We start from the raw sequence: 67149 nt of genomic DNA, 5'->3' as shown, positions 1-67149 counted from the left end.
CCTCACCTTGTAGCATTTCCAGATAAAGTACAGGACACCCAATTAAATTTGATTTCCCGATAAACAACGAATGGAAACGGGACATGATTATACTATGCAATTCTTTCTCATTTATCTGAAATTCAAAGTAAACTGGGATCCTGAGTTTGCTAAATCTGGCAGCCCTACCTGTGAATCTTCGCTGCAACCTTGCTGCAGAGCCCCCTTGCCCTGCCGTGGGGGCCCCACCGACACCTCCTGGCTCTGTCCATGCCAGCACAGGAAGCCAGGTTGGCTCAGGAACCTGAGCCTGGGGACCTCCCCTGCCTGACCGACCGACTGTGCCACCGGCTTGGTGCTGCGCACCTCGTGTTTCCTGCACTGGCTGCCACATCTGCCCCTCGGCTGGGCCCAGCGGAGACCTGGACTCACATCTGCTTGCTTTGCCTTCCTCCACTCTCTCCCTTCCGGCCTCCACAATTTCCCAGGGCCAGGAGCGAGAACCAGGTGAGTGGACGTCACCTGCTCCACAGGCTTCGTCGTTCATATGCTGAAGGGTGTGGCAGCAACAAATTGTCCCCAGTATCCCTCCTCTCCTTGTACTTCAGGGAGAGAAGCCCATGTTTTAGCTGGCAGCTGGCTGCTGGCTGCCCAGATGAAGACAACATCCCCAGCAGTTTAGAGGGGCCTGGCGAGCACGTTCTGGTTTCCAGACAAGAATGAAAGTCACACTTGCAATTCTGGCTGTGCCTGCAAAACAAAGGAACACGCCCCCCACTTTTTCTTCCGTGCTTTCGGCTGGTGGCTAGGTGGGTGTGAGATGTGATGGTAGGCACTGCAGCAGCCGTCTGAGACCGTAAGACAGAAGCCACATTGGGAGGGCATGGAGCAACCAGAGAGAAGGGGCCTGGCTCCCCCAGTGGCGCGGACCACAGTATTGCCCTGGACTGCTGGTGTTTGAATTCCTATGTAAGGAAAATAAACTACGGTCTGATTTAAGCCAATAGTATTTTGGTAGCTGAATCTAACTATGACAGGGGGAGAACACAAGAATTTAGAAAAACCTCTCAAAATAATAGCCTGCCTTGCAAGGCTGTTATCGGTTTTTGTTTGTTTGGTTTTTGTTTTGGGGGGGGGGTTTCTTCAAAATCTTATTATCTTATTATTGTTCCTCAGTGCATTCCTTCTGCAGTAAATCCCACTTTCCCTTCACTCAGAGCGCTACCTCAGACCAGCTGGGGTGAGAGCAAAAATCACATTCAAGACTGCTTCTGAACTGTCACTCTGTATGGTCAGGCCCCTCAAGGTGGCTGTTCTCTTGCTCTCTTACACCCCCTGCTCAGCCGGTGACTGTTTCACCTGCACACTACTCACCTGACTGACCTCCCTACATACTTGCCCCTCGCCCAGGCTAGATTGTTCTAGCTTTAGATCTGAACATCAACACGATGGTTTATCAAAGGGGCGGTAAGGAATGTGCCCCTCTGCTTGTTCCCCTGGTAACTGATGAGCCCACCTGATGTCAATTCCCCCTATAGGGGCTGCCCTGGTGGCGCAGTGGTTGAGAATCTGCCTGCTAATGCAGGGGACACGAGTTCGAGCCCTGGTCTGGGAAGATCCCACATGCCGCGGAGCAACTAGGCCCGTGAGCCACAACTACTGAGCCTGCGCGCCTGGAGCCTGTGCTCCGCAACAAGAGAGGCCACGATAGTGAGAGGCCCGCGCACCGCGATGAAGAGTGGCCCCCGCTTGCCACAGCTAGAGGAAGCCCTCGCACAGAAACGAAGACCCAATACAGCCAAAAATAAGTAAATAAATAAATAATAATTTAAAAAAAAATTCCCCCTATAACTGGTAACCAGCCCCTCCCCCCGGGAGCAAAGACACCGCCACGTCCTGCCCACCGTCGACTGCACACAAAATGGTGGATTGTCACTCCAGGACCTTGCTTCCGACATGTAAGCTCCCCCATCCATTAAACCGTTGATGTGTCTGTCACTGACTCCAGGCTCTTTGGTCTTGAAGCTGGGCCAGCACGGGGCTTGCAGGCCTACATGGTGCAGCTCAACACGCTCCCTTTTACAGAGTTCTCCTGGGTGCTCAGCAAAGGCTTAAGGAAGGAAAGGATGCTGGGCCCAGCTCCTGGCTCTAGCCACCCGCCTCACCTTTATACCCGCTCGAGGCTGTGCCCAGGCACCTGCTTGAACGTCCTGCACAACGAATATTGAGCCCCTCCTGGTTCACGTCTGCGTGTGCACCTCCATCTGTGAGCACACACTCCTCGACAATCATGGCAAACCTGGGGCGCCTGCCCTTGCCGGGTCCCTGTATCATTATACCTGCGCAACAGTTACGTTCATTTTCTCCTTCTAAAAATTTAAAGCACTGCAGATGCAATGAATGTTCCCTTTAATCCACCTCCCTCTTGATTTCCTTGCCTCCCCTGTCCTCCTGAGACCCCTCAATATTCCCCCAATTCTATCGGTTTGACCTGTATCCTTCCAGATGTCTTTAAATACTTTTACACACCTGTATATATCTGGAGCCATATAACATTGTTTGTGTTTCATAAAAACGGTATCCAAAAAAATGGTATCATATTGTACACATTATTCTGTATCTTGTTTTTTTTCACTCAGCAATATTTTTGAAATCAAGCCACATTGATTTAAATAGCTCTAATTTGTTTGTTTTGACTATTGTTTACTCTGCTATCATTTGGACACAGTCTACTTACCTATCTACCCATCGGTGGACATTTAAATAGTAAACATTTGTTTGCTATTATTTTTTACATGTTAAAATGAACATATTTGTATAGACCGTTTGAAGTATACGTATGTTTTTTTCTTTTTCAGATAAAACAGGATTAGAGTTGCTGAGAGTGACAGCACACACGTTTTCAGTTTTAAGTCACTAACAAACTGCCATCCGAGTGCTCCGTCACCAACATCCTCCCCAGTGCGGGGTAAATACAGGTTATTCCACAACCTCTCAAACACTGATATTATCGAACTTGAAGATTTTTGCTCACCTGGTGGGTGCCCGTAGGTGTTTGGCTGTTGTTTTAAATTGAAGTTGCAGCTTTTCGTGTCGGTCGGCCATTTGGAAGTGAGTTTTCTTCTGTGTCATACCTGTTGTGGGGGGGGGGGGGGTTGCCCATTACTACTGTGTTGTCTTTTCTTCCTGATGTGTAGGAGTCGCATATATTCTAAATACTAATATTTTGCCTCTTACATACATAAATGGAACAAATATATGTCTGCTTATCTTGTACTATAGGTCTTTTAGATTCCCATATGGTCAAGGTTATTAATACTGTCCTTTGTGGCTTTGCTGTTTTCTTCTATTTAGGAGGGCTGTCCCGACTTTAAGGTCATGAAGATGCTTTCCTGCATTTTTAGTTAATAATTGTGAAGTTTAGTTCTTTGTTTTTTATGTCTACAACTTCCAGATGCCTTTTGAGGGTAGGTCTTTAATATTTCATCTTCCTTTCTGGTTACTGACTATTCAGATTTTTCTCTTTCTTCCTGGGCCAATTTTATGCTAATAATTGTTTTCTTATAAAAGTGTCCATTTCATTGAGGTTTTCAAATGTAGGGTATTAAGTCATTTCTCATCATATTTTTTGATCTCTTGGTTATGCCCTCTCTTTAATTTCCAGTGTTGTTTATTTGAGTATTCTTTCTTTTTTTTCCTGATACTTTTTTTTTTTTTGAAGGACTGTCTATTTTATCAGTCCTTTCAAAACACAAGCTCTTCATTTTGTTCTATTTTTTGTTTGTTTTCTATTTCACTCATTTCTGCTTTTATTTTCTTTCCTGTTATTTCCTTTGGATTTATTTTGTTGTTCTTTTTCTGGTTTCAAAAGTAGACAGTGTGGTTCACTTACTTTTTTTTTTTTTTTAATAAATTATTTATTTTTAGCTGTGTTGGGTCTTCGTTTCTGTGCGAGGGCTTTCTCTAGTTGCGGCGAGCGGGGGCCACTCTTCATCGCGGTGCGCGGGCCTCTCACTATCGCGGCCTCTCTTGTTGCGGAGCACAGGCTCCAGACGCACAGGCTCAGTAGTTGTGGCTCACGGGCCCAGTTGCTCCGCAGCATGTGGGCTCTTCCCAGACCAGGGCTCAAACCCGTGTCCCCTGCATTGGCAGGCAGATTCTCAACCACTGCGCCACCAGGGAAGCCCGGTTCACTTACTTTTAAATCTTTCTTGTTTTCCTATAAATGCAGTTGAGGGAATACATTTCCCTCTGAGAATGACTTTCACTGTATCCCACAAGTTTTGATAGCAACAGCTTTCACTTTCAGTAAGTTCTAGATGCTTTGTAATTTCTGTTAGTGCCCCGCTAACTCATCCAAAACAATCCTTAATTTTGTTGCAGTAGAACTCATCAGACTTTTCTGTTACGATTAGTACTTTTGTGTCTTTTTCAAAATGTATTTCCCTACCCCCAACTCATGAGAATATGGAATACTCCATCCTCTGTTATTTTCTAGAGCTTTATTGTTTTGTCGTCCCCCTTCAGGTCTACAGGCCACCTGGAATTATTTTTGTTTATAATATGAGGGAGGAGGTCACATTTTATTTTATTTTATTTTTTAATTGAAGTATAGTTGATGTACAATGTTGTGTTAGTTTCAGGTGTACAGCAAAGTGATTCAGTTACATATATATATATATATATTTCTTTTTCAGATTCTTTTCCATTATAGGTTATTACAAGATATTGAATATAGTTCCCTGTGCTATAAGTAGAACCTTGTTGTTTGTCTATTCTGTATATGTTTTATTTTTTATCTATGTTTTATTTTTTATCATATGAACCCTCAGTCATTCATGATTTTTGGAAAGACCATCCTTTACCCCGTGCTTTGCACTGTTCCTTTCTGGAAAATCAAGTGCCCACACATGCTTGAGTCTGTTTTGGGCTCTGTGATATTGTGATTTATAATAAGAAATGTATGTTTGGTCTTCATTTCTGGCACAGAACTCCTAAAACCCTTGGAATTTCCTAAATGATAAGAACCATAAAGGTGTCTTTTGTTAGTTATAACAAGCCCCTTTCAACCACAACAGAGTTCATGTTAGTGAGGTGACTTTTGGGGAGCCCCGCCACCACGTGATGGAGGCTGGTTGCTAGGGAACCAACCTTGCTTAGAGAGGTGGCACTATCAGTATGCACACCTCCACCTCCGGGGAGGGGAGAGGGACTGGAGATTGGATTAATCACCGATGGCCAATCAATGTAATGAAGCCTCCTTAAAAACCCCTGAACTATAGGGTTTGGGGAGCTTCTGGCTTGGTGAACCCATGGAGGTGCTGGGAGGGTAGCACCCTCCCAAAAGAGCATGGAAGCTCCCAGGCCCTCCCCACATACTTTCCCCTATGCCTCTCTCCCATCTGGCGGTTCCTGAGTTATATCCTTTTATAATTACAAATCTCGTGTATCTCCAATCCTGTCTTGGCATCCGCCTCTGAGAGGGCAAGAACCAACATACTGTCCATAGATTTAGATTTTTTTTTCTTAATAATATTTTGTTCTCTATGTAGAGGTCTTACATATCTACTGTTAGATTGACTCCGAGGCAAATGACGTTTTGTAAGTGGCATCTCTGATGGATTAGACATGGCTGCAAATTCTTTTTGTCTCCTCCCAACCAAAGATAGAGGCTTTTACCCATCCCTTCTCTGGGCTGACCACTGGAATATGGCCAAAGTGGCTGTGGTGTGTCTTCTGAGCCTAGGTGTCAGGAGGTCTTTCTCAGTGTCGCCTCTGTAGAGATATCGCCTCTATTCTGTCCTTTGCTTCTTTTGTCTCTCCATGCTTCTTACTGGATATTTTCTTCAGGTTTATCTTCTAATTCACTGATTTTTCTATTCAGCTCTGTATAATATGCTGGCATACTCATCCACTGAGTTCTTCATTTCACTCGTTTTATTTTCCACTTCTAGAGTTTCCATGTGGCTCTTCCTTTTTCTCATTAGTTTCAAGTTCTTTGCCACAATTCTCAATTTTGTCTTTCATCTCCTCAAATGTAGCAAGCATCGTTATTTTAATTTTTGATCGTGATAATTCTGCTGTGAGTTTTTCCCGCACATGGTAAGCATTTAATACATACTTGTTGGATATTTTTAGTAGGTAGGCTCTCAACTGAATGGACAACTAACTTAGTGGCTATCTCAATTGAACAGTTGGAAGAGTTTCTCTATCTTTAGGCAGGGATGTTTTCAAATTATCTAGAGCGTGTGGACTTCTAATCTTACTTGTGAAAATCTTTAAGGTAGAAATTTCTTGTCCTCGCCTGGTCATCTACCTAAGGAGAAAAGGGCTGTGCTCTATTCTGCCCTGGGGGGAGCTGGTTGCCAGGGCCAGGTGAGGTAGGGGCATCTGAGGTCACTGTGCCTTTCTAGTCCCTACTCCAGCTGTGTGGGGACTTCAGAGAGAAAGGCATGGTCCTCAATTAGCTGTTCCTTCTGGAATGCTTCGCTTGGCACCTGAGTCAGCCTCCTGTGTTTGCGTGATCTCATCCATCATTTGATTCCAAAATGTTTGCTCGTTAATGCTCTTGGAAGAACTAACCCTGACACTCCCATCCCACCTCATCAGACCCTGGACCCTAGCCCCATGCTAAGCCAAGCCTGGGGTAATGAGACTGGCTCTGCAGTGTGTGTGTGTGTGTGTGTGTGTGTGTGTGTTTTGTTTGCTTTTTATAACTACTTTATTGAAAATATGATTTACATACCATTCAATTCACCCATTTAAATTGTGCAACTCATTTGTTTTTAGTATAGTCACAGAGTTGTGCAACTACAACTGCTAACAATGTTAGGACATTTTCATCACTACAAAAAGAAAGTTCATATCTGTCAGCAGTCACTCCCCCTACTCCCCGCCAGCCCCTGGAAACCGCTAACCTACTTTCTCTCTCTATGGAGTTGCCTATTCTGGAATTTCATATAAATGGAATCATACAATATGTGGTCTTTCGTGACTGGCTTCTTTCACTCAGCATAATGTTTTTGAGGTTCATCCATGTTGTAGCCTGTATCAGTGCTTTATTCCTTTTTATGGCTGAGTAATATTCCATTGAATGGATATGCCACATTTTATGCATCCATTCATCCACTGATGGACATTTGGGTTGTTTCTGCTTTTCTGTTTATTACAAGTAATGCTGCTAAGAACATTCATCCACAAGTTTGTGTGTAGACATATTTTTTCATTTCTTTTGGGTACATACGTAGGAGTGGAATGGTTGGGTTATCTGTAACTCTATGTTTAACAGTTTGAGGAAGTGCCAGACCATTTTCCAAAGCAGCTGCACCATTTTACATTCCTGCCAGCATTGTACAAGGGTCCCAATTTCTTTACATTCTTGCCAACTTTTGTCATTTTGATTACAACCATCCTATTGGTTGTGAGGTTTTAGCTCCCTGTGGTTTTGACTTGCATTTCCCTGGTAGCTAATGATGTTGAGCATCTTTTCATGTGCTTCCTGGTCATTTGTTTGTCTTCTTTAGAGAAATGTTTATTGAGACCCTTTGCCGTTTTTAACTGGGTTGTCATTTATTATTGGGTTGCAAGAGTTCTTTATATATTCTAGATACAAGTCCCTTATCAGATACAGTTTGCAAATATTTTCTTCCATTCTGTGTTGTTTTTTCACTGTCTTAACAGTGTCCTTTGATGCAAAATTTTTATTTTATTTATTTTTATTTTTATTTTATTTTATTATTTTTTTGGCACGCTGTGTGGCATACGGGATCCTAGTTCCCCGACCAGGAATCAAACCCATGCTCCCGGCAGTGGAAGCATGGAGTCTTAACCATTGCACAGCCAGGGAAGTCCCTAATGCAGAAAATTTTAAATTTTTATGATGTCCAATTTCCTTGTGTTACTTGTGTTTCTGGTGTCATATGTAGGAAACTATTGCCTAATACAAGGTCATGATGATTTACACCTAAGCTTTTTTTTCCTAAGGCTATTACTTTAGCTCTTCTATTTAGGTCATTGATCCATTTTGAGTTAATGTTTGTATATGGTATGAGGTAGAGAGACTACTCTTTTGCATATGGAGGCATCTTGTTTTATTTATTATTTTCTGTAACCTTCTGTTTTTTTCATGATTTGGGCAAGAAAGTCTCATTTTATCCCAGTCTCATTACTGTGGCCCAATAAAACTAGCTTTGCCACCATGCCATTGTGTTCCCATAGTGAACCCCACAGAAAATTATCTTTGAGCACGCACACACACACACACACACGCGCGCACACACACACCCCATGGGATTGGGCGTGCCCTCCTCACTGCTCCCGCCCCTGGCTACAAAGACTCCTGAAAGCTCTAACATAAGCAATTCTTTCCTTCAGCTGAGCCATCAGCCGTTTCTAAGTCCTTTTGCTAAAACACAAATATTTGTATTGCAACTGAGTTTATCAGAACTTTTCCAGGGATGGCTAGCCATTCCTCAATAGCTGGGGTCAGGACGTGGGGAAAAGAGCCAATGCAAGGTAGACTGCTTTGGCCAGGGGTCAGGTGGAGCAGATAACTAGGGGCCACGCGTGCTGTTCTTCTGAGAAGGTGGCATCCATGTCACACTGCAGTTAAAGTCCTAGGAAAGTCCTCTAGACATGGCAAGTACCATGTCTTATTTGTCATTGTGCCCCCAGCACCTAGCTCCTGGGCTAGCACAAAGCAGGAGCAAGAAAGAGCAGAGTGGAAATGTCAGCAGGAAGGGAGTGGAAGATTGGGTGTGGAAGAGCTTAAAGAGTGAGGGACACTGAAAGGGGATTGGGTGGGCTCCAGAGCAAAGGCTGCCTCCTCTTGCATGCTGGCTTGGCCGGCAGTGGGACAGGTGATACACGCTCCACACCACGTGACTGTCCCTGGAGAGAGGGCGCGTGGTGTGCACCTGGATGAAGCTGATTCATTCTTTCCATGCACCTCTGGGAAATGCACTCAGCCCCTGTTCCCAGCTGCATCCTCTGCCCGGTGGCCTCAGCTGCGTGATGGTGGGGTCCAATCTTTGTCCTGCAGGGAGCAGGATTGCAGTGTCCGCCTGCTCCGGTCTGGCCCCAGCCCAAGGCCGAGCACAGCCGCACTGGCTCACCCCAGAACCAGGCAAAGGGAGGACAGCAGCTGTTTGCCAGCCTGCTGGCACCAACGGGACCAAGGCAGCTTCTGCACTGCCTGCTGGCAGTCTGATAAGGGCCCTGGCCACTAACCCAGCTGGCAAATGATGGAGAGAAGAAGAAACATCTGCTCTTCACCACTTGGTCATAAAGGGGGCTGTTGGTGGGTGTATTCAAGCCTGCAAGTTGCTGTAGTGGGTTGAATTGTGTCCATCCATGGGCCGAAAGATTGGTCCAGGTCCTGACCCCTGCTAATTGTGAATGTACCCTTACTTGGAAATAGGGTCTTTGCAGATATAATAAAGTCAAGGAGGGCTTCCCTGATGGTGCAGTGGTTGAGAATCTGCCTGCCAATGCAGGGGACACGGGTTCAAGCCCTGGTCTGGGAAGATCCCACATGCCACGGAGCAACTAGGCCCGTGAGCCACAACTACTGAGCCTGCGCGTCTGGAGCCTGTGCTCCACAACAAGAGAGGCCGCGATAGTGAGAGGCCCGCGCACCGCGATGAAGAGTGGCCCCCGCTTGCCGCAACTAGAGAAAGCCCTCGCACAGAAACGAAGACCCAACACAGCCAAAAATAAATAAATAAATTAATTAATTAATTTTTAAAAATAATAAAGTCAAGGATCCTGAGAGGAGATCATCCTGGATTTAGGGTGGGCCCTAATTCCAACACCTGGGAAAGAAGGGAGGGGGAGATTTAAGAGATCCAGGAAAGAAGGCCACATGAAGACAGAGATAGGCAGGGATTGGAGTGGTGCAGCCACAAGCCAGGGAACAGCTGGGGCCACCGGAAGCCGGAAGAAGCAAGGAAGGCTCCTCCCCTACAGGGCGTCCAAAGGGGCCATGTCCAACTGTGAAATGCATTCCTGTGACGAATGAAGCAGTTCAAGGCCCAGCCTGTGCCTGCTGGGTACCAGTGTCCCCAGGTACCAAGCTGAGGGCCCCCAGGCCTCCAACAGGCAGTAGGCGGGGTTCCGGCGGCGGGGTGGGGTGGATAGAAAGGAGGAGGATTTGGTTCAACACCCAAACTGAGGCCATGATGCTGAAACACACAATTCCAAGTTTAATGTTTTCTGGAAGAGCACTGGGGCAGCACAAAGCAGGAGGCGGGCGCCCTGCTCCCCAGCTCACCCACAGATATGCACAGTTTTTAAAGTCTGACCAGCAGAAGTCCTTCAGAGGGAAGGATGTGCAGACCCCAGACCCAATAGCCAGGCTCAGGGAGGGCAGAGGGGATCGGTCAAGATCAGGGGTTAGCAGGCAGTGGGAAGAAAGGCTCCTGTAGGGGCTTAGGGCCCGAGCAGGCAGGGTGACCCTGGCCCTGGGCGTTGATGTAGAGAAGTGGGGAAGGGCTGCCGGGCCAAAGTCAGCCACGGGCCAGAGCACCAATCCAGGCAGCTCCCCACTCCAGGCATCCCCCCAGCCCCCCCTCAGAGTGGAGGTTCGGACCCCGGTGGTTGGGACGTGCCCTCTCTCCCCTCTCAGAGGCTGAGCCGTGCCGGAGCTCCTGAGACAGGCAGGGGGGAGCTTTCCGGTCCCTTCCAGCTCTCCCCGGCTCTGGGGCCCAGGAAAGCCCCTTCTGCATTGTTCTTAGGCTGCTGGTCAAAGAGGCCCCAGGGGAGGGTGCTGGGTCGCTGAATGGTGAACTCTCCGGGAAGCAGGACTCCGAGATGGTGTGTGAAGAGTTTCTACTGAAAAAGTTGTATAAGCAAGACAGCTGCTACAAAACCAAAGGCCCTGGTTCCTTCCACAGCTGACCCGTGGGAGAGAAGGGACAGAAAGCCAATGCCAGCACGCAGGCGTGGAGGCCCCGTCCAGGACGCAAGGGTGGGGCGGGGGAGTGGGCAGAGCCATACCGGGACGCAGGGCTCTGCTGGGTTGTACTGAGCTTGGCTCCTCACGGAAGCCTCTGCCGCCAGGAGCCTGCGGGCTCCGGTGAGCAAGCTGCTCAGCAGCGCAGAGACCACGGCCGAGGGCTTGGCTGTCCCTCTCAGGAGCCGACACTGGCTGCCCAGTTCGAACCCCCTCACCGTTGTGGCTCAGAAAGACCAGCTGAGCCCTCGGGCAAGGCCACAGGAATGTCCACGGGATGTGGACGTCAGTCCAGCTGTCCCCCAAGAAGCTTCCTACGTGGCCTAAAATATTAAGCCAGACATGGTTTTCCGGTCCCCACGCCCCCCACCCCCTTCCCCTGTCACCCTTGGCATCCACTTTAGATCTTCTCTTACAGGAAGTCTCCTGCAGCGTTGAGGGGAGACAGCCCTCCTGCCTGGAGCCAGTGAGGCTGGCAGAAAGGCAAAATTAATAATGCCTCCCTTTCTTTTCCATGGTTTACTTTGCTCCTTTCACAACCTTGAGAATTGGCTTAATTATTCCCAGCAATGGGAGCAAGGGTGGCTTACTCTGGGACACCCTGGCGCGTCGTGGCACGCGTGCAGGGGTCACTCGAGGACGTGCACACAGAGGGGAGCTCTCGCGGGCACCTGCCTGGTGATTTCATGTGCGGACACGGCAAGGCCTGGGACCACACAGCCGATGTTGCTTCCCACTCCCGCGAGGGGCGTCATGTCGAATGCCAAAGCTGGGGACGTGTGGGCCGGGGAAACCCGGGTCGGGGAGGGGGTCTGGCGGAGCAGGGCAGGGCACGGGGACAACGGGAGGTTAGCCTGCGGCGATGGAGCAGGAGGTCTGCGGGCGGCTAGGGCTCAGTGGCGGGCTTGACCAGGTAGCCACTGAAGGTGATGTAGGTGTCAAACTCATCGCTGAAGATGGCGTTTTCGCGTTCGCCCTTGAAGAGGCGCACCCACACCTCGTCTTGGTCCTGCAGCTCCAGCATCAGGCTCTGGCTCTGCATGATGCTGCGGTCGCTCACCTGGGCGTACAGGATCACCACCTCCTCCCCATTCTTCATGATGTGCAGGTATGTCTCCTTCTGGTTCCAGGTGTGTACGTTGAGGCTGAAGAAGTAGATGCCGGGGACATAGCAGTAGAATTTTCCCGTGAACATGTTGAAGTGGCCGTAGAGGTTCACGAACTCCGTGTCGAAAATCACCGTCTGGTAGTAGTCGTTGCTATGCAGGGGCTTCTTCCTGCCCACCGAAAAGGCGGCGTAGTGGTTCTTGCACCGGTCCCCGGGGGCCCCCATGGACCCTTTCTGCCCTTTGGGTCCCGTGTGGCCCCTGGCGCCCACGGAGCCTGTTTTGCCATATTTGCCTTGCAGGCCCCGATCTCCTCGGTCGCCCTTCTCACCTAAATGGGACGGGAAAACACGTGGCGTCAAGCAACCTCAAGGATTATTCTATTTTCATCCGGAAGCAATCATTTTTTTTTTTTTTTTCCTTCTTGAAAGTCCTGGCGAAGAAAAGGGAACGTATGGGTTTATCCAAAAGCAACAGGAGCAGCAGCCGGGCCCACGGCTCCCTCCGAACAAATGACTTACAGACGCAGGGGCTGGGCCTGAGGATCTGGGACCCGGGCCGCTTGGCTTCCCGATTCAATTGTCCCAGACTGTGCAAGGTTATCTGCTGCTCACAGGACCGTGAATCTGAGGCTTGCGGTGCAAAGGCAGGTGGGGTGAGACCCCCAGCTGCCCTGAGGTTCCTTCCCCTGTGGATCCCTCCCCCAAGCCCTCCTCTTGGAAAGGGGCCAGAGCCTCAGAGACGGAATTTCCTTCTCCCCGCTAGACGACAGCATGCCTCTGCTCGGTGCCCTGAGGGAGCAATTCTCCTCCTGCCCCCTCCTCCCTGACTCCATCTTCTGCCCTGCCCTCCAGTCAGGACAGAGCAGTGCCCCCTCCCCACGGGACGGTCCCCCCTGCTGGTCTCTGTGCCTGACCTTTCAGGATGGTGATGTTGATCTGGGGCACCGGGATGGCCTGGTACATGGGAGTACCAGGGTCACAGCAGCGAAAGCACCGGGATGCGGGAGGCTCCTCTTCCTGCCTGGAGTTGTATGTTTCATGCTTTTCTTCATCCCTAAGGGAGTAAAGACATCACCGTGAAAGCCAAGAGCTCTCAGAGCCAGGAACTCTTCTCTCTTCTGCCACCAGAGGGCCTAGGGTCCCTGTCTCGCCTTCTCTCACCTGGATGTGTGAGGCTGTGTTAATTTTCCCTCCACAGAGACTGCGTTGGCTCTTGGCAAATTCTGAGGCTTTTAGTGAAGGTTCAGAAAGAGCCCCCTGCCCTCTGTTGACAGCAATGACAGCCGTGGAAACAACGATAACAAAAACGGCAATAATTTGAGGAGCTTGGCAAGATAGAGGCTACATGGGAGAAATGTGGCACGTGACATGCCAGTGGGGTGACTGGACATCCCCTTCATGTATCTAGGATTCTAGAAGATGCTATGTTAAGCTGACTCGTTTGCAAATGAGAGGGCTCAACCAGATCTGCTCCTGGGGGCAGGGGGCGGGGGCAGCGACAGCTCCATGCTGCTACCTCGAGGTGTCACACTGCACTGCACTGTGCTCTCTGCTTGCAGCTCTTTGGCTGTGACACGACCATCTTGGAGGTGGCACAGTCCCTCTTGAAGGGTCAGCTCTTTGTCTCACTCTGCTCCCATATTCAGACCACAGACAATCCAGGAAATGGATCTATACACCCGAAACTCAGCCACCTACAAGCCCTAGACCCCCCCAACCTCTCACCAGAAGTCTCCATTTAGAGATTCAACAAGCCCCACATATGAGATGTGTCCCAAACTGATGGCCCATCACTGCCACTCATCCCTAGAATCTTCTCTTTCCAAACCCTGTTCACAGCAGCAGCAGCAACACCAGTCGCCCAGAATGGAACCCTCAGCCTCACTGCAGATGCTTCTCTGGCCTCACAAATCCATTCTGAGGATCATGGAGTCCTGAGGAGTCAGCCCACCCCACCATCAAAGTACCTCCAGGAGCTGGGCCCTCAGCTCTCCTCACCTCTAGGGACCACTGCTGTTCTGAATGCCCTCCTGGAATTCATCTCTCCCTTGCCAATTCATCCTCTGTTCCGCCACCCTCCAGCATTCTTTCTAGGACACCATGAAGTTTAAACCTCTCCATGACTCCCCTATAGATGAAGTTCCAGAGAGACCCTTTCCCACCAGGCTCATCTTCCCTCCCATCCTCCACCCTCCGGCATCCAACCCCCCTACCCAAACGACCTACCAGCCCTTACACTGCCAGACACTGGAATGGCCACACTTCACATGTGCCATCCTGGCTGCCAGGCAGCTTTCCCCTTCTGTGCCTGGGATGCTCCTCAGGTGTCCTTCAAGACACAGTCACTTCTCCTCCTAGCCTTCCCCAACCCCCCCCCCCACCACTGCCCCGCCACGTCCACACTGTGGACACACTGAACTGGATCGTGTGTGTCTGTCCCCCCATAGCTTTGGAGTTCCTGGATGCCAGTGACTGTATCATTCACGTGTGTGTCCCCAGTGCCTAGAGGATGGCCAGACCAATAACAATCAATGTTTGTTGAATGAAAAGAAGGAGGAAGAAGAGGAGAAGGAGAAGAAAAGACAAAGAAGAAGAATGATGTTACTTTGCCCCAAATCCTATGCAATTCCATTGTACTCCAAGATAGCCCGAAGCCTCAGGTATCAAGTCAGCCCAAAGCTCAAAGTGATAAAGAAACTCAAAGTCAGCATCAGGTGTCTAGAACCTCACGTTTGATGAATGACATTTTCATGAGTAATCCTAAACATTTTATGTATCCCTACAAAATATCCCAAATAGCCTGGAGTCTATATATCATCGAAGCTCATATATATGAAGACAGCGCCATTTGGAAGAAATTCATAACTTTTCAAGGAAAGCCACCACTTCTTGTGCCAGTCTTCGGCCACCATCCCCCATCTTGCAATGTGATCAGACATCAGGGTGGTGGAGATCAGCTCTCAGCCCAGCACCGTCCCTGTCTCCTACTTCCAGGTGGGACTTAGAACCCTAGCAGATATTCTCAAAGGACAGGCAAGGATGCAAAGAAACCGAGAGCTGGGGGTTGGGGTTTGGTGTGTTCTTTTTCTAAGGATGTGTCTGCAGAACCTCACGCAGACCCACATTCCCCTGGGGCTGGAATGAGGCTGGGTTACTGTCCGCAGTTTCAGATAACGGGCCCGGGTCACCGACAGGAGAAATGGCGCCTCTGTCCCCTAGCAGCGGCTTCTCGGCCTCGGCCTCTGCTCCTTCCCCTCTAGCTGCCAGCGAGCCCCCTGGGGCACCTGAACCCCAGGCTCACCCCCGCCGCTGAGCCGGCGCTCCTGCATCCACACCGCACAGCCTCACCTCTCAGCGTGGTCCAGCGGTGGCTCCCTGGTCCCCTCCTGCTCCTGCTGCCCAAGGGGCACGCGGCCCAGCACCGGGCCACAGGCGAAGGCCAGCAGCAGGCAGCACGCCAGCGCGAGTCCCAGCCCACGGGGGCCCATCTTCCCGCTGAGCCCTGCTGGGGAGACACACGGGGAGGACACGGGTTGGAAGGGCCCTGCAGGGAAACAAGCCTGCAGTGCTTGCCCGGCCCACTAAGCGCTTCAGCTGCCGCTCTTCCTGGGACGGCGATCACACACTCACACTCACACACACACTCACACAAGCTCAACATACATACTCACAAACCCCGGTGCACATTCCTGCACATATACACGTGCCCTCACACACGCACATACTCACACCTGTTCTCACACACTCAATACACACTCATGCACAAATACACTCTGTACACACTCAAGACACTCGGTACACTTACACACACTCAGACCCACACTCTCGTGTTTACACTTGCACACTCAACACACTCACGTGTACTCTGGTGCACTCACGTGCATGTACATACGCTCACATGCACACATGCATGCCCACACCTGGCCTTCACACTCTCAGCACACTCACAGACTTATACGCACAGACTCGCACATCCTCACGCACACACCCTGGGGCTGGGCTGGCGTTGGAGCACCAGGCCACCTGCTGCCGCTGAGCATGGCTCTGCCTGGCCCCCCACGCCTCCCAGGAAGGAGACCCCTCAACCCTGAGCTCTGCAGATGATCGTGTCTCGGCCCTGTTAGGACAATGAGCAAAATCCCTAATAAATTTGGGGGTTCCACTGTCCAGGGACTTTGCCCCAGCCTGCACTGTGGGGCCTGGTGGGCAGGCAGGTGCTGACACGTCGCTCTCTGGCCACCAGGGGGCGCAAGAGCGTGTCCTCGAGCATCTGATGTCGGGCTGGGGGCACCCAGCCACAGAGGGCATTTATTGTCATCGAAGCCAGCCCCATGTCTCTCCAAAAAGCTCTGGACCGGACCCTCTTTGTCCAGGATTGAGATAGTCCTTCCAGAAAGAACTGTCCACTGGGCATTCCCAGTGAGCCCACAAGGGGGCAGTGCTTGGGCTGAAAACAGACAAAACATCCCACCGGTTTCTCACCGTCAGAGGTATCACCCTGGCTAACCCCAGCTGTGGGATTTACACGCGTGCCGCAGCCGTTTCTGGTGTGTGGAGTCAGAAGTCACACGTGCCTCGACTTTCTGGTGGCTGGGAAACCTCCCCATCACGGAGGGGGCGACGGTGGTCAATCCCAGCCCATCTTGTTCACCGAATCATACAATTTAACACCAAAAGGGCTGACAAGGACACCTAATTGGACCCTCTGGCCTGCACAGTGAAAGAACTGAGGCCGGGGGAGTAAGAACGCCTCCACCCTACCCCAGCAGCTGAGCTGGGGCCGGGGACCAGGCATCGTGGGGTGGGGGGGCAAAGCATCAAAGCAAGGGAACAGCCTCAGAAGGTCCTGTCTGATTTGTCTTTAATTCCTCTTTGATGTCTAAGGAAAACTAAAACTGAGACGGATTTCTGTTTTTGTCGGTAATCGTCTACCCAGATGAATGCTCCTTTCACGCATCTCGGGCCGCCATGGACCTCCTTCAACTCCATGGCTCAGAGGTCTTGCAGCCGGTGAGGGCACGACCCTCTCCGCGGGGCCGACTCTTTGGCTTTGTTCTTTATTCTGCGTGTTAGTAGGCTCGCTGTTTTAGCTCTGAAGGCAGAATGCTCTGGCCGCCCTCACTGCTGGAGCCGCGTGCCAAGTCAGGAGAACCTGGGGGAGGCAGAGGACTGGGAACCAGAGCCAAGGCTCTCCCGATGGATCCTCAGTGATGTGCTATGAGACTCTGAGCCAGGAAGCCTGGCCTCCCCAGGAATCCCCCCACCCCCTGAACCCACACTTCTGCCCGCTCTTCAATTCTCTGCACAACCCCCATCCCCTGCAGTGGATTAGCTGGGCCCCCCACCTCCACGTCCTCTACCTGCCAAGGGTCAGGACCCAGAGACCTTCCAAATGACAGAGAGACTGCTTGGACCAGCTCCCTTACTCAAAATGTCCACTACCTCCCCTCCACTTGGCAAAGAAAATTTGTACATGTAAATGTAATTTATAAAATACATATTAAAAGAATCTCTCCCTCTCTCTCCTCGCCCCCTCTACCCATCTATCATTTCTCCAGTCTCCTTGCCAGGGTGGGCACCACCCTCCCCAGTCTGCTCCCACCCTTCGCCTGCATTGCCCAGCACCCCTCATCCCATGTTCAAGCTCCCTGCTTCACGTACTGCAACGTACATACACATCACCTGGGAAATCTTGTGAAAATGCAGATTCTGACTGGGCAGATCTGGGACAGACATTTTCCAAAAGCCCCCAGGTGCTGCCAAGGCACCACACTTTGAGCACCAGGTTCCAGCCCCACCCCCAAACTCCTGGCACCTGCCCACCTGCCCGCATCCTTCTCCCCTGGCCAGGAGCACCCTTTGTCCTCTTCTCTTCTGCTAATAACCAGGCTAACAGGACTGACAACTGCCCCAGGCCCGGTGCTGGGCATCCCTGCATCATTTCCAGTCATCCTTACAACCCTAAATGTTAGGGTTCCTTCCGAGAACACTTCTTCATTAACAGTTTTTACCCCATCACAGGTCTCATATGGACCTGCGGTGAATCTTTTAAGGAGACAATACTCATTCATTATTAGACTGAATTTACCAATGAAGAAACCGTGATGAGAAGTCGATTAGCCTAAGGCTGCCCACTTTTTAAGCCATGGGGGCTGGATTTGAATTCAACAGGCTGCCCTCAGATCACATCAAAATCCTACCCAAGGGACCTCCCTGGTGGCGCAGTGGTTAAGAATCCGCCTGCCAACGCAGGGGACACGGGTTCAATCCCTGGTCCGGGAAGATCCCACATGCCGCGGAGCAACTAAGCCCGTGCACCACAACTACTGAAGCCCGCCGGCTCTAGGGCGTGTGCTCCACAACAAAAGAAGCCACCGCAACAAAGAGTAGCCCCTGCTCTCCGCAACTAGAGAAAGCCCGCACGCAGCAACAAAGACCCAACGCAGCCAAAAAAATAAAAATAAAATCCTACCCAAGACCCAACTCAGGTGCTTCATATTCCTTCTGAAGGCCTCCCAGACCCTCAACTGGAACAAACTCTCCCTGCTCTTTTTTGCTTGCGTTTCTCATATTGTCTCATTCTGCAGAGAGTTTTTCTTGGCCTAGAAGATTCTGCACAGCAGACCCGTGACCTCCTCTGGGCTTGGGGTATGGTATTGTTCATCTTGGACCCACCAAGCATCCTGCAGCACCCTGAACTCAACAAATATTTGTCAGATTGAATTCTCCAAATTTGTTTATTGCCCTATTTCTGTATTTCCTCTGTTTCTCCTTGGCACCTTGACAATTACTCTCCTTTTCCTTTTCAATGCCAAGCTTGCATCCCTTGAAAGGAAAAGAGGTTTTCCTTTCTTCAAACATTTTTTTTTCCTGAATCCAAAGTAATATATATTCATTTGGGAAAAGCTAGAAAATAACAGCAAAATAAAGTAAAGAGCTATCTTGGACTCCTTTGTCCCCAGGGTTCCTCAGCCTCGGCACCGTTGGCATATGGGCTGGATCAGCCTTTGTCGTGGGAGGCTGTCCTGTGCATTGTAGGATGTTTAGCAGCATCTCTGGACTCCACCCACTAGATTCCATCAGCACAGCCCCACCCCCAGCTGTGACAATCAAAAACATCTCCAGACTTTGCCACGTATCCCCTGAGAGGCAGAAATCCTCCCAGCTGAGAATCAGTCCTCTACCCTCAATGGAAGTACACTTTTGCACGTTGGTACATCTCTTTCTAAGTCTGGAAAAGGGATTTTCTGTACCTAGATAGGAGAGATGGGGACCAGGATGCAGCCGGTGCAGGGGTGATGATATCAGTGGGGGTGGGGCCCATGATGACCCAGCAAAGAGTCGGAGGTGCCGGGAGGACTGAGTGAGGGCAGCAGAGGCTGGTGGTTCTCCTCAAGGACCTCCTCTTTGGAGTCAAAGCAAACCCAGATTGAAAGCTTTCCCTCTTCGAAACTATCTTCAGAACGCTTTTACCAAGTCCCACAGCAAAGTCAACATCATGAAATTATGATCATTTTACTCACTTTTGGGCAAAAACAGTATTGCCCAACATCTAACCAAACTTGGCTCCAGCCCTCTTTAGCAATTTCCAGTGAAACGAAGTGCCCTGCAAGGGGGGAGGTATGCCCCCAGAAAGGTGACCCAAAGAACATGCTGTGCTCAGTGAGGCAGGTCCGGGGAGCAGCCCCCAGGACTCCTTGGCCAGTGGTGTGTAACCCTTGTGAATCTGGACCCGAGTGGTCCAGTCTCCTGGCTGCCTTGTGGTCAAGACATCTGAGGTTAATTCCAACATGACTCAGAACTGGACTTGCCTACCCCAAACCCTGCGAAGACATTCATTTTCCAAATTCCATAGCAATTCCATGAACATCTTTATCTCCCACCCACTCCCTTCAGGACCCGCAGCTCCTCCACTCCCCTCTCCTCAACCCTCCCCATCTCCCTGCATCTTAACTTCCCCCAGCAAGGAAGAACCCCCCTCTACAGTAGGTGGGAGGGGAAAAGGAGGAATTGGGTCAATGACAGGGTCCGGAGGAAGGCAGGAAGTCTGAGAACACTTACTGGTTAATGATTTTTATCCTCCCAGCCCTCGAATGGATCTGTGGTGAATCCTTTAAGGAGACAATATTCATACACAAGTTCAAGTTTCCTTATATCCGTTTAAAATCGGTCCTGTCATTTTGGGGGGCCCGCCCACCTCCATGGTGTCATGCCTGTGTTCTGACAGTGAACTCCTAGCCCTCAGGCTCCACATGTTTGCCTTCTGTCTTGTTGCCAACCCCGCCCAGTGCCCTTTGACAAAAGCATTTTATAAACCTGGTTTTCCCTCTTCCTTAATCCTCATCGGGTAACCAGCTGTTCTGAGAGGCCAGAAGCCTAGGATCTCCCTGGATTAGAAGGAGTTTAGAAGACAAGTCGAAATGCCCACGTAGCTCAGGAATTCCCTCTCAGTAGAAAACTGAACACAGGGGCTTCCCTGGTGGTGCAGTGGTTGAGAATCTGCCTGCCAATGCAGGGGACACGGGTTTGAGCCCTGGTCTGGGAAGATCCCACATGCCGTGGAGCAACTGGGCCCGTGAGCCACAATTACTGAGCCTGCGCGTCTGGAGCCTGTGCTCCGCAACAAGAGAGGCCGCGATAGTGAGAGGCCTGTGCACCGCGATGAAGAGTGGCCCCCGCTTGCCGCAACTAGAGAAAGCCCTCGCACAGAAACGAAGACCCAACACAGCCATAAATAAATAAATAAATTAAAAAAAAAAATTGCAACCTCCCTTTTAAAAAAAAAAAAAAAAAAAGAAAACTGAACACAGGCATGGTTTACTGGATGCCCGTGATTTGCACAGCATCGGGTAAGAGCTTGGGAGACAGTGATTCCACCGCAGATTAAATATACTCCCTGACCTCAAGATTACCATCCATGGGGACTTCCCTGGTGGTCCAGTGGTTAAGGATCCGCTTTCCAATGCAGGGGACGCTGGTTCGATCCCTGGTCGGGGAACTAAGATCCCACATGCCACAGGACAACTAAGCCCACAGGACAACTAAGCCCGCGCCCTGCGACTAGAGAGAAGCCCATGTGCCGCCACGAAGATCCCGAGTGCCAAAACTAAGCTCCGACGCAGCCAAATAGATACAAATAAATAAGTATTAAAAAAAAAAAAAGATTACTGTCCAGTGAAGGAGACAGATATGTACACAATCACAGCTCAAAGCAGAGCAGCAGATGTTGACTCAAAATGTGACACTCTAGGCCTGTGCTGTCCACTGCAGTGGCCGCTAGCCACCTGTGGCTATTTCATTTTAAACCAATTAAAATTAAAGAACATTCTAGGGACTTCCCTGGCGGTCCAGTGGTTAAGACTCCGCACCTCCACTGCAGGGGGCGCGGATTAGATTCCTGGTCGGGGAACTGAGATCCCGCATGCCGCACAGCATGGCCAAAAAAATAAATTAATTAAATTAAAATAAATTAAAGACCATGCTAAATTCCATTCCTCAGTCACGATAGCCACATTCCAGGGGCTCAACGGCTACAGGGAGGTGGGAGCTACCTTATTGGACTGCACAGAACATTTCAATCACTGCAGAAAGCTCTGTTGGGCGGCTCTGTTCTATTAAGATGAAGTTGGGGGGTGGGGGAGTAGGAACTATGAACAAACAGCGGGCCAGAAATCTGGGAGTCATTTAGACGCCTTCCTCTCACATATCTGCCACATCGAGTCAGTCATCAAGCCTCTTTAATACCTCCTGAAGGTCTCTGCTCCTCCGTACCATTTGATGCTTTCCAGGAGCTCTGGCTGTGTCCCAGACCTCAATTCACCCAAAACAAATATCTTTGTCTGGCTTGTCTAGGGCCTGGACACCACCCCCAAATTTTACATGCTTCTCCCGAGGAAGCTTGGCATAAGATAGGACTGTCTCCCACACCTAAGGTCTTCTAGGTCAAGAAGGCGATGTGGACCAGCATCCAATCCATCCTGTTTCAACACAGCATCAACCATCCCTCAGCCACCAGCAATCCTTCCGCACATCTGCTCCTGCCACCCTCCCCTCCCCGGTATCTTCTCTACCAGAAAGGAAGCCCTGGGGCTGCCCCTCTCTGCTTCGACATCTGGCGGAAATTCTCCTGTTGAGACACTCAGAGCTCTCCAGTTGCTGCAGGAGGTTCCCTGGACTCAGATCCTGGGGTGCCCAGAAAAGAGAAAGCCCCATGTTGGGGTGTCCCTCTGGCCCTGATGACCATCAGGATTGTCTAATACATGACGTCTGCTTTCCTTCCCCAGAAGCCATTCATCACACTCATTTTCCACTTACCAGACTCCTCTGGTGATGGGCAGGAGAGAGGTAGAGTGGCTTCCACTTGATAAATGACGTTTGTTCGCCAATCCCAGGAAGCCATTTCATATCTAATTTTCCCTTCTGTAATGGGGCAGCCCCAGCCGGTCTCGGACCCTCTCCTGCTTCCTCCCAACCTTGCAGAGGAAGCAGCAGTGGGGGCTGTGCATCCTTTATTAGAGGAGCTCTGGTCCACTGGAGGTGAGCTGTGCCTTTCCCAAAAGATGAGGGCATCCTGGCGCCCAGTTCACTTGCTGAATCTCCCTCTTTCCCTTTTTCCAAGAAGCTGTTCTCTGGCTTAGAGGAAGACAGTTTATTTTTTTTAAGGTTTGGGCGTTTATTTGGTTACCTCCAAAGCCCAAGGCCAGCGATAGAGATGGGGTCTTCCAGGGCTACTTGCTAATTAATAAGCGAGGGCTTCCTTTGTGCTGACTTGGGATAAAACAGTGAAGGAAAGAGGGGCCAGGCATCTTCCCCATCCTGAAACATCTCCATCCTCTCCTGAGGCAATTCACTGCGCCTAGACCAGGAGAGGCTTACCTGGAGCTGAGAGAAGACACTGCCTAAGTTTCTGCCCAGGCCCTGCAAACTAGGAGACCACGTGGGCTGCAGGCGGCGGGCCTTCGGGGGCACCTGTCCAGCCCAGCCTCCCCAGTGCAAACAAAGATTTCCTTGACTAGAGCCCTGTCCTTAGATCACCTCCCAGCTGTGAGGCCTCAGGCGGCAGGCTTGCCCCCCGCTTTGAGAACCGTGTGAGAGAGAAGAGCTACTGACAGCTCGTGCCTTGCCGTGAGCCCGCGCCGCAGGTGGCCTGGCCCACGTCCCACTGCCCCGCAGCAGTGACAACCTCGGGGGCTGACCGTTCCCAAGACGGAGGGAGGAAAAAAGCTGGGAATTCCACGGCCTGTGCCCCGACCTCACCATCCCTTTTACAAGCACCACACCGTTTTTCGTTTTCTAGGGCCTGGAAGTCACTGCCGCGTTTTACAGCCATCTCCGGGGAAAGCTTGGCAAAAGGTAGAACTTTGTCCCACATCTAACGGCTTCTAAGTCAAGAGTACAATTTAGCTCAGCATCCAGTCGGTCCTGCCACTGCCTGCTCCAGCCCAGACTGCTCTGGCTGAGATCACCGATGTCCAGCTCCTGCACGCTGCAGGGCGCCTGCCGGCGATGACCACCCACCTCCCCGCCCCCGATCCGGCCCACGCTGTCTCCCTGTGTTTACCCTCCATGACCTCCCCCTTAGCGACAGGTGTTTTCCAGACCGTGTCCTCCGCCCTCAGCCCCTCTCACTCCAAACACTTTCCGCCCATCGTTTCCTGTGTGATAGCTTCAGCGGACAGCTCCTTGATCCTTGTCCCCAGCAGGCGTCCCTGGCCACCAAGCTCTAGGCCTGCGCTCTCCAGAACATTGGCCTCTGGCCTCTGGGGCCAGTTAAATTCTTTACAACTAAACATAGTGAAAAATTCCATTCTCGGCCACTCGAGCACATTTTAAATGGCTACCCTCTTGGACGGCACAGCTGGGAGGACACCTCCATCATCACAAAGTCCTACTGCACAGCGCTGGTCCGGACCCAGATATCCAGCTGTCTTCAGATCATGTCCTCTTCGCTCTGTCGTAAGATGCTCAAGCCCCCAGTTAGTTCACTGTCTTCTTCCCCAGCCCCCGCCATCCCTGCTCCTCCCCGTGCGCTTACAGCTGTTCGCACAGGGCCCCCAGGCCGGCATCTCGGAGCTCTACAGACTTTGGCCTCTCTTGCACCGTAACCAGGTCTCCTGGCAGTCTCTCCTCTCCCTCCCTTCGGGCGCTGTCACTGCTTCTTTCTCAGCCCTGCGCTGGTCTCCCCGTCTCTCCTCTACCTTCCAAACTGCTGGCCAGAGGCAGCTTTCAAACCTGCAGATCTGAATGCCCCCCCTTGGCTCAAAAGGCTTCCATGAAAATAAAGGAAACATTTAAGCCCTGTGCTTCACCATCTGCCTCCCGTCTCATCTCTGGCCCCCTCGTGCCCATCCCTGCACGTGCATCCTTCACTCCAGCCAACTGGAGCCACCGGAAGTCGCAAGTCACACCACGGTCTCGTCCTCTGTCTCTTTCTCCTGCCACCTTCCTCGTCGCTGTGTCCTTCAGAGCCCGGCCTGATGCCACCTCCTCCAGGAAGTTTCCTCCCCCAGTATCTAGCACAGACCGGCTTCCTTGTCTGGTCCCCCCACAGACCAGGAGGTCCTCATACACAGGAGATGTGTCTCAGTTCACACGTGTCTCCAGTGCCTGGGGTCTGACTTTCAGTATTGACTGAACTCCACAGTCCCTTTCAGCCCTTCCCAAGTAGCAGAGCCATTGTCCAAAGAGGACTCAAGCCAGTGTGTTCAAATCTCTAATTCAGGTTGGGGGTGGTTTGGGGTGGGGGGAGAAGGGAGATGGGGAGAGTGACCCAGGGCACACTATTTTATTTTATTTATTTATTTTATTTTTGGCCACACCGTGCACTATGCAGCATCTTAGTTCCCTGACCAGGGATCGAACCCATGCCCCCTGCAGTGCGAGCGTGAAGTCTTAACCACTGGACCGCCAGGGAATTCCCAGGTCACACTATTAAGTGTCATCAGAACGCTGAATCCCGATGTGACCAGGTCGCCATCTTTTCCGCAAGTGCTCCTCTTATCAGCACTCAGAAAGCCTCCTGCTTCAAAAAGAGTTACAAGCGCTCGCTTCAGCAGCACATTTACTAAAACTAGAACGATACAGAGAAGATTCGCATGGTCCCTGAGCAAGGATGACACGCAAATTCGTGAAGCGTTCCACATTTTTAGATGTAGAGAACGGACTTGAGGACGTGGGGAGGGGGAAGGGTAAGCTGGGACAAAGAGAGAGAGTGGCACGGACATATATACACTACCAAATGTAAAATAGATAGCTAGTGGGAAGCAGCCGCATAGCACAGGGAGATCAGCTCTATGCTTTGTGACCACCTAGAGGGGTGGGATAGGGAGGGTGGGAGGGAGATGCAAGAGGGAGGAGATACGGGGATATATGTATATGTATAGCTGATTCACTTTGTTATACAGCAGAAACTAACACACCATTGTAAAGCAATTATACTCCAATAAAGATGTTAAAAAATAAATAGAGTGAGATGCAAAATAATTAATTCATTCATTTTTAAAAAAGAGTTACAACCCATTGCTTCCATCAGCCAAAGTTACAAACCACCTCAATGTCCTGCAAAAGCAGTCTAATCAGACAAATGATGGTGCAGCCACACAATGGAAAACTAAAGACAAGGTGGTTGGTCAGGCTGGCAAACCCAAATGCCTTCAGCCATTGACCATGGGCTGGGTGTAATGTGACAGGGAGGGGCGGAGATTGCTTCGAACCCAGAAACACATGCTCCGTTTAAAGGCATTTAAATAAATAAATAAATGATGCTGGGAGGGGGAGGGGCAACTTCAGCTGGTAGCACCAAGGGCTGACCTCTGTAAACAGACGAATATTTACTGGCGTGGAAAGATGTTTGTAAAATGCTGATGAGTGAAAATGCAGGTTGAAAACATACATACATAAAAACACATCCACACATGCACGTACATTAGCCCAGAGATTTGAAGGCCACCCACCTGGCGGCTAACAGCAATTATCTCTGGGTGATGAAAATACGGACGTTTGCCATTTTCTTATTTTGGGGTCTCTGGGGTTTTCCCCTATAACCGTCACATATTTTTTCACATTAAGTACACATTATTTTCCACTTCGACAAATGATAAGTAAGCCCCACCCTGGGGACTAAGAGAGCATTTTGTTTATTCCGGGGAATTTGAGTCTCTGCCTAGAAAAGGAGAACGGGGGAGGGGCTTGAGGACGGTGTGGCAAGTTTGTGGCTCAGGCGGGACTGTGGGGGATATAAACTGCCCTCATGCTGAAGTCCCACCTTCTTTTTTTTTTTTTTTTTTTAGAGAATTTTTTATGTATTTATTTTTGGCTGCATTGGGTCTTTGTCGCTGCACACGGGCTTTCTCTCATTTCGGTGAGCGGGGGCTACTCTTCATTGTGGTGCGCGGGCTTCTCATTGCGGTGGCTTCTCTTGTTGTGGAGCACGGGCTCTAGGCGCGCAGGCTTCAGTAGTTGCGGCACGCAGGCTCAGTAGTTGTGGCTCGCGAGCTCTAGAGCGCAGGCTCAGTAGTTGTGGCTCACGGGGTTAGTTGCTCTGCGGCATGTTGGATTTTCCCAGACCAGGGCTCGAACCTGTGTCCCCTGCATTGGCAGGCGGATTTTTAACCACTGTGCCACCAGGGAAGCCCAGAAGTCCCACGTTCTTTCGCAAGTGTTTGTTGAGTGTCTACTGCCCAGTGGGAAGAGGGCTGGATTCTAGGGACACGGTGGAACAAGAGGAAGATAAGGCCCTCCCCTGGGGCAGCTGAACCCTGGAGTTACCGTGGGTACTGATTACGCCGGGAAAGGCACCCAAGTGAGGCTAGAATCAGGCCAGCCAGAGAGAACACGTTTTCTAGAAGCAGGGGATTTGTTCTGCCTTTGACACACCAGTCACTGGTGTACTTGCCACTGAAGGAAGCTGCCTGCAGCCACAAAACAGGAGAAAATGGAGCCAAATCTTTGAGGTCATCATCAGGACTTCTGCTCAACAGCCAGGCGAGTTAACGGGCCCAGGAGCAGCCCCGTCATTTAGCAGAGATTCCTTCTAACAAAGCTCTGGTTAAGCACCTGCTACCTGCCGGGCTCTGGGCATGTGCTTTACAGAAGCTACTGAACTTGTCCCCTATAGTCACCTCGATTTCTCAGAGGAACAAATGGGCTCAGAGGGAGGGAGTCACTCACCCCAGGCCCTGCCGTGGCAGGGGCTGCAGCTCAGGTGAGACCCAGGTGTGTCTGACAGCAGATCTCCTGCCACTTCGCCTCGAGGGGGCCTCCAGGAAGATGCCGGGTAGGTAGGATAGGCTGGTCCTGACAAACCACCGTCCTGAGGGCACTCCCGCCTGCCCGGCGGTGTCCACCTGCTAAGCTCACTCGGTTATGGTGGGAACAGCAGCAGCAGCCCCAGGCCCTGGGGAACTTATCCCCCAGCTGAGACCTCGCATTCATCCCTTCAGCAGATTGCTGAGGGCCTGCTCCATGCCTGGTACCATGCAGGGCACCAGGGATCCGTGATAACCGTCCTCATCCAAGCAACGTGCTAAGACCTCCCGGCGCCAGCATCTTAACATCCACCACTGGAGCTCAGTTCCTTTGGGTTTAGGCACAGAATCAACAGGAACCTCCCTCACACCTCAGAATGGAAGGGACATGGGGGCTGTGGCCCACTGAATGTGCATTTTGAAGGCACTGCTTTTGCAGGGTAGAGAGAAAACAGTGCATGGGTGAGCTCTGCAGGGGAGGGGAGGGGGAAGCCCACATCTCACAGGGATGGTAAACGGTTCCACCCTGACCCCCATGCCCTCTGATACTCAGAAGCAAAGGGGACTGAGGCCGAGTGCAGCTGGCGGGAGGGAACGATGTAAAGAATTGACATTCTTTACAGGGGGTGCAGTGAGTGTGCCCTGTGTCTGCCCATCCCTGGGGGCTGCCAGGGGTCAGGTGTGGGAGGGGCCCCACAGGAGAGATCCCTGCAGAGAGGGAACCGGGAGCAGAGCGGAACAGAAGGGGGAAGGGCAGGCATCAGGCTCCAGCCCAGCGCCCCAGCTGCCCGGCCCTGGTTCTGCTTGCTCTGCAGGGCCCGTTCTCAGGGTCTCCTCCTTGTAGGTCCAGCCAGTTTACAGAACCACAGGTCTTGCTCTCATAGCTATACCTTAAGGGGTCGGGGGTAGATGTCCTGAATGCTGAAAGACCTGAGTGCCACGGCCACCCCAAACCCCACCCAGACCCACCCATCTCTCACCAGAACTCACTGTAGACTCTTCACAAGCAGAAAGGGCCCAAGTGTTTCCAAGCACACCCCAGTCCCCCACCCTGACCACCAGCCTCAGAACCTGCAGGGCAGAGCTGCAGGGCCCAGCCCAGCCGACGCCTGGCCTGCATCCACCCGCAGCTCCCCCAGGGCTGGCAGCCTTCTCAGGCAAGGTCCTTTTCCTTCGCTGGTCCCCAGGGCAGAGGGCGGCTGGTAACCAGATGTCCCCACTTGGGGACGGGGTGCAACGGAGGCGAAAGGTTTGGGGCCTCCCCCCAAGTGTGGATTCACCAGCGGCAGGCAGCAACGTCTGACCCAGCACAAGGCACCAAGCACCTGGCGTCCGCATGCTCCCCACCGCCCCCACTGCCCGTCCCGCCTGCCTGCCTCTTTTCCCGCCTGTCTGCCTCTTTTCCCGCCTGTCTGCCTCTTTTCCCTCCTGTCTGCCTCTTTTCCCGCCTGTCTGCCTCTTTTCCTGCCTGTCTGCCTCTTTTCGCGCCTGTCTGCCTCTTTTCCCTCCTGTCTGCCTCTTTTCCCGCCTGTCTGCCTCTTTTCCCGCCTGTCTGCCTCTTTTCCCTCCTGTCTGCCTCTTTTCCCACCTGTCTGCCTCTTTTCCCGCCTGTCTGCCTCTTTTCCCACCTGCCTGCCTCTTTTCGCGCCTGTCTGCCTCTTTTCCCTCCTGTCTGCCTCTTTTCGCGCCTGTCTGCCTCTTTTCCCTCCTGTCTGCCTCTTTTCCCGCCTGTCTGCCTCTTTTCCCGCCTGTCTGCCTCTTTTCCCTCCTGTCTGCCTCTTTTCCCACCTGTCTGCCTCTTTTCCCGCCTGTCTGCCTCTTTTCCCGCCTGTCTGCCTCTTTTCCCTCCTGTCTGCCTCTTTTCCCACCTGTCTGCCTCTTTTCCCGCCTGTCTGCCTCTTTTCCCGCCTGCCTGCCTCTTTTCCCGCGCTCCCTTCCCATCCTGCCTCCTGCCCACAGTCTCCTGCTCTGCTCCATCTCATTTCAAGGAAACTTCCTACAGGAGCCAGGGAGGTGGTCAGTCAGGGAGGTGGTCGGACACGGAGGCGCAGGATGGGACAGGATGCCCCAGTAGGACTGTGCCAGTGCCGCCCACAGCTGGAGAGGGTTTGACTCCAAAGGCCTCTGGGCAGGCCAGGGACACCCCGGTGGGCAATGGGGGGCCTCCGGCGCTTCTGCCCACACCATTCCTGCTTTGAGCCCAATTCTGGGAAGCAAGCGTGGGCAAGGATGAGCGGCTTCCCGGTGTCTGGACGCCGCTCCCACCTCCAGCTGCTCAGGCCCCTCTCAGCTGCAACCTTGACGAGGACCCAGAGCTAAAGCTGCCCCCAATGAGCTCAAGAGCTCCCACTCCTGCTCACAGCATCGAGCCCCTCCCCGAGAGGCAGGAAGACAAGGGTCAGAGGTCACAGGCTGCAGTGGCAGAAGTTTCGCTGCGGGGCTTGGGGAGGAGGAAAAGTGCCAGCGTGCTCGCTTCTGCATGTCCGTGGTTAAGAGCAGAACTGGTCCTGCCAGGCTGCGGATGCCTGGGCGGGGCCCCAAGAATCCTGAATCCTGGGCCCTGAGGAACCGGCTCACTGGGCTGCCCCTAGAGCACGGAAGGAAGCTTTGTTCAGGCTTTGATGGTCCTTTTCCAAATCCTTCTCCAAGTGGGCAGATGTTCCCTCCTACTGTGTGAGGGGTCAGGGAGGTGTCTGGGGTCCTGTCCAGGGAGCTGCCTTGTCTCATTTGCCTTTACGAGAAGGCAGGTTTCAGCAGGTAAAAATAGGAAGAAAATAATAAACCTCTGCCCACACGGTAGTTACACCACCAAGATGAAGTGCCCCAGGAGACCATCGCCCCCACTTAAGATCTCTGGACTCTCAGGGCAGGGAGACGAGGCTGCTTCCGAAACACTCCCATCTCTCTCCAGTGGATGGGCAGGCAGAGTTACCTTAAGTAGTCAGCAGAGTGTGGGGACCATAACAGAAAGGAAACTTCTTATTCTTCCTTTCCTTTGCAAGCTATCACCACCACCTCTCCCCTAGGACCCTGGAGCCTCAGCCACCAGAGCTCCAGGAACAGGGACCCGTGCAAAGGTCCGGCCCCTGAAGACAAAAACGCAATGGCAAGCTCCTGTCCGGTGAGGGCGCCCAGCAGCACGACTGTATCTACAAAATTCTTTTCATCTTCGTTTTGATGGGTGAAGTTCAATGCCAGAATATTTGGTTTATGAGTCACGCTAATTACAGCTGGGGGGGGGCGGGGGGGCGGAGGGGCGGGTAGGGCGGGAGGCACCAGGAAGAATAACAGAAAGAAGCATGTTCCAAAATAATTATGCTGTGCTGGTTGCCCTAAATAGGGAGGTTACCTCCCAGGAATGAGGAGGGAGTTGCCTGCACCCTTCCTGGGGCCATGTCGGCCTTCTCGGCTCCCACCTGTGAACGTGCCCCTCACTGGATGGCTGTCCCTGCCCCAGACAGGCAGCGGTGGCCTCTGGCAGAAAGAGGGCCCATCCAAGGCCTCTGGCACCTACATTTGTCTGTCGCCCTGACCTGCTGCTCACCCAGCAGCATGTTCCTTGGCATCCCAAGAGACTCAAGATGGGAGAAGGAAGACAGAGAGAGCCAGAGGAGAGGGCTAGAGTCCCTGGGAAGCAGACCCTGGCTGTCCTTCTGGCCCCCAGGGAACTTTCTCTGTGGGCAGCTGGGAAGTGGAAATTTGGAAACTTGAGAAGCTTGGGTTCCAGCTTCGGCTTGGAAAGTTGTGCATCCTTGAGCAAGTCACATGCCTTCTCTGGGCACAGAGATGCAGGCCTCGGGTTCTCCATCTACTGCCTCTGGGCAAGTCATAGCCTCTCTGAGCTTTTCAGGGGTGAGAGTGCCATTGATCGAATTGTTGAGAATCAGCATTTGCTCATTGCTTGCTGGGTGGGAAACATACACACACACACACACACACACACACACACACACACACACATCCATGGCTGCCATTATTTATATTGCCACTGTTGTTGTTGGGTCATCTCTAAGCCCCACCTCAGCTCTCAGGTCAAGAGGGAGAGTGGAGAAGGGGGACCAGAAAGGGCAGCTCAACCCTCTGCACCCCCCACCTCCCCTTCACCTATATTTTTCCCACCTCTCTAGTTGGCAAAGACAGTGAGCAGGCCTCCTGGAGAATGTACTTCCCATAGCAGGCCTCTCCCTGCAGTATGCACAGGCAAGTGCCTCTATTTGTGAACTTGCACGTGGGGCTGTCCGCCTGCTTCCCTGAACTATAAAAAGCAAAGGCCTAGCGTCTCTGAGGACCTCACATCCTCCCCCAGGGACCCAGGATGTAGCTAGTGGTTGAGAAAACTCAGTTTCTCAGGACACTCCCCATTTTCAAAGCTTGGAAAGAGGAAGCTCCAAGTGTGCCAAACTGCCTCCCTTCTTAGAAACCAAGTGAGATAGAGGAGACAGGAGCAAGTCACAGAGAGAAGCAGCTTCCTCCCTTCCTCCCAAGTGGATTAGGAGGGCCCGTGAGCACCTAAAGCACGTTGGGGTCCCACGGAAGACACAGCAGCTGTCCAGGAATCGGCACGGTAGGGCCCAGGCTAACACAACGTGGGTGCCCAGGACAGGTGGGGATCACACCTGTGCCGTGGAGATGCTTGGTACTTGGTAGTGCACAGTCCAGACGCTCAAGGGCAGCTCAGTGACCCGGGCCCAGACCAGGGCCACATTCAGTGGTGTGGGCAGACCAGAGGGTCCCCCGAGAGGGACATTATTTTTTCCTGTCCAGGCTGGATCCCCTCCAGGAACACCAAAGCCATTAGATGCAGGGGCCAAAGCCGGCATTCCCTGTTCTGTGTAGGGTCCAAGTTGCCCACAGGCAGGGCTGGCTCTCAGACAGTCCAGGCGCTATTGGGGTGGGGTCTCCCCACCAGGTGCAGAGGTGACTTGGGTATCACTCCTTTCCCTTTCACACCCAGGGAAGAGTGAAGCAAGATAAACACGCCACAAAAATCGGGGGAGGTAACAATCATTCCTGACAGCATCTGTCTGCCACGGAAGCCCCCTGCTCCCTGGTCAACAGAGGGAAACCACGGCCACGGCTCTCCACGGCACCTCGGCTCCAAAGGGAGTATCAGGAAGGGGCCCTTCTCCGCCAACTCCTGGTCTTTCTGCCCCTTTGCCGCAACTGCCCTCTGGCCCCTCCCACCCCGCTCCTCGCCCCATATAGGTGTCTGCTCCGCGACCAGGCTGAAGCCAGGAAAAGGAGCACTGGGTCCCCCTCCTTCCCGCCACCCCCGCCACGGCCACGTCCCGTCCGCCAGGCCACCTACCTCCAGCCACCAGCGTCCGGGAGCGAGCGGGGCGCCCGCGTCCTCCCCGCGGCCTCTCTTAGAGCATCTCCCAGCGGCGGAGCCACCTCCCAGCCAGGTCGGGGGAAGACCAGACTTGTCGAGGGAGAGAGCAGGCAGGAAGGAAAAAGTCCTCCGGGAAGAGGGCGCAGAAAGTTGTCGGGGTGCCGGACAGCCGGCCGCTCCCCGGCACCTGGATCTCCTCGGCTACAAGGTCTCTTTGGCCAGAAGCGGAAACGCGGTTTCTCGAAAGTAGAGGAAGAACCGAAGAAAGCGGGACAGACGCGTAAAGAGCAAACCCGGGCCAGATGTGAGTGTCCGCGGAGCCTCGAACGCTCCCAGCGCATTTTATCCAAACAGCAGCCGCCGAGGATTAACTGTGTGTGTGCCCGGGGGGGAGGGGAGCCCAGCGCAGCCCTCCTCCTGGCTACCCTGGGAGCTGGCGGGGGCCGGGGCCTGGGGACTGGGGGCGGGGCTCTGAGAGTCCGGAAGTCCCTCCAGGTGCGGGAGTGGCCGGGGGTCCAGGACTAGGAAGGCTGGGAACTCCGAGTTGCTGGGTGGCAGGGGGATGGGCTCCAAGGAGCTCCTGGCGCGCTTGCAGCCAAGACCCTGGAATCCGTCCCCAGATGGTGGCAGACCTGAGACATCCACCTGGGGTCCGGGGACCATGGACAGGTCTGGGGGAATCTGTGAACCCCCGAAACAGAACGCAAACTTGCACGTGTGCCCGTGTGTGTACACACATGTGCGTTGTTGGACGCTGATGGTCTAATACTTTGATCAGATTCTTGGAGGAGTCTGCGATCCGGAGGTTAAGAACCCTGGCTGGGGGTGCAGACTTCCCAGGGGACGTGAGAGCCAGGGCAGGGCGGGCGGGGCCAGCAGGAAAGTCAGCATTTCTGTCTCCAGCAGGCCTTTTATTCCTTGATATGAAAAACAGACATTTTTCTCCATCTTAAACAACTTCCTTGGCCCCTCCTCACATCCTGATAAGCTGCCCTAGGCTTCTCAAGAGCTGCCCCTGGTCAGGCTGGTCTCCATCCCCAAAGTCTGAGTCCAGATAGTTCTAGAATCTTATCAAATCAAGAGAAGAGGAAGGATCTGGCCTGAGGAACACAACTTTGCTGTAATGATAACGGTTTTCTTTCTTTTGTGTTTCTCCCCCTCTCCCATGGTCTCTGCAATCTGTTTGGATGCCCTCCCTGCACTTTTTGTTTTGTCATCACTCCTCCCAGGGCCTCTCCCTCTGGCTACACCTGGACAGGAGATGTAGAAGCAGGGGTGCCGGATTGGGATACTCGGGGCAAAGCAGACTGAGTCTCACTCTTGCTTGCCTTGGAATTTCTTCTCCACCTCTCCTCCCCATGCGTCTGCCTGGAAGGCTAAGAAATCAAGACAGGAGGACGAGGGGTGTGCATTTCTGACATCCACCTGACACACCTTCTCGCCGGGGCAAGCTGAGAATGATGGAGATGAAAGAAGACGGAGGGCTCCAGGCACGGGAAAGACCCTGGCCACCAACCTGCTCCTGTGGGAGCAGAAGGGCAAGTGGTCCTGATGCTCCGTGACCCTGGAGAACTTCAAGGACACCGTGGCAAGATTAAGTACAGGCATCTCCCCTGGAGATGTGGTTTCATTTCAGCTGGCATTAAAAGACTCAGAACTGCTCATGATCTTTGGCGTGTGTCTGAGACTTGGCAAACCCTACATCCCCGGTCGCTGATCCACACAGGAAAACCCAGCGATAAACTCATCTTCGTTCCCACGCATAACCCAAGGACGTGTCCTGGTAAACAAGACCCGGGCCCAGCACACCCACTGACCTTCCTCTAGTTGCTCTGTCCTCAAATAACCTTCGCAGCAGGGTGACAGCAACACGAGAGAAGAGGCAAGTAGGCTACATCTTCATGCAGCCTCTGTGGGACCTGCGTCCCGGACGTTAGAGGATTTGGGTCTTTCTCAGAACTCCTAGGAACGGGGAACGCCCTGAGAGCAATGGGAAAACTCCCTGTTGCCCTACCCAGGAGACTCAGACCTGGGAAAGTCCTGGACCAATACCAGAATTCAATGCACACAAAGTTGGGCATGCAGCTTGGAAGAGAAAGAGATGCGAAGTTGGAAGATTTGTCCCCCTCTTGCCCCCCCGTGCAAGACGGCTTTGGTGTTGAAAAACTAAAAGATAGTTACCTTTAAGATCCTTCCAAGACATGAACTCAGAGGCCCAATGTAGAGCAGAGCTCTAGAAATACAGCCAGACAATGACCATCTCTTCCTGCAGCAGCTGACTTGTTCTAACAGGAGTCTTTGAGTCCTCAGCCAGGTGATGCTGCCCTACCTTGGCGAGCCTTAGTCCCCTTGCCTGTAAAGCAGAGCCAGGTCCAGGGTGTCTTACTGGAACCCGTGAGGACAGATGTGCCTAGAATAGGCCACAACTATCACTAGAGCATCTTACCCAGTAGGCTTTGGGCAGGGCCCCTTCATCAGACACTTACATAGTCCTAAGTGGGACAAATAAAGGGCATGCATAGTCTCCCAACAGTTCAAGTCACATTGTTCTGTGAAATTTGTTTTGTGCCAAATTTAGGGGAACACTAAGTTTTCAGAGTTTTTTGTACTGGGGGATTTGGGGTAAAGCATGAGAATGTTTGTTATAACCATCAGTGTTACAGGTATAATCTTCTTCCCTCTCTCCTCTTGGGTTGAGTCCCCACATCTTCCAAGAGTTAGGAAGAGATGACTCATTTTTTTGAGGCAGAAACTGGGGGTTAGGGGGTGTTGATATTAAATGTGGCAACAAGAGCCTGGGGTTTCCCAAGATATTCATGAGAAAGAGAAGTCTCAGAGGTGAGGGAAGTTCCAGAGAATGGGAACTGAAGTCTGAGTACATGTTGGGTAGTGCCACCAGGGCCCACAACTCAAGCCAACAGGCAACTGGGCAAAGATTCGCAAGGCTAGGCTCCCAAAGAAAGCAAAGTCATCTCTCAATAAAAGAAATATTATGTCACGCAAATGGAGCTGGCCAGGGCCCTGATGCCCTTTGTCAGGTACTTCCTTACTGCTTTAAAATGGTAAGTAGGAAAGATTTGGCAATGCTTGATTCTCTCCATCGTGGCCAAAGCCACCCGCCCCCAGCAACCAGGGCGGAATGTTCTCAGTTCAGCAAATATCTTCCCGTCAGCCAGTCTGGGTCAGCTCTAGGACAAGAGTCATGGTGAAAAACCAAAATTAACGAATTAGAACCCATAAGCCAGCAGCAGTGACTGGGGGAGATTTCATCAGCCCTGTGATGGGTCAGAGGCCAAGGCCAACCAGAATGATGAGCCCTCCCACCCCAAAGAGGTCTCTTAAGTTCCCAGAAGAGCCGTAGGCCACACCCACCCTGGAATTCCCTAGGAGCTCACACCTCCTGTACTAGGATGTCTGAGCCAAACTCCTAAAGTCTTCCTGAACATTCATGCCCAAGTGGCTCCACATTCTCAGACAAGGGCAGCTCATGGGATGTAAAACCCAGCGGCTCATGGTGCTGGGAGGGGGGCACATTCCCTGGAATCCCTGCCCAGACACAGCACATTCTGTGCACTCCCTGGTTTGGCAATTCCTTCTCTCTCCCTGGGCATGTCACTGTGCTCACTCTGCTTGTTTTCTCATCCTCGGAAAAAAACTACATGACCTCGGTTAACGTCGGCAAGGCGCTCGGTTCCAGATAAGCACAGCCTGTCATTAGCGGCGCTGTGATTTTTCCCCCTGAGGCCCTAACATTCTGTCTCTCCCGGCTATTTTGGGCCAGGCTGCCCAGCCATCCCACTCTCAAGGGCAGAGACTGGTATTGCAAACTTCTGAATTCCCTTCCAAAGGGTAGTGACAGGCAGGCTCGGATGGTGGCGTCCCACTGCCAAGGGATGGGGGTGGAGAGCCTCCATGGAGAGTTGGAAAAGGAGCTGAGATGGAAACTTGGCAGCCAGACCCAGCCTCCCTGGCCGCTGGCCCACCCTCATTGCTCCTGGATGGCGCTGCTGGTGTTCTGGAAGGGTTGGGGGCAGGTGGGAATCAGACTGGCAGCTGCAAGGATGGAACAGGCTAATCTGCTGTGATCCTCACACCTGGAGAAGATACTCTCACTATAAGGAAGACTGCCCTCTGGACTCCAGGCCAAGATGGGAGGTCGGGGATCGGAAAATACACTCACCGTCTTACTTTTGCCCTTTATATGCTTTCCGACTCTAATCAAGCCATTAAATGCCCCATGCCTCGGTTTCTCCATCTCTCAACATTTACTCCCCTATTTTGGGAATTCCTTTCCAGCACTTTCAGTTACACAGAGATAGTCCTAGACGGACCGGTTAGGTAATACTACTTTACTTGATGTACAAAATAGGAGGGCCCCCTGGTGGACTGCACGATTCTAGGCATTTCACTCTGAAATGAATGAGTGAATGAGTAAGTAGACACATGAATGAACAATTAAAGTGAAGAATTTTTAGTCTTTTATGCAGAAACAAAAGGAGGAGAGAATTTCCAGGAGAAGGTCACGGTGAAGTCTCCTAGGATGCAAAGAAGACAAGGACAATGAAACTCAGAAGGAAAACCTGGTTGTACATGATTGTAGACTGGGAGGAAGGCAATTCCATGCCACAGCCTCCCGTGAAGGCAGGGTCTATTCACCAGAGGATGCAAGGCCCCTTTGATCTAATCATTTTTCTTCTAGGAATTTATCCTACAGATATACTTATAATTGTGCTCAAATAAGGAAGTTCTGGGATATGCCCGGAAACATCACTGTAATGTAGAAAGATCATAGATAGCCTAAAAGGACATCATTAGGGGTCTGGTAAAAGAAATTACAGGACATCCACACAGTGGAATACCACGCGGCTCTTTAGGGAATGAAGCAGCTCTCTATATAATGATATGGAACAAGCATTAACGTGAAGTGAAAAATTACAAACCTTATTGAAAGACATTAAAGAAGACCTCGGTAAATGGAAAAGGCAAACCATGCTCGTGGGTAGAAGACTCATCACCATAAAAATCTCAATTCTCTCCCAATTAATCTACAGATTCAAAGCAATCCCATTCAAAATCCTAAAAGGCTGGGGTGGGTGGGATGTAGTGGGAGGGAGTGGGGAATTGTCCTGCAACATATGAAGGCTTATTATAAAGAGGTAATGATGAGGACAGTGATATTGGAGCTACTATGAGAAATTATACCAGTACAACAGAAAGCCCCCAGACAGACCCATGTGTATATGGAAACTTGATGTATGACAAAACTGGCATTGCATACATATCAATGGGGGAAGATGGATTCTTTCCTAAAAGGAGCACAGAGATATTGGGGCATCTCCAGAAGAAGAAATAGAAACGACCAAAAAATATAAGAAAGAAACACAAACTCTCAATAATCAGGCAATGAAAAGACATTTAATGCCATCAGTGGGCAAAATTAATACACCTGATAATATCTCTGGAGCGACATGATCTTTCATCCACTGCATAGAGTTTTATTTCATTGTTGTAAAAGTTATAATAGGTATATATGTTGTTTAGGGATACATACCTATTTGCTAAAATTATAAAATAAAGCAGGAGAATGATTATTAACACAACATTCAAGATTGTGGTTACCTGCTGGGGTGGGAGTGAATTGGGAAGAGGGAGGAGTACCAAAAGAGCTTTCAGGATAACAGGGCTAAGGTTTTATTTCTTAAGCTGGGAGGCATATATAGATTTAGATATCTTAATAAATAAAAGATTTGAAGAATTTACAATAATAACAGTATATATGGTGTATGGAACAAATGAATTCAAGAAGGTTCCCCCCCCCAAAAAATGCAGAACCATGTTCAGCACATTTCCATTTTTTTTATAAGGTAATTTAATATATGTGTTTATGATTAGTTTGTGTGTCATAAAATACCTCTAGGAATAACCACAAGAAACTAGTAATAGTGATTGCCTCTGGTCAGGGAATGCAGAACGGGACCGGGGGTTATTTTTCACTGTGCACCATTTATATAATTTACATTTTCCCCTTGTGCATCTGTAAGCTCTCGGGGGACACGAGGCTCTTTGCAGGCACCGAAAGGCTGAATCAGGTGCAGACCTGCAGAGCACTGAGGCACCCTCCTAGCCAAGCTCTTGGGTGACGCGCCACTGCTACCAGGTTTTTTCAGGATTTCTAAAATAGGCACATTTCAGGACTTGGGGGGTGAAGGGCCAGGATACCTTTTAACACTTCCATTAAAACAGCTCGGGGGCTGGGGAGGAGACTGGCAAAACGAGATGAATCAGAGACCCTGATTTGGGAGAGGATTCGTTGATTGCCAACCAGGGGCAGCGAAACCTCCACCCCATCCCCAGGACCCTCCACCTCCCAGGACAGTACAGCCTGTAGATCTGATCTTTGCTTTGGAAACGGATCAACGTTCCGATGTGGCCGATTAGAAGAGCCAAGGAGAGGGGCTCTCTGAGAATGAGGGTGGCACAAAGGGGCCCACGCTTCTCTGCCTCCAAGCGAGGGGTCCTATAATCTCAGCTCGAGGAATGATAACCCCTTCCTCATAGCCTTCATCCCACTCCCTTCCCATTTTGCCTTGGCCAACGTTCCGGAATAACGCGGAGGAGATGGCCAGCGGGTGGGCAGCGCAGACTCCAGCGCCCCTCTCTCCGGTCTATCCCCTGGCCGGCGGCTCCTCCTCCCGGACCCGCTCGCTGAGCAGCAAAAACTACAATTCCCAGCAGGCGGCTCGGCGTCCGACGCGCAGCCGCAGAGCAGAGGCTGCCGGGAGCGTGTTGCCCGGAGGCGGGGCGAGCGCGCCGGGCGGAAGTCGGCCGCTCGCTAGGTCCCGGCACTGCCAGCAGCGAGGCCCCGCCGCCCGCGGGCCCCGGAGCCAGCCCGCACCGGGTGAGTGACGGCCTGCCCGCGGCCGCCGGCGCCCGCCGCCGCCTCCGACCCCGGCCCCGCAGGCTCCCTCCCCATCTGACTGAGCGGGGCCTCTGCGCCCTGACTGGGGTGGGACGCCTCCCTCTGACTCTGAGAAACTGTCCTCTTCTCCCGACTGGTGGCGGACACCTCCTCCCTCTGACTTGTAAGACTCTTATTTCCTCTGACTTGCGGGACACCTCCCGCCTCTGACTTATGAGATACCTACCCCGTCTGACGGCAGCACTCCAACCCCTTCTGACCTGGGAGACTCCTGCTCCCTCTGACTGCAGGACTCCTACCCTTTCTGACTGCAGGACTCCTACCCTTTCTGACTGCAGGAATCCTCCCTCTCAGACTTGCAAGACTCCCCCCGCCCCGCCCCAACCCCCGACTTGTGGACACCTCCCCGCTCTGACTAGGGTGGGACATCACCCCCTCTGACCCTGAAGGATGCATTCCCTTCCTGACGCTTAACTATCCTTGAGAACAACCCTCTCCTGCCCCCTGTGATTTCACTGCTGCTCCTCTGACCTATGCAGGGCCTCTCCTAACCGGTTAGGGAGCCCTCCCCTCTCTGACAGGCACTTTGTCATACCTGCAGCAGGCCAGCCTTCCCCACCCCAGCAGGCCTTCCTCTCCTTCCCTTCAGCACTTTTCTTCCTTTTGCACCCAAACTGTGCGTCCTCCCCTCTCCCCTCCTCCCAGCCTCCATCTGGCCTGGATGGGCACCATCCCTGGGACAGGCACCTCTTGCCCATCCTTGTCGCTTGGTGCCTTTCCCTTGCCCTCATGTCCCTAGGCTTGGCAGGCACCTACACCTGCGCTCACTCTTCTGTCTGCCAGGCACATCTTTTCCCAGGCACCTGAGTGTCCCCCAGGAGACCAGTGTCCCTCAGCACTCTTGCTCCATTTTGCCTGCCTGTCTTGGGGTATGTGCTTGACGTCTTTTCCTACCACGTTCTCAACAGAGTGTAGGTTTGGGAGCGCGCATCTCCTGATGTCGACTGAATCTTGCTGGCTCTTCAGTGTAAGGACCAAAACTTGACCAAAGCGTGGGGTCACAGGGGGTCCATGAAAAGGAAGCCAGTGCTGCAGTCCTTCAGGAGCCGGGGGGTGGGGGGGCGGGTCTCTGCAGCCTCTCCCTCCTCTCCCTTTGAGGAGCTTGATTGAGAAAGATCTTCCTGGATTAGGCTGTGGGCCCTCCTCCAGCCCCCAGCCCCACCCCACAGGCCTCTCAGTGGAACAGCCCAGCCTGAGCCTGTGGGCATGGTGGGGCGCCTCCCAGAGCAGCCAGCAGCCTCCCCGGGGGACCCCTCCCTGCCGGCCTCAATGAGCCCTCTATTCGGCCTGAGAGGCACACTGACTGGCCAGCCCCTCCCTCTGCACTTGGTAGGGGCTGCGTCCTGAGAGTGTCTTCGGGAGAGGACTCAGGGGAAGTGTAGATTTGTTCAGGAGCTGTCACGAGGCCACTGCAGTGGTCTGGGGACAGGATTCTCTGTCTTCTCACTCTTTTTCTCATCCAAATTTCTCATCTGCTCACAGAAGGCACTGTGACGTCACAGGGTGGTGGAGGAAATCCCGTGCGTGCAAGTACACTTTGTGCCACCATATGATCTGATCGTTTGATACCTTCTGTTAGCTGAAAGTCTCCTATCTTCCCCCTAAAGATGTTCCCCAAATGTAGTACACACCTTTTTTTCATAGCCCACAGCAGCGTCATAGACTTTAAGCCGTTGGTACTTGAGGGATTTTTTACATGCCAGTCTGACGGCACCCTGTGCATGTGCCAGGCATTCCCGAGCCACAGAGGCAGGGAGGAGGGACCCAGGGTGCAGGAGGAGCGGCTGTGTCCACCCCACTCCCTGAACGTGGCCTTTGAGGTGAGCACTTGCAGGCTGCCGCAGACACACACCCCTTTCATCTGAGTCTTGGGACTTCCCAGGCAGCGACGTGGCCATCCTCATGGCAGCTGTGTGGGGGGTAGGTGGATAAATGCCCTAGTGTTTTCTCCTTCAAAAACAAGAGTATCTCAGCTCTGGGAATGTGGTCCAGAGTCCTGAAATGACTCTGCACTATGATAAGGAAGTCATTTCTTTCTTGTTCAGACGTTTGTGGAGTGGTACCTAGGACACTGGAAAAAAAAAAAAAAAAAGACAGTGATTATTCTTTTCCCTCCAGTAACACTCTGGACTGTGGAGATTCCTGGAAAGATCTCATTAAATGCCAACATTAGGGGACTCTAAAACTTTCATCTTGATCTTTAAGGACTTTTATGTTGATTTCCCTTTTCATTAGACCAAGGTGATCAATTAGGAAAAAATCCTGGTAACAGAGAAATCTGTTTGGGAAGATGTTCGGTTTTCTCTTTTTCTACACTTTTTTTTTTTTTTGAATCCTACTTGTTTCTCTGTAGTAAGTCCAGTCATTAAGCGGAACTCACAGCTCCAGGTTCTGAAGCAGAGCCCTACTTCCATTCGTGCTCTGCCGGCAGAATGGGTCGTGGGGAATGAGGCCGGAGTAGGGATCCAGACGGCAGTGTGCAGCCGGGGCCAGACCAGATGCAGCTGCGGTTACTGGCGGTGTGAGAGCGAGGGTGAGGCCGGAGCCCGCCCACAAGGGCTCCAAGGGGTCCCAAGGGTTGAATGAATCCCAGTGACGCTGGCCACTGAGAAGAGTGGGGGAGAAGCTGGGTTCTTGCAGGTGCACCTCCACTGTGGGAGCAAGCCCCGATTCAGGTCGATCGTGGGGTGATTGTGTCCCCATATTTGTGGGCTCTCTGGGAAGCAACCCCAATGATGTGTGGTTTTGTTTGGGACCTCACTTCCAACTGGGAAGATAACTTTTTGCTAAAAATCCTCCAAGTATGACATTAACGATACAACTGAAGCTCACGCAGCCCTACTGTGATGGGATAACTGCAAACTGTGGATGATCTTGACACTGCCGCCTGCCCCAGAGACAGAGCCGTGTGTGAATGGCCCTGCCCCTTGGGAAAAGCCGGAGGTTCTTTCCCTGTCTCCCTCCTTGTGGTTGGCAGAATAATGCCCCCCCAAGGTGTCCACATCCTGACCCCCCCCAGAATCTACAAATATATCACGTGACGAAGGGAGATTAAGGTAGCAGATAGAATTAAGCTTGTTAACCGGCAACCTTTAGATAGGGAAATCATCCTGGATTATTCAGGTGGTCCCGGTGTAATCACAGGGTCTTTAAAAGTGGAAGAGGGAGACAGGAGAACTTCAGAGGGAAATGATGGCAGGAAGGCTAGAGAGATGCAGTATTGCCGGCTTTGAAGGTGGAGGAGGGGGCCATGAAATGTGGACGGCCGTGAGAAGCTGGAAAAGGCCAGGAAGCAGATTCTCCACCAGCCCCTCAGGAGGGGACAGAGCCCTTGATTTTAGTGAGACCCACGTCAGACTTCTGTCCTGCAAGACTGTAAAATAAGTTTGTGGTGTTTAAGCTGCTGAGTCTGCGGTGATTTGTTACAGCAGCAGCAGAAAACACATTCACTCCTCTTGGGTAGTGACTTCAAAGCAAGACAGAGGGCTGAAAACTATGTTATCTCAAAGTGTATTTAACTGGATTCAGTAAGCAGTTGTGAATGCCTGTTTGCAGAGAAAGAGAGGAGTCAGGGGAGGTGCAGAGTTAGGTAGCACCCAGAGTCAGCCCTGACCTCAGGAGTCCCTAAAGGACATATTGGACTACTGGGACCTTTTCCTTCCTCCCTGGTTTCCTAATGCTGCCCACCCTGTCCAAATTTGAAATGGACTTTTTAAGTACAAAATAGTAAGCCTTGGCGAGTCCAGAACAGAAGAATGCCATGAATCAGGTCACATTCTCAAGGAGCTGAGACACATCATCCGCGTCCTTTGAGACGCTGTCTCGCTGCGGCTTTGAAGCCCTTGGCCTCTGTCTTGGCCGCCCTGAAGAGTCAGTGATGTCGACGGGATTAGCTCTTTTTTTTTTTTTTTTAGCATCTTTATTGGAGTATAATTGCTTTACAATGGTGTGTTAGTTTCTGCTTTATAACAAAGTGAATCAGTTATACATGTACATATGTTCCCATATCTCTTCCCTCTTGCATCTCCCTCCCTCCCACCCTCCCTCTCCCACCCCTCTAGGTGGTCACAAAGCACTGAGCTGATCTCCCTGTGCTATGCAGTTGCTTCCCACTAGCTATCCATTTTACGTTTCGTAGTGTATATATGTCCGTGCCACTCTCTCACTTTGTCACAGCTTACCCTTCCCCCTCCCCATATCCTCAAGTCCATTCTCTAGTAGGTCTGTGTCTTTATTCCCGTCTTGCCACTAGGTTCTTCATGACCTTTTTTTTTTTTTTTTTTTTTCCTTAGATTCCGTATATATGTGTTAGCTTTCTAACCAGGAAGTGCCCTTGGGCAGTGAGCAGAGCGGGAACTCTGAGGCCCGCCTGCTGTCTGGATGCGTCTGCGCTCTCCGGGACCGTTCAGATCAGAGACCCAGGCAGGGAAGGGAAGGCAGCTGCTCTGCAGGAGTGAGAGGCTGGGAGGAGAGTGGCCACCGCTCTGGGCGACAGGGAGCTGGGAGGGGCCTCCTGTCGCTTCCTGCCTCCCTAGATCCTGAAGGGGAGGAGTTTTGCCCTGGCAGCTGTCGTTAAACCTATTTGCCCTGCCACCTGTCACACCCGTGTTCCTAAAGGAAGCTACAGAAAGAGGCCCTCAGCTGTGTCCAGAGTTGCCGCCCGCTTTTGTCTGAGCCCTGCTAAGTCCAGTGGCGAAAGGCCCAAGGATGGCCTGTGGAGGTAGGGGTGTCGGAGCCCGTCCTCGTTCTTAACCGTAACCAGACCTCGGAGGGGCTCCTGCTTCTGGGGTGGGGAGGTGGCGTCACCCTGGATGGACATGCAGGAAGAGGTCGTACCGCCTTCCTTGGGCCTGGGAACCCACTGGCAAGTGGACAGACCCCAATGCCACACCTGGCTGTTTCAGGCCTGTTTTCTAAGGAAGTTTTGGTTCGACAGAAACCGGAAAAGCGTGAGTGTCAGCGAGCCGTTCTTGGTACCCGCCCTAAAGAGAGGGGACCGGGGAGGAAATTAGGACTCGAGCCTCCTGGGTGGTTGTTGCCCCTTGGCAACCAGCGACTCCTTTCTGTGGATGTTGCAGTGGGGCTGGCGATGGAGAAGGAAGCCAGCAGGGGTGCAGTCCCCTGGGGTTTCTGAGCAGGAGAGGACTTGGCTGCAGGCCCCCTGGACAGGCGAGCCTGGCTGGTCAAAGAGCCTGTGACTTTTTACTGCAGCAACTTGGTTCCAGTTTCCCGGGTTATATAAAATCAGCCCATTATGCTGCACGTGGTGGGACTGACAAACTTCTTGTTACACTAAAGCAGACATTTGAACTGCTTAGTGTTTGGAGGCGCGTGGGCAGGGGGAGAAGCCTCAGCCGGGCCCTACTGGGAACGGCTTTGTCCATCTCACCTTTCACCTGCAGTGGCTCGTTTCTCTTGGTTCTTGTGGTTTGGTTTGGTTTGGTTTTTTAATGAAAATGCAAGCTCTCGCTTGGCACCAGACCTCCAGCAGCAAGACACCACAGGCAGCTCACCATCAGTTTTAGGTGATAAACCAGCAGACCTTGGCATGGCGTGAAAACTCATGTGATTGTAAACTGTCTTTTCCACAAAATAAAAGTAATTCCTTGGAATCCTAAAGGAGGGATGGAGACCAGGGTTGGCCTTTGATCCAGTGGTGAAGCTAAAGGGATTTTCTGGAAGGCAGCCTGAGTTCTTCTGTCACTGAGAGCAGTTGAATGATTGTTTATTTAACGAAAGGTGATCGAACCCCAGGTGTCCTTAGGTCTTGAGAGCCAACCTGACTGAGCAGAGCCCCTTCGCTCCTGGGCTCAGAGTCGAGTCGGGAGGCTGTGGACCGGATCGCAGCCAGACAGATGGCAGAGCCCCTGCCCAGAGAGAGGCCTCACACAGAGGCGCAGCAGGCACGTCGGGGGTGCGTTGGTTTCTAGGGCTGCCCTGAGAGATCACCACAAACTTGTTGGCTGAAAACAACACATGTGCCCTTGTAGTTCTGGAGGCCAGAAGTCCATTTGAATGTCATTTCACTGGGCTGAAATCATGGTGTGGGCAAGGCCACGCTCCCGCCGAAGGCGCCAGGGGGCAATCCGTCCTCTCCTCTTTCCAGCTTCTGGGGGTCCCCCGCATTTCTTGGCTGTGGTCCTCTTCTTAGTCATCGAATCTCCCTCTGTCTCCCTTCCGTGAGGACACATCGCATTTGTGGCCCACCTGGATGATCTCCCCATCGCAAGGTCTTTGACTTGCTCTCATCTGTAGAGTCTCTGTTGCTGTAGAAGGGGACAGTCACAGGTTCTTGGATTCGGCCTGGGTGCCTCTGGGACCAGTGTCAGCCCCCCCCCCCACCGCAGGAGGGACGCTTACTGGTGGGGGAAGGGCACTTCACCATAGATGCAGGGCAGGAGGGGGAAGGGACAGCGGAGGCATGACTCTCATGGGACAGCCAGGGACTTCTAGGTGGTTCCGTGTGGCCGGTGGAGAAGGCATCCCGTGCAGGGGTTCGGCAGCTGGATCATGGGATCGCAGACAACATGCTGTGCGTGGGGAGCACACGCGAGGCGATGAGGCTTTCCCTGCAGGCTAAGGAGCTTGTCCTTTAGCAGGAAGGCGTTGGGGGCTAGTAAAGTTTCACTTTTTAGGAAAATCTTTCTGTCAGTTGTGTGGAGGATGGATTGGGGAGGGTCTAGCCTGGGGATCTGTTCCTGGGGGGGAAAGAGCGTGGATATTCTCAGCTTTGCAGGCTGTCCAGGTCACCGACTCTGCAGCCATGCCTGGTGCTTACAGGGATGGGCCGGCACCTATGCCAGCTTTGCCTGCAAAGCCACACCCCCCCAGCAGGTGGGCGAAGGTGCTAGTAAAGTGAGGAACAAAGCAGCCAGCCAGCGGCAGGCAGTCAGCGCCAAGGCCTACAGCATCTGAGCCAGCGGCCGTGGCGCTGGGAAGCCAGCACGTCACATACGCATTCCACACGTGGAGAGATGGAGGCCCAGAGAAGCCAGGGCACTTGTCTGAGGTCATGCGGCCGGTAAGTGGCAGAACTCAGGTTGGACCCGGATGGCCTGGGTCATCAGGAGGCCAAGGTGAGACAGAACCAGGGCAGAGGCCGTGGGGGTGGGAATCCAGAGCTGGGGTACTGACGGGTGAGGGGACCTGGCACCTGCCTGGATGTGAGGAAGCGAGTGATTTTGACTGAGGATGGCCCCTGAGCGCTGGGAGTGCCCTCAGCCAGCAGTACACTTCTGAGGGGAACCTGCTCCGGGCACAGGAAGCTCGGCAGCTGGGCTCCTAGCCTGGATTCTGGGGGAAGATTCAGGCTCGGAAGGTGTGGATTCAGGAGAAGAGGTGGGTGGCAGGGAAGGAGCCAGCCTTGGGGGCAGAGAAGAGACAGGCAGGAGGAGGACCACAGACAGGTCACAACTCACATCCCCGTGCCTGCCAGCAGGAGGTGCAACAAGACACCCTACGGGCTGGGATCTCGGGGCTGGGCCCCAGGAGCAGGCCTGTCGGTGGGTCATCTCTGGGGGCACGGGCAGACCCTGGCATGGACGGGAGAGTGAACGCTGTTCCAGGATGGTGAGGTGGGGAGGAGCAGAGGTGTCACAGGGTGGGGGCGGGCTCTCCATTCATTCGTAGATTCATGGATTCACCGTTCATCCATTAACATACTGAGCGCTTTCAGTGTACCTGAGAGTGTAATCTGGAGATGGAACGGTGACTCGGATAGGAGATCTGGACAAGTACAGACTGTGAGAAGGAACCAGAAGGGCAGGCGTGGCTGAACTGAGCCTGAACAGCAGGAGGAGGCCCTCCACCCGGACCAGGGCTGGGTGGCCGGGCGGGCTCCACCAGCCCCTGGCTGCTGACGGTGGCCTCAGATTCTCTGCTGGGAGCCAGTGGGCAGGAGATGGGACAAGATCACTGGTGACAGTGAGGATAGTGACTCAGGAATGGAGAGAGAGTTGGCCGGGGGCAGTGAGGATGCCACATCACAGTGGTGACACACCTTCACTGGCAGACACTGTGTCCACTGTGCCGGCAGCTCTGTGACCAGGGGGCAGCTCGACCATCAGGGGCTGGATCCAGGGCCATGGGCTTGCGTGTAACCAAGGTGGGGCTCAGGGGCAAGGCGCTGAGGGGCTGCTCAGGAAGTGGGTGTATTTTTCACTCCTTCAGCACTGGATGCTGTGGGGTAGAGGGTGGGCAGGGAAGTCCTTCTGAGGAGGTGAAAGCGAGACAGCCAAGAGCCAGGAGCCGGGGCGGGAGGACGGCAAGCCCTGTCTGGGGGACGAGGGCTGGTGCGTCGGGGCAGAAGGGAGACTGGCGTGGCCAGTCGCTGGGGAGGGTTGAGGGCTGGCAGGGGTCGTGTAAGTAGCGAGGGTTTGCTCACGGAGCAGGGAATGACGTGGCCAGAGGGACTGGCTTGAATAGCAGGTGTCGCTGGCCGCGGGGCACCAGTGGCTGTCAGGGAGGGGAGTGGCAGCAGGGGCTGGAGGGCGGCCTGTGTGGTTGCGGTGAGAAGGGGCCGTGAGAGCAGATGGGAGCCGACGGGGAGGAGACGGGTGGCCGGATTGCTAGGGCCTGCTGGCGGAGCAGGTGCTGCGGAGGGGAACCAGGGCTGTGCCTAGGCTTTTCGAGGTGGTGGTGGTTCATAACTTACTGTCAAAGTATGTTCAGGTGGAAAGTTCCATCTCCCAAGGTTTCAATGAAGGTTTTGACCAGGGCAACTGCAATTATGGCCGTCCTCCATCACCACCTCTGTTCCTGGGGGGGAGGATTTGTGAGCGAATGCATGTTAGAAATCCAGGCAGAATTCTGACTAGGAGGTGAGATGCAGGAATTGAGAGCTCAGTGGTGACACTGGGCTGGACGTGGACACAGGGCAGCTTTGGCCTGGTTGTGCTTTTGAAGCCTGGGTTTGGTGAGACCAGAGGAGGGGCTGGGACTCCTGTTTCTCCCGCGGAGTCCTCAGCGACCAGCTTGCGGCTCCATGGCAACTTGGGGGGCTGCTTCCTGGGGGAGGAGGGAGCCCTCTCCCAGGAGGGGAGCCGGGGGCCAGTGCCCAGGGAAGGAGAGGAAGACTCCGAGGCCGTTCTGCAGGGCCCCACGCGTCTTGCTTCCTCCTTAGAAGTCACTTTTCTGCACTTGACCCTGTGGCCGAAACCTAAGAGTGTCCAAAAAGCAAGGGAAGGGGAAGGCCTGGTTTCCATGTGGACCTGTTGCCGTGATTTTCCATCCTAGGAGCAGGGCCGCATGCTCTGCATTTGGGGGCAAAGGGTCGGGGGTGGCACAGAGCCACCAAATCCCCGTGAGTCCCCACACCCTTCCCAGCTGCTGCCTGGTGGAGGGAGGAGCATCTGCACGGAAAGTCACACCGATGGTTGTTTTGGGGGCCAAGGCAAAAATGCTCCATGGCCCGAGGGAAGTTTCTCAGGCTGAGACCTACTGAGTTACAGCTGAAGGCCGAGACTGAGAGCGGCCGAGGGCTGGCGTTCTGCTGATTCCGCCCCGGAGACAGCGCCGGCCTGGTGCCGCTGTGGCCTCGCTGAGCTGCGTGGTCTGTGCTGGGGACAAGAGCTGCTGTTCCTGGCCGCTACAACCAGCTCTGGAGCTGTGCCTCGAGCTGCGACCAGGGAATGGGCTGTGGCGAGCCACGCTGTCCTCGGAGCTGACTCGCTGACACGCTGGGCTCCAGGCGGCGAGGGTCCATCAGACTCTGGTCCCTCGACCATTTGCATTACAGAAAGATGCCAGGGGACGGAGGTTGCCAAAACCAGAACTATTTTTGTTTGGATTGAATGTGTTTTATACTTACATTTGAATATTACAGAAACCTAACCCGGGAGGAAGTAAAAGCTCACTCAATGAGCACGCGTCTGCACTGTGCACTGTTCTAGGAGCTGGGGACACAGGTGAACAAACTGATAACTATAACATGATGTCAGGTGGTGACAGATGCCAAGGAAGGGGATGGAGGGTGCCGTTGGGAGCAGAGCCGTCAGGGAGGGCTTCTCGGCTGAGGTGACCTTGGATTAAAATACAGACCTGTACTCTCTCTGTTACCCTGTCCTGCCCGACCCCCACCCCACCCCCCAGCACGTGCTGCCCCTCCCGCAAGATTGCAAAGCACCAGCCTACACGGAACCTTCTCTCACCGAGCTTTCTGTCTTGCTAGCTGGGATAGAGGAGATGGAATAACATTGCTTTGGAAAGACTTTTCTTCTTGCTGAATAAGAGTAAACACAGATACTGCTAGAGTCGGGGTTTACTTAAGCCAAGGAAGTAGTAATGGCACAGAGTCGCGGCAGTGCTGTTTACCCTGGTTGAGGCGGCCTCAGACTGTGTGCCCTCACATAAGTGGGAAGCGCTGTGCCTGGCAGGTCGCTGACCTCTCTCCTTTCCCCCTGGGTTGCAGGTCCCGCCTGCCCTTCAGTCTGATGCCCGTCCAGCCCTCCGACCCCCTGGAATGGAATGAGTCTATGCACTCCCTCCGGATCAGCGTGGGGGGCCTTCCCGTGCTGGCGTCCATGACCAAGGCCGCAGACCCCCGCTTCCGCCCCCGCTGGAAGGTGATCCTGCCCTCCTTCGTGGGTGCCGCCGTCCTCTGGCTGCTCTACGCCCACCGCCCTCCTCCTGGCCGGCCCCCCGTGCCCAATGCCCACAACTGGAGGCTCGGCCAGACACCCGCTGACCGGTACAATGACACCTACCCCCTGTCAGCCCCCCAGAGGACACCGGGCGGGACTCGGTACAGGATCGCTGTCATTGCCGACCTGGACACGGAGTCAAGGGCCCAAGAGGAAAACACCTGGGTCAGTTACCTGAAGAAGGGCTATCTGACCCTGTCGGACAGTGGGGATAGGGTGGCCGTGGAGTGGGACCAAGGCCGTGAGGTCCTGGAGTCCCACCTGGCGGAAAAGGGGCGGGGCATGGAGCTGTCGGATCTGATTGTCTTCAATGGGAAGCTCTACTCCGTGGATGACCGGACGGGCGTTGTCTACCAGATTGAAGGCTCCAAGGCTGTGCCCTGGGTGATCCTGTCCGACGGCGACGGAACCGTGGGGAAAGGTCAGTCGGGCCATCTGTCCTCTGGGCTCGTTGCGGTGCTAGAGGACAGGTCCTGGGTCACCCTCAGCTGGCTTGGTTTGCACACGTGTGCAGTGAAGCAGTCACGGGTCCGGAGGGAGGGGACGTCAGGGAGATCTAGTCTCCTCCCTGCCTCTGACCTGCGGCCCCCAGGGCGTGATTGGAAGCCTCCGAGACCTCAGACCAAAGCTGCGTCCAGGAGTGCGAGCTTCTGCTGGGGGCCTGCGGGGGAGGCGGGCCTCTCAGGAGGAGGGCTGGGCTCCGCCGCTGCTGCTCTCACTGCCCCAGGAACCAGCTCCTTTCTGCGTCCTAAACGGCATCTTGAGAGCATGCTGGGACTGCACCCTCCACATGCCTCACCTTTAAAGCTGGGGCATCAGATTTTCTCATTTTGAACCAAGACTTTATTAAAAAGCAAACGTCTCCTTTCCGAAAACCCAGCAGAAGGAAGGTCTGTGTGAGCAGCAGTGACCGCCCCCCACCCCTTGAGTGGCATCTGACCTCTGGCATCGGCTGTGCCCCACTGCTCTGCTGTTTGCCAGCAGGCGGGTAGGAGAGCTGCGAGAGGGAGCCTGCGTGCCCAGAGCCTTCGGGCAGGGCGGCAGGAGAGTTGACACCAACTTCTGCGCGTGCCTGTGCCCTCGGGTGGGTTCGCACCTTCTAGAAAGCCAAACTCCACGGCAGGCACCTGAGGTCAAAGGGGGAATCACATTAACTCACTGGGCCCGCTGCCAGGCCCTCCCCCTCCCCCTCTTCCTCCCCCTCTCCTGGTGATAAAAATCTCTCCCATGTTTGCCCAGGGCTGGGCAGGTTGGCAGGACTGTCTCAGCCACCGTTTTATTGAAAACGTTTGTTGTCCGCTTCCTGCCTCAGGCTGTCAGGGCGTGTAGGGCACCATCCAGTTGTTCTGTTTGCCCCTTGGATCGGGAGGAAAACGGGATAAAGGGAGCTCAGGGTTGCCCTGTGGTCCGTCATCCAGAGCCGCCTGCAGAGAAGCATCTAGCAGGGAGGGTTGCAGCCCCCGCTCCTCGGGCTGGCAGGAAGTTTGCAAAACATTTGGGAAGCAAGCACAGTTTAGAACACGGTGTAGGAACAGGTGAGAATATGCTAGAAGAACAAAGCACCCACACAGCCTTCAAAACTAGGCTCATAGTAAGTAAATCCGTCTAAGGAAACAAACACCCTGTTTGGCGTGGCTACCGTGAGCCCCCATGCCAAGCCCCACTTAGCTCTGGCCGCTGGCACATAGTTGACTCAGGAATGTGTCAAGTGTGGCCTCAAGGACCGCAGGCGCGTTCTGTGTGACTGACACTTCCCTACACTTTCCTAGGATTGGGTGTAGTCTGAGTCGGGGCTGACAGCTCGAGAAACAGGGAGCTTGGGGTCCGCGGAGATTTGTGAGTGGAAGGTGGGCCTTTCTGGCTGTGCAGGGCGCAGGAGGGTTCACGTGGGTTGTGAGGCAGGTGGTCCCAGCAGGGTTTCTGGGGTGAGTTTGGGAGGAAGATGCGGGGGCTCTGGAGGGCCGGGAGAGAGAAGGGGGAGGCAGCAGGCAGAGGTGGCGCCCGTCTGCGCCCCGTGAACGCCGTGGAGTCAGCGCTAAGGAGAGGATCCCAACCGCCTACCCTCTGGGGTGGAGCTCCCAGCAGGCTGGCCTGGCCTCTGCTCTCTTGTCGCCGCCCCGAGTGACCTCTGACACCCAAGGCTGCGGACCCAGAGGGCTCTCTGCTCTTGCCTGACGAGACACACGGAGCCAGGCCAGCAGAGGACTGGCCGTCGCCTCAGGCCCGCCCCCTGTCTCCCTGTCCCCAGGCTTCAAAGCCGAGTGGCTGGCTGTGAAGGACGAGCATCTGTATGTGGGCGGCCTGGGCAAGGAATGGACCACCGCCACGGGGGAGGTGCTGAACGAGAACCCGGAGTGGGTGAAGGTGGTGGGCTGCAGGGGCAGCGTGGACCACGAGAACTGGGTGTCCAGCTACAACGCCCTGCGGGCCGCTGCTGGGATCCGGCCGCCAGGTGAGAGCCGGGCCCGCAAGCGGGCGCTGCGCAGACGGGTGGCTGCGAGCATGCGTGTTGCTTGCCGAGCATGGGCTTCGCTTCCTGCTTGTTTGATGGTTCGGCTGTCTCTGACGGTTGCTCCCACCAGGCCACTGGGCTCAGGGGCCAATGAGACATTTTTTCTCTCACCCCGACTCACCCAGACAGACGGCCCGGCCGGCTCAGACAGCAGCCCCGTCTACAGCGTCCTCCCGGCCGCCACCCTGGGGTCAGGCCTCGCATCTGACGTGGTGGGAGCAGGTGCACAGAGCTTTGCTTCTTTGCCCTCGTTTCCAAGAGTCCTGGTTTGTAGTGGGGAGTGGTGGTGCTTAGAGCGGCCCGGTCACCTCTAGGCCTGGGGCATGTGGCTGAGGACGTGGCTTCACGCCCAGATAGGCCCACTTCCCATACTTTTCTGCTTCGAGGCAGCCTCTCCCCACCCACCCTGATCCATCTTCACAGATCGGACCTGCGTGTTCCTCGTGCCTCTTCCCCTGGTGCTCTCTTTTGCGCCACTTGAGTAGCACCAAGGAGGCGAAATACAGACAGACCTCGCAGCCACGGCTACTCGGCAGCGCTGGGGAAGCTGGTGAGGAAGGGTGGCCAGAGAGGTGGCGCAGCTGAGACTCAGCGCGGCCCCGCGGGCTCTGTCCTGCTGTCCCGGGCTCAATCACTCTGGACAGATGGGAACAAAAGCACATGGAAACCTAAAGAAAAGATGACGGAGACGCTGCCTCCGGCACCGGGCCGCTCGCGGGTCTGCGTGCAGGGGCGAGGCCGCCCTGGCTCTGGGGAGGGCGGGCGGTGACCGGTCTGTGTGTCCCCAGGCTACCTCATCCACGAGTCTGCCTGCTGGAGCGACACACTGCAGCGCTGGTTCTTCCTGCCGCGCCGCGCCAGCCATGAGCGCTACAGCGAGAAGGACGACGAGCGCAGGGGCACCAACCTGCTGCTGAGTGCCGCCCAGGACTTCGGCGACATCTCCGTCCGGCACGTGGGGGAGGTGGTCCCCACGCACGGCTTCTCCTCCTTCAAGTTCATCCCCAACACCGATGACCAGATCATCGTGGCCCTCAAGTCCGAGGAGGACAGCGGCCAGATCGCCACCTACGTCATGGCCTTCACGCTCGACGGACGCTTCCTCCTGCCCGAGACCAAGATCGGGAGTGTGAAGTATGAGGGCATAGAGTTCATTTAAACTGGGAAAAATCAAGACGATGAGCAAGGCTGGGGGGGTGGATGGTTTTCAGCTACGTCAGGACTCAAATTTTATAAAAACCCGAGGACTGCACTTTTATGTGATGTTTAGTTTTGCTTTTTTTTTTTTTTTTTTCTTTCCTCGGAACTCTGAGGTGTATGCCTGGTTTAGAGATTTCCAGAATCGGGAGCTCAGTCCCAGCCTGAGATGTGGCTTCTCAGAGGGGAAGGGGCGGGCGTCCTGGGACTGCAGGCTGGACATTTCCCTGCACTGCCATCTGGTGGTATAAGCTAGTCATTGCAGGCATCTTAATTTGGGGCCCATCCTCTGATTCAGCCCTTTCTCCCATCTGACCTACCTTTCTTTTCTCTCCATTTCTTCTTTTGTTCAATAAATATTTCTTGAGCTCCTACTGTGTGTCAAGCACTGTGCCCCCTCTGGGAACACAGCAGTGAGTCTGAAGCAGGCCTGCCAGTTAGGTGCTCCTGGGCCGCCCCCTTCTCTTCCTTCCTCGTGAACCTCGGGCATTAAACCCACACCTCCAGACCCCTGGAAAAGAACCTGTCCTGCTACAGGACATCACAGGGCTGTGAGAACGAGGGCAGGCCTCCGGGAACGCTGCAGGTGCCCAAAGTGCTGCAAGAGGGGACGCAGGCCCACCATCTGCCCCCCCATCAAACTTCTCCATTCAAGTGACTGACCCCGTTTTCTGCCTTCAGGAAAATTCTGCAGCTGTGTAGTACTTTGAAGTTTTCATTATTAACTTATATTAATTAAAGTAATTTCCTTTCTTATAAAATGGAATTGGCAAGTCTTATCAGAACAAAGTCTTGTAGTTAACAAATTCATTCCCAGCAGTGAAGGAAATGGTAATTAAGCAGTTACAAGTTGGTCAGGCAAGTTTTCAAGCGTTTCTAAGTCCTTGGTCAAAGGATACAAAGATAAGGATAAGGATATATTGCTGTTTTCTAGCAATTATCAGAAATTGCCATTCCTTTTAAAGACTTCCATGAATGACTTGAATTTGTATTTCCTGAGTCAAGTGGGGCCCTGGGTTCTGGCGAGCCTACACCCTGCCCTAGGCACTGGGGCTCCCTTACCCTGGAGGCTGTGGACGAGGCCTGCCTGGCCCTGTGGTTTCTGTCCTAGCCTTTTATTTCTCCTCAGCCTCTTCTTCCTGGAAACTCTTCACAGAAACCTTGCTGTGTCTCAGTACCTGTGGCCTCTTCTCCACGCTCCAGGGTAAAGGCGGAGGGTTTGGGACAGAGGTCAGCCAGAACCAGAGCCTAGAAGGGCCGTTGGCCATCAGCCCACGGCGCCCCTCGCCCAGAAGCTACCTCACCCCTCAGGAGAATGTAGGGTTCGTGATGGCCGGGAAGGGCTGTGTTTTAGGCTCTGGCTGTTACTGTGTGGACCCCCTGTCTCACAGACTTTTCCCACTTTGAAACTTTAATACAGATACTTGGAGGGAACCCAGGAAGGATCCCTCATTCTTGTGCCGGTTGTCTGTTTCTTCCACTGTAAAACAAATAGCAAAAGAACAGAAAACAAATCTTGGAACGTGACATGTTTCTCTAGAACTCAGCTCCCACTGGACACAGTCTGAAGGCCCAAGTCTTTTCTGACTGCCCAGCTGGGCTCCCTGACACACCTCCTTGATAAACATCCATGAATGACATCAGGGCTGTGTGATATTAAAAATACAAAGATGGAATTAGGAAGATTGGAGGACTGGGGACAGTCACTGAGTTGAGATCCAAGACTCAGGTGCCCAGAAGCACCATTTTCACACAGTGATTTTCAAATGTTTTAAAGCTAGCCTTTACCGACCCCCCCCCCCCCCCCCCCCCCCCGTATTCGCTGCTGTAAGCATAATGATTGTGTTCCTTCCTACTGGAGCCATTGTTTTGGAAACAATAAAGTGTATTCTCTTTGTCTCCTGGTCTGTGTTGGCTTTTGGCGCTGCCCCAGGGGATATGAGAGCTGATTCACACAGGGGCTCAGTGAAGGGTGCGCTCCCTGTGGGGGTGAAGAGGGGGTCCTGGCAAGGAACAAGCCAGAAGCCTTCTTGACCCAGGACGGCTGATGTGCTGTGGGAGTTCACAGGATAGGGACCCATGGACCTTTGCAGACGAGGAGACTTTTTGGAAACCGAATCATCCAGTCCAACTTTTCCCCCAAGTCTGAAGATGCTCTTTTGGTCAGAGTGGTTAAGAATATAGGCTCTGGGACTTCCCTGGTGGTCCAGTGCTTAAGACTCTACGCTCCCAATGCAGGGGGCCCAGGTTCGATCCCTGGTCAGGGAACTAGATCCCACATAACGCAACTAAGATCCTGCACTCAGCAACAAAGATGCTGCGTGCCGCAACTAAGACCCAGCACAGCCAAAGAAATGAATAAATAAATACTAAAAAAAAAGGAAAAAGAATATAGGCTCTGAGCCTACTCTCGCCTTCTGAAATGGCCCACACTCTGTTTGTGGGGTGTGTTCCTCTCTGAATAAATCCACTTCTTACCTAAAGAAACAATATATAGGCTCTGAGTCACTCCCAGCTTCCAGTCCTGGCTCTGAACTTCCCAGTGGTATGACCGTGGGTAGATAATCTAACCTCTCTGTCCTTCGACTTCCTCAACTGTGAAAGGACGATGATAATGGAGCTACTTCACAGAGCTGTCGTGAACAGTAAGTGAATCCATTCACAGAGGGGAGTAGAAAATTACCTGTCTCTTCCTTAGCACCTGCTCACCCATTTTGTTGGAGGTGCTGGAAGACTGGTAGTGAGGTGGGCCCTGGCGAGAGGTCTAGACTGGTCCAGGTGTCATCAGGGTGTCTGACGAGTCTGCAGGAAAGAATGAGATCATTCTGCAGGACACGCGGGGCCCTAAGAAGTTCTAAGAAGAAGCCTCAGGCGCACAGAAGGAAGGGACTGGTGAGGAAGGGAGGCCTACACTGGTGGAGGACACCAGGGGAGCATGGGGTCAAGGGGCAGTGTGCCCATCCTCCTTCGTCCCTTCTGTCAGACTCTGCAGGAGGTCAAGTAAGAAGGTTGAGCGTGTCCACGGGCCGAGCAACAAGGAAGATGTGTTCTTGGCGATCCTGTGAGTACAGTTCCGGGGGGGTTGGGGGGGGAGCCAGAGCGCATGGGGCTGAGGCGGGAACAGGATGAGGAGCTAGCTGCACACAGAGCAGGAAGGCACGGAAAATCGGCTCTTGACTGTGTCTTTAAGTAACCGCTGTACACTGGACTCGCAGTGACTCGTGCCTGCCTGCCACTCACGCCTGCGATTCACTAGCAAAAGGAAATTTCCCAAAGTCGTCTCAGAACTGCGTGAAAGAAAATGAGATCAGTTTCTTTACAAATGTTAATCCTGTCTTCTTGTGCACTTTAAATTGGTAAATTCCAAGGTAAATTATACCTTAATAAAATTGTTAAAAGATTTGGGTAAAATGGAAATAAAATACCTTCACACAAAGAAAATTCCAAGGGCAACTGGCTTTACTGGTAAATTGCGCCAAACATTTAAGGAAGAAATCATAACGAGCCAACACAAAATCTTCCATGATTTTGGGAATTGGGAACACTTCCCAACTCATTCTGTGAGAGCACCATTACCCTGATACCAAAACCAGACAAATATAAGAAAAGAAAAATATAGACCAGTGTCGCTCATGAACATAGAGGCAAAAATCCTGGGCAAAAATTTAGCCAGTTGAATACAGCATCATATAAAAATGAAAATACTTCATGACAAAGTGTGATTTATTCCCGGAATGCAAGGTTGGTTTAATATTCTAAAATCCACATAATTCACCATATTAACAGACAAAAAAGGAAAAAACGTATGATAATCTCAAAAGATACAGAAAAAACATTTGACAAAAATCCAGTACCCGTTCACGATTTAAAAACAAATAAGCAAAGAAACCCTTAGCAAACTAGAAATAAAAGGAACTTCTTTAAGCTGGTAAATGTCATCTGTGAAAAACCTGCAGCTAACATCATACTTCATGGTGAGAGACTTTCCTTCGAAGGCTGGGAACAAGGTAAGAAAGTCAGCTTTCACCACTTTTTTCTCCCACCGCTTAACTTTTTATTTTAAAGTCATTTTAAACCACAAAGAAGTTGCCAAACTAGAATAGTGTTGCTGCGTTCCCTTCATGTAGTTTTGTCCAGTGACAGCCTCTCACATAACCACAGCTCAGTGATCAAACCAGGGAACCGGCATTGTGCTCATTACTTTCATTCACCTGCTGTCCTATGCGAGGTCCCAGACAGTGCAATCAGGCAAGAAAAAGAAAAGTCTTTAGATTGGAGAAGAAAGAGTAAAACCGTCTTTATTCACCAAGAACAAGATCAACTAAATAGGAAAACCCTAAGGACTCTTCAAAAAAGAACTAACAGCTGAGTTTAGCAGAGCTGAAGGATACACGGTTCACATACAGAAATTAATTTTGTTTCTGTGCAGCTGCAGTGAACAGTTGGAAATGGAAAAATTTTAAAACAGCATCATTTATAATAGCACCGGAAAACATGAAATAGTTAGATATAAATCTAACAAAATATGTGCAAGATCTATATGCTGAAACTAAAACACTGATGAAAGATATCAAAGAAGACCCAAATAAATCAAAGAATATGCTGTCTTCATGGGTGGAAAGACTCAAATTTTGAGGAAGGGAAACAAAGTTGAAGGACTGATACTATCTGACTTTGAGCCTTAATGTAAGGCTGTAAGTCATCAAAATGTATTAGTGCCATAAGAAGAATAGATATATAAAGTTAGTAGAACAGAAGAGAGTCCAGAAATAAACCCATATGTGTGTGGTCAATTGATTTTTGACAAAGCTGCCAGGGTAATTCAGTGGGAAAAAGATTGCCTTTCCATAAGTAGTGGTGGGACAACTCTATTCTATATGGAAATAAATGACTGAAACCCTTATCTCCCACCATACACAAAATTAACTCACATTAGATAATAGACCTAAATATAAGAGCTAAAACTACAAAATTCTATAAATTTCTATGCAGTAGAAAATCTTTGTGCGTTTAGGTTAAGCAAAGATTTCTTAGATGTGACACCAAAAGAATGGAAAATTGAGCTTTTTCCAAACTCAAAATCTTTGCTTTTCAGAAGACACTGTTAAGGAAATGAAAAGGCAAGTTTTTCATTCCAAACAATTTGCAAGTCGTGTATCCGCTAAAGGACTCGTAGCCAGAATATATAAAGAATTTATACGACTCAGTGATAAGACAACCCAATTTAAAATGTGTTTAAGATTTAAATAGACACTTCACCTCACCAAAGAGGAGGAATAAATGACAAGCATGTGAAAAGATGCTCCGGGCTTCCCTGGTGGCGCAGTGGTTGAGAATCTGCCTGCCAATGCAGGGCACACGGGTTCGAGCCCTGGTCTGGGAGGATCCCACATGCCGCGGAGCAACTAGGCCCGTGAGCCACAACTACTGAGCCTGCGCGTCTGGAGCCTGTGCTCCGCAACAAGAGAGGCTGTGATAGTGAGAGGCCCGCGCACCGCGATGAAGAGTGGTCCCCGCTTGCCGCAACTAGAGAAAGCCCTCGCATGGAAATGAAGACCCAACGCAGCCAAAAATAAATATAAAAATAAATTAAAAAAAAAAAAAAAAGATGCTCCACATCATGAGTCATTAAAACCACAGTAAGATTCCACTACACACCCACCAGAATGGATAAAACTGAAAAGACTGGCAATACCAAGTAGTGGTGAGGATTTAAAGCTACCGGAACCATCATAGAAATTGCTAGTAGGGTTGCAAAATGGTTCAGCCACTTTGGAAAACAGTTTGACAGTTTCTTAAAAAGTTAAACATTTACCTACCATACGACCCAGTAATCTTATCCCTACACAAAAGAAATAAAAACTTATGTTCACACAAAGACTTGTCTCCAAATGTTCCTAACAGCTTTATTTGTAATACAGCAGCCCCGCCTTTTTCTGCAGGGGATACTCTCCAACACCCCAGTGGACGCCTGAAACTGTGGATAGTATCAAACCCCATATATACTGTCTTTTCCTATATATACCTACCTATGATTAAGTTTAATTTATAAATTAGGCACAGTAAGAGAATATCCGAGCTGCCAGCATACTACTCTTGTGCTCTGGGACCATTATTAAGTAAAATAAGAGTTGCTTGAACACAAGCACTGTGATATCTGGACGGTCGATCTGATAACGACGCCGGCTACTAACTAACAGGTGGGATACACTGGATGAAGGGATGATGCACGTCCCAGGCGGGACGGCGCAAGATTTCATCACGCCACTCAGAACAGTGCACAATTTAAAACTCACGAATTGTTAATTTCTGGAATTTTCCATGTAATATTTTTGGACTGCAGTTTACCACGGATAACTGAAACTGCAGAAAGCAAAGCCTCGGATAAGGGGGCGGTGGGGAGGTGAGTGTAGTCCAAAACTGGGAGTGACCCAAATGTCCATCAATGCATAAGTGCAGAAACAGATTGAGGTCTGTCCACACAGTGGGCTACTACTCGCGAGAAAAGAACCAATTACTGATATTCTCAGTGACATCTCAAAAGCATGTGCTAAGTTAAAGGTTATATGTTGTGTGTTTCCATTTATATGAAATTCTAGGACACGCAGAGCTGCAGTGGCAGTAAGCAGATCCCCGGCTGCCAAGGTTGGGGGCTGGCAGAGGGGATTGTCAGCAAAGGCATAAGAGAACATTTGGGGATGATGAGAATGTCTTCTATATTATGATTGTCATGGTTACCATCTGTATACATTTGACAAAACTCATTAAATCGATGCACTTTATTGTGTGTAAATTATTAGATCTCAAGCCAATTTTTCTTTCTATATATTTATTTATTTTTGGCTGCGTTGGGTCTTCGTTGCTGCGCGCGGGCTTTCTCTAGTTGCGGCGAGCGGGGGCTACTTCTCGTTGTGGTGCATGGGCCTCTCATTGCGGCGGCCCTTCTCGCCGCGGAGCACGGGCTCCAGGTGCGCGGGCTTCAGCAGCCGCAGCACACAGGCTCAGGAGTTGTGGCTCACGGGCTCCAGAGGGCAGGCCCAGTAGCTGTAGCGCACGGGCCCAGCCGCTCCGCGGCATGGGGGATCCTCCCGGACCAGGGACCGAACCTGTGTTGCCTGCGTGGGCAAGAGGACTCCCAACCACTGCGCCAACAGGGAAGTCCCTCAAGCCAATATTTTAAAAAAGAAAGAAAAGTGTGGGTCGGAATCCCAGCTGTGTAGCTGGTTCGGATTCCCCTCTCTGCACTTCCGTTTTCTCATCTGTTAAAGAGTTAATAAGAGCAGCTACTTCCCGTAGAGGTTGGGAGGATTGAATGGGTCCTGTCTGAAGTTTACAGCAGTGCCGGCTACCTCGAGGTTAGCGTTACAGGCAGCGTTCCGTGTTTGGTGGGGGGGGGGGGGCGGGAGAGGAGGCACAAAGAATGTCTTACAGGCATCGTAAGGGCTCTGGTCTCTGACAGCCCCCAGGACGCTCGCCACCACGTCTCGGCTGTGGCTTCCTGTTTACAGCAGCGGGGTCTACAATGTCACCACTGGCCCGATTTTCCACAGTGTCGGGGCTTTCAGTTGGTCTCCTTATCAGAGCTGAGCCACTCCTCTCTGGAGCAGATGGTCTCAGTTCCTGTTCTTGTTCCCTTTGTGGGCTGGAGAGACCCTGAGAGCCGGAGGGGAACAGACACCCGTGCTTTGGTTCCATGTCTGGAACATCCTCAGTCTGACATTTTACCACCTGCACACAAAGGACTTTCCAGCAGGAAAGGACTCAGGGGCTAAAGATACGGCAACTTGGGTTTTTCGACGTTGCCACCAGTGCCTCCCAAAGGACTTCCTATGCACTCCTGACCTTGACTGGCCACTTATTGCTGCAAGTACCGATGGACGCTAGAAGTGACAGTGCTGGGGTTTCTGTGTCAGCCAGCACTGAGGCTCCTTCAGCTGGATGGCGTGTTAAAACTCCCCTGTCTCTTCTGCCACTTCTGTATCTGCTGGTCTCCCCACTGCTCTTTACGGTTCCTTTCGAGGGGATTAGATGAGCCGGTAGCCCCCCTCAGACCTCACATCTCGGGCAAATAGTCATTGAATGGTTGACCTGGGGGCTCACTCTCTTGGACGCAGGGCTGCCAGGGAAACTCTGTCTCCCCCAGTGGCTCTCAACCCCGGCTGCACATGGGAACCACCTGCAAGGCTTTAATGCCAATGCCTGTCCCCACCCCAGAGATAGTGATTTAATGGGTCTGGGCCTTAGGAGTTTGTGAAACTCCTGCGTGATTCCCATGTGCCGACCAGGTCGACAGCCACTGGGTTAGAGAGACCTGGGGACATTCCAAGGGGACAACTCTTGTCCAGAACCTGGGATGCAGGTGACAGAAATAGAAGAGATCGATTGCCTCATTTAACCTTGAAGCCAGGGCTTGGCCTTGACTTCAGGCCAGCTGGACGCAGGTGCTCAAGCTGTAGCATCAGGACCAAGGTTCCTCCGTCTCTCAGCTCTTCCCTCACCTGTATCCTCAGCTGGGCTTTCCTCAAGGCACAGTCTGGGGCACCACGGACATCACCATCCCCGGGCCGCCTGCTCCCTGCAGGGTCCCGTTCCAGGAGTCTGAAGCTGACTCCCTGGGCCGGCTGGGATCACGGCACCTCCCTGACACCATCTGTCTCCCACCCGCCAGGCCCAGGTCAGCCCCAGAGGAGCCACACAACCTGGAGGGAGAGACGGGGGTGCTTCCCCAGGGGAAAACCGAGGTGCTGGCTCTCTGTCAGAGGAAAGGCAAGGGAGTGGGCGTGAGGCCGGCAGAACAATTTACATCCACTCCAGAGGTTCTGCCCCCACCCCAGCAGGGTGCAACATTCAGGTCAGGCTTGTCAAGTGCTTAGAGCAGAGCGAGCAGACCCCTGGGCGGTGTCCCCTCTGCTGGCAACGTGTGAGACCCAGGAAACGGCTCAGGGTGTGCGGGGAAAGAGCCCACAGTCCCCGGATGCACACCCTGCCGGTCCATGCCCACCCTCTGCTCTTCTGACCTTTGTCCGCTGCTGCCCCTCCTTTCCCCTCCCCCAGCGCCCGGGCCTGGCACTGGTCCAGCTCGGAAGAGTGTTGCTATTCAAATGTGGCTGTCAGCCGCCTTGCTCTGGTTACAAAATCAGCCAGACTGCCGCCTTGGGCCGCTGCCATCCCCACCGCCCCAGTCAGCACCGAGGGGGATTGGGGTGGTGCAGGAAGCCTTGGCGGCAACCAACCCCAGAAGAAAACAGTGTCAGGTGGTTTCTAGAAATCGAAACTAGACTGAGCTTTCTGAAGCGTTTCCTGAGACCAGCCTGACCACGCTCTGTACTGGAAGGGTTTTCTGGGTTGAAGATTGGCCTGCAGAGGGATCGTGCAGGTGGGAGGCTTTAGGACAACCATCAGTAGTTGTCTCGGGCAGGTAAGCTTGTGCCTCTTGCTCTCAGGTGGGTGTCCCTCTCTCTATACCATGTAATCTCATGGGGGCCAAGTCTCCCTGCTTGTACCCAGATGGGGATCTGGTGCTTCTCCTGAATCCAGGGACCATCACTGCTGCTCCCACGTCCAAAGGGTCTCTGTGTACAGTTGGGCAGGTTGTTCACTGGCACACAAGGACACCAGCCCAAGGGGCAAGCAGGCTCGGCACTCAGCCAAGGTGCTCTCTCTGATCAGTGCTTTTCAGCCCAGGCTAAACCTGCCCAAAGGAAGAGCACCTTTTTCCAGTCTGCATAAGCTCTGTCCCACTTCCCAAATGAGTCAGGCAAAAACGGGTGGTCACGGCCACCTGAAGTACTGTGACATTTGGCATACCACGTGCCAAGTGCCTAAATGGCCATTTGTCTGGGGCCCTGAGTTCCTGCTTCAGGATGAGCAAAGCTGGTGGCTGCCACTGTCCAGGGAGCGCAGAGAGTGACCAGCCATCCCCGTGTGCCTGGGACCGAGGGCATGTCCCAGGACACAGGACTTCCCGTGCTAAAGCCGGGACAGGCCCCAGTGCACTGGGCAGTTGGTCATCCTAGCCCCTTGGCCATCTGCTGAGGTCAGTGTAATGAAGAGAGGGCACACCACCCCCCCACACACCACCCATGGCTCCCCAGCTGTGTGAGCCGAGCCGGCTACCCCTCTGGGCTTCAGCCCCCTCGCTTGTAAGGTGGGGTCAACGAAGCATTTCTCAGGCTCGTGGTCAGGATCCCACGAGCCGGTGGTGTGAGCGGTCCTGGTCCCGGGATGCCGTTCAATGATGGTTAACAGGCCTTCGTGCCTGGGAGCCCCAGGGGGTCTGGTTAATGCAGGCCCGGGGCGCCGCCCCGAGGTCACCAGGCCCTGACTTGAGGGGCAGCCGCAAGAGAGGCCACATCCCTGGGCCCCGGGGGTGAGTGTGGGTGTTGCAGTGACCACCCCGTTGTGCGGACAGGAGGGGAGGGAGGCAAGTGAGGGGCAGGATGGGGGTGAAGGGGAAAAGTGAGCAGTGACAATTGCACGGAGCCAAGACGTCCAGGCAAAGTGGGGAGACCTGGGGCCCCCCTGCCTGCCTGCCCAGGGCTGGCTGTGTGGCCTCGGTGGTCCCCCGCCTCTTCGAGCCTCTGCTCCCTTGGGATACTGACCTCAGAGGTCCTCTCATCCTGTGCCCCTCCCCCCAGCCTCTCCCCACCCACACCCGGCTGCACAGAGGCCTGGGCCTCAGCCCTGACCCCTCTCCTCCCCACCCGGCGCGCCCGGCCCAAGCTCTCTCACTGCTGGCTGTCCCTCTGTCACTCCTGCCCGGATTTCTGGGGCCTCCTCCTGATGCATCCCCCTGCCCTGCTCTTGCCACCCCCTCCCTTCCTGGGCTCACTGGGTCCAGAGCCCACAGAATGTTCTTCGTCTGCTGCAGACCTCAGGGCACCCCCTCAGGAGTCCATTGACTGAAGATAAAGCCCCATCCTGAGCAAGGCTCCCCAGGCCCTCCCAATCTGGGCCCCGCACCCCCTGCCTTCTCCCTCCCCACCCTCCCCACCCATCCCCCCGACAGCCACGCCCAGGGCCTAGCTTTCTGAGATGGGCTCCTGTTCCCACTGTCCTCACTGCCCAGAGACCGCCCCCCCTTCCTCTGGGCAGGTCTTCCTCGTCCTCGGAGGACCACCTTCAGATGAGGTAAGGGGCCCCCGCCGAGGCACCCAGAGCACCGGGCGCTCCCCGGGCTCCCGGCTCTGAGGGTGTAGGCCCTGCACCCGCCGGCCGCCCTCCGTGAGCAGGGTCCGAAGGGTGCCTGGACACACCGGCCCTAGTCCCGGGGGCTGTCCAGCTCCGCCGTCTCACTCGGCTGCCTCCTTTCACTGCAGGACAAGGGGCTCCCAGGCAAGGCCATGGCCCCCCTGCGGCTCCTGTGGCTGTGGCTGCTGGTCGCGAGCACTCAAGGTGAGCGGGGCCCCGGAGATTTGGAAAGCGGCGTCTGTGAAGCTGATGCTCCCTTGCTCTGCGGGGTCAGCCCCCTCTTTGCAGAAATCAGGGCAACGTTCTGCCCGGTGCCTGGGTGACGGGAGTCAGCCCGGGTCTTCTCTCCTGCTTGAAGCCCCGGGTGTCCCAAGTCATGGCTTGTATGTTTTGGTGGCGGGATGCCAAGGGAGTCACCATTTCATCCAGTGGGAACCAGAGGGACCAGGCAGGAGGGGCCCACAGATTGGCCAAACCCTGGGCGACACGAGGCCAGTGCCCTTCGGACACAGTCAGACTTCCAGAGTCCTGGACGGCTGTCCTCACCCTTCACACTTCGAGGCCCTTCCTCGTCCTGGTGACCACACAGAGGCCTGTTGCTCCCCGATCTGAGAAGTGCCCGTTGACACGGCGCCCAGCTCCCGCCTGACCCTGTCGGCTCCGGCGGGGGCTGAGGTGGGGCTGGGCAGGGGAGGTCAGCGGGCCGAGTCCCAGAAGAACAGGTGTAGGGCCAGGACCCCGCTTCCTCTCCTTGCCTGGCACGCTCTGCCTGAGTTCCGGGGCGCCCTGGGCCTGCTTGCCCCCGGCGTTCCCACACGCCCCTTCCAGCAGTCCTCGCTGTGGTGCCCGGACTGCACCCCAAGCCCCAGACACCCGCAGGTGGGGTCAGTGTGGGCCTCCGCCCCATCCCCTATTCTTTCCTTGGGGTCCTGCCACCCTACTCTCAGGTGGCACCGGGCGCCCCTCTGCCCCTCCTCTATCAATGAAGGGTTCAGACCTCAGAGACAAGAAAGGTGGAGCCTACCCTCACTGTGTGTATGGGGGGCGGTCTATGTGTATTTTCCACTCCTCCCCGGGGGGTGATCCCCTCGAGGATGGATGGGGTCTTCAAAGCTAACGATCCAGGGGTCACCCCCTACTGGGGGTACTTTACTGCCCCCATGAAAGCACATGACCCCCGAGGAGGGTGGGGCGGCCATGCTGCCGCCCTGGGATGGAGGCCCAGCACCCGGCCTTCATCCTTGCTGACCTCTGCTCTCCCTCGGGAGCTTGCAGGCGTGAAAGACGGTGACATGCGGCTGGCCGACGGGGACACCGCCAACGAGGGCCGCGTGGAGATCTACTACAGCGGCCAGTGGGGGACGGTGTGTGACAACCTGTGGGACCTGACGGATGCCAGCGTTGTCTGCCGAGCCCTGGGCTTCAAGAATGCCACCGAGGCTCTGGGCAGAGCCACCTTCGGGCCAGGTAACCTGCGGGTCCCCAGGTCCTCCAAAGCTGGACGCGCTGCTAAGTAACCAGGCCCAGGAAGGGATCGTACCTAAGGTGGGCCAGCGGCATTCCCGCCAGCCCAGTGCTGGCAGAGGTTTCAAAGAGATCAAAGCCCTGCGCTGGCTGAGCGCTGGCGGCCCGGCGCGCACTCACGCTTGGCCGGCGGCCGTTCCCTCCAGCCCAGTGGCTCCACTCCGGGGAATTTACCTTCTTGAAACAGTTTCCCCCCAAAAGAAAAGTCTGTGTGCAGTGCCTGTGATTCAAAAAAAGGGAAATCATCCAAATATTCAGCGACAGGGGTAGATGCATAAATTACGGTATAATAATTTGATATCTACGAGGCAGACAGACCTTGTGAGAACAAGACTAGTTCATGGTATGACGTTACAAGAGCCCCGAGAGCCCCAGCTCCCCCTCCAGGCCCTGTCGTCCTCGCTGTGCCACCAGGAAGGGGCCCTATCATGCTGGACGAGGTGCAGTGCACAGGGACTGAGCCCTCGCTGGCCAACTGCACATCCCTGGGCT

At 53.2% G+C, this 67149-nt stretch overlaps 3 protein-coding genes and 1 non-coding gene across 8 annotated transcripts in view; 3 read left to right on the top strand and 1 right to left on the bottom strand.

Annotated features, from left to right (window-relative positions):
* Nucleotides 1-10161: 10161 nt before the first annotated feature.
* C1QTNF1 (C1q and TNF related 1) lies at nucleotides 10162-35096 on the bottom strand. Of its 4 annotated transcripts, none has more exons than XM_036837825.1 (4): nucleotides 34433-35096; nucleotides 15387-15543; nucleotides 12953-13092; nucleotides 10162-12367 (listed from the first exon to the last, which is right to left on the bottom strand). In XM_036837825.1, the coding sequence occupies exons 2-4, from the start codon at nucleotides 15524-15526 to the stop codon at nucleotides 11817-11819; spliced, it is 831 nt and encodes a 276-aa protein (XP_036693720.1). In that variant the 5' UTR covers nucleotides 15527-15543; nucleotides 34433-35096; the 3' UTR covers nucleotides 10162-11816. The 4 variants fall into 4 exon arrangements, with proteins under 4 accessions (XP_036693720.1, XP_036693718.1, XP_036693717.1 ...); XM_036837823.1 differs by lacking the exon at nucleotides 34433-35096 and adding an exon at nucleotides 32592-33034 and having other exon boundaries at nucleotides 15387-15540; XM_036837822.1 differs by lacking the exon at nucleotides 34433-35096 and adding an exon at nucleotides 32592-33033.
* On the top strand, nucleotides 25078-25184 carry LOC118887621. Its single transcript, XR_005018095.1, has one exon. It is a non-coding gene; the product is annotated as a U6 spliceosomal RNA (small nuclear RNA).
* A 4311-nt stretch (nucleotides 35097-39407) lies between the features above and the next one.
* CANT1 (calcium activated nucleotidase 1) lies at nucleotides 39408-55840 on the top strand. Of its 2 annotated transcripts, XM_036837970.1 has the most exons (4): nucleotides 39408-39513; nucleotides 50003-50655; nucleotides 52483-52686; nucleotides 53535-55840. In XM_036837970.1, the coding sequence occupies exons 2-4, from the start codon at nucleotides 50025-50027 to the stop codon at nucleotides 53903-53905; spliced, it is 1206 nt and encodes a 401-aa protein (XP_036693865.1). In that variant the 5' UTR covers nucleotides 39408-39513; nucleotides 50003-50024; the 3' UTR covers nucleotides 53906-55840. The 2 variants fall into 2 exon arrangements, with proteins under 2 accessions (XP_036693865.1, XP_036693866.1); XM_036837971.1 differs by lacking the exon at nucleotides 52483-52686.
* Nucleotides 55841-63115: 7275 nt separating this feature from the next.
* Nucleotides 63116-67149, top strand: part of LOC118887420 (galectin 3 binding protein) — a 10801-nt gene continuing 6767 nt past the window's right edge. The window contains exons 1-4 of the mRNA XM_036838234.1: nucleotides 63116-63361; nucleotides 65262-65337; nucleotides 66409-66600; nucleotides 67072-67149. The exon at nucleotides 67072-67149 is cut by the window's right edge and continues 54 nt beyond it. Of these exons, the coding sequence (XP_036694129.1) occupies nucleotides 65286-65337; nucleotides 66409-66600; nucleotides 67072-67149 (322 nt within the window). The 5' untranslated portion in view covers nucleotides 63116-63361; nucleotides 65262-65285. The remainder of the gene's footprint in view (nucleotides 63362-65261; nucleotides 65338-66408; nucleotides 66601-67071) is intronic.

Source organism: Balaenoptera musculus, chromosome 20, assembly GCF_009873245.2.
Source record: "Balaenoptera musculus isolate JJ_BM4_2016_0621 chromosome 20, mBalMus1.pri.v3, whole genome shotgun sequence".
Classification (NCBI taxonomy): domain Eukaryota; kingdom Metazoa; phylum Chordata; class Mammalia; order Artiodactyla; family Balaenopteridae; genus Balaenoptera; species Balaenoptera musculus.
Note: the sequence above shows the minus strand (reverse complement) of the source record. Positions and strands in the feature narration are given on the sequence as shown.

Excerpts from the sequence above, each read along its gene's own strand:
- C1QTNF1 (XM_036837825.1), bottom strand. The coding sequence starts at position 15,526 with ATGGGCCCCCGTGGGCTGGGACTCGCGCTGGCGTGCTGCCTGCTGCTG. Across the intron at positions 13,093-15,386 it reads CCGCTGGACCACGCTGAGAG|GGATGAAGAAAAGCATGAAA; the intron begins GTGAGGCTGTGC and ends TTACTCCCTTAG. Across the intron at positions 12,368-12,952 it reads CAACATCACCATCCTGAAAG|GTGAGAAGGGCGACCGAGGA; the intron begins GTCAGGCACAGA and ends CGTCCCATTTAG.
- CANT1 (XM_036837970.1), top strand. The coding sequence starts at position 50,025 with ATGCCCGTCCAGCCCTCCGACCCCCTGGAATGGAATGAGTCTATGCAC. Across the intron at positions 50,656-52,482 it reads CGACGGAACCGTGGGGAAAG|GCTTCAAAGCCGAGTGGCTG; the intron begins GTCAGTCGGGCC and ends CCCTGTCCCCAG. Across the intron at positions 52,687-53,534 it reads TGCTGGGATCCGGCCGCCAG|GCTACCTCATCCACGAGTCT; the intron begins GTGAGAGCCGGG and ends GTGTGTCCCCAG.